Source organism: Calliopsis andreniformis, unplaced genomic scaffold (genome assembly GCF_051401765.1).
Source record: "Calliopsis andreniformis isolate RMS-2024a unplaced genomic scaffold, iyCalAndr_principal scaffold0015, whole genome shotgun sequence".
NCBI lineage: Eukaryota > Metazoa > Arthropoda > Insecta > Hymenoptera > Andrenidae > Calliopsis > Calliopsis andreniformis.
The window spans coordinates 3460810-3532898 of record NW_027480428.1 but is presented as its reverse complement, the minus strand read 5'-3'; positions in this window follow the sequence as shown (position 1 = coordinate 3532898).

Below are 72089 nucleotides of genomic sequence, written 5' to 3'. Positions count from 1 at the left end.
TCCGGCGTTGACTTCTAAGGCCCTAGCTATTCGATTTCGTGGAGCAACGCCCTAGAGTGGGGCCTAGGTTGCCCGGTACATAGAAATGTCCATTACTTTCACACTGTTTGCAAATATACATTATATACGATGGAAAATCTGTTGTATTTATGTTGCATTTTATGCTTCTGGCGTTGACATCTAAGGCCGCAACTGTTTGATCTGGTGGAGCAACGCCCTAGAGTGAAGCCTAGGTTGCCCGGAACGTAGAAATGACCATAATTTTCACACTGGTTGCAATTATTCGTTTTATACGACGGAAAAGCTGTGGCATTTATATCGTATTTTATGCTTCTGACGTTGACTTCTTAGGGCCTGACTATTCGATCTGGTGGAGCAACGCCCTAGAGTGAAACCTAGTTTGCCCGGAACGTAGAACTGACCATTACTTTCACACTGGTTGCAATTATTCCTGTTATACGATGGAAAAACTGTTGCATCTTTATTGTATTTTATGCTTCTGGCGTTGACTTCTAAGTCCATAACTATTCGATCTGGTGGAGCAACGCACTAGAGTGAAGCCTAGGTTGCTCGGAATGTAGAAATGTCCATAACTTTCACACTGATTGCAATTATACGTTTTATACAATGGAAAAGCTGTTGTATTTTTATTGCATTTTATGCTTCGGGCGTTGACTTCTAAGGCCCTATCTATTTTACCCGTTGGGCCAACGCCCTAGCGAGAAGCCTAGGTTGCCCGGAAAGTAGAAATGACCATAACTTTCGTACTGGTCGCAATTATTCGTTTTATACGATGGAAAAACTGTTGTATTTATATTGTATTTTATGCTTCTGGCGTTGACTTCAAAGGCACTAACTATTCGATCTGGTGGAGCAACGCACTAGAGTGAAGCCGAGGTTGACCGGAACGTAGAAATGACCATCACTTTCAAACTGGTTGCAATTATTCCTGTTATATGATGGAAAAACTGTTGTATTTTTAATGCATTTTGTGCTTCGGGCATTGACTTCTAAGGCCCTAATTATTCAATCTGTTGGAGCAAGGAACTAGGGTGTAGCCTAGGTTGCCCGGAACGTAGAAATGACCATATCTTTCATACTGGTGGCAATTATTCGTTCTATATGATGGAAAAACTGTCGTATTTATATTGTGTTTTATGCTGCTGGCGTTCACTTCTTAGGCCCTAACTATTCGATCTGGTGGAACAACGGCCTAGGGTGATGCCTAGGTTACCCGGGACGTAGAAATGACCAGTACTTTCACACTGTTTGCAGTGACTCCTGTTATACGATGGAAAAACTGTTGCATCTTTATTGAATTTTATGCTTCTGGCGTTGACTTCTAAGGCCCTAACTATTCTATCTGGTGTATCAACGCCCTACAGTGAAGCCTAGGTTGCTCGGAATGTAAAAATGACCATAAGATTCACACTGGTTGAAATTATTCGTTTTATACGATGGAAAAACTGTTATATTTGAATTGTATTTTATGCTTCTGGCGTTGATTTCTTAGGCACTAACTATTCAATCTGGTGGAACAACATCCTAGAGTGTGGCCTAGGTTGCCCGGAACGTAGAAATGACCATCACTTCCATACTGGTAACAATCATTCGTTTTATATGATGGAAAAACTGTTGCATTTATATTGTATTTTATGCTGCTGGCGTTCAGTTCTGAGTCCCTAACTGTTCGATCTGGTGGCACAACGCCCTGGGGTGAAGCCTAGGTTGCCCGGAAAGTAGAAATGACCATAACTTTCACACTGGATGCTATTATTCGTTCTATACGATGGAAAAACTGTTATATTTATATTGTATCTTATGCTTCTGGCGTTGACTTCTTAGGCCCTAACAATTCGATCTGGTGGAACAACGCCCTAGAGTGAAGCCTAGGTTGCCTGGAACGTAGAAATGACCATAACTTTCATACTGGTTGCAATTATTCATTTTATATGATGGAAGAACTGTTGTATTTATATTGTATTTTATGCTACTGGCGTTCACTTCTTAGGCCCTAACTATTCGATCTTGTGGAACAACGCCCTGGGGTGAAGCCTAGGTTGCCCGGAACGTAGAAATGACCATAACTTTCACACTGGTTGCTATTATTCGTTTTATACGATGGAAAAACTGTTACATTTATATTGTATTTTATGCTTCTGGCGTTGCCATCTTAGGCCCTAACTGTTCGACCTGGTGGAACAACGCCCTAGGGTGAAGCCTAGGTTACCGGGAACGTAGAAATGACCAGTACTTTCACACTGTTTGCAATTATTAGTTTTATACGATGGAAAAACTGTTCTATTTATTTTGTATTTTATGCTTCGGTCGTTGACTTCTAAGGCCCTAACTATTCAATCTGTTGGAGCAACGCCCTATGGTGAAGCCTAGGTTGCCCGGAAAGTAGAAATGACCATACCTTTCATACTGGTTGCAATTATTTGTTTTATACGATGGAAAAGCTGTTATATTTATATTGTATTTTATGCTTCGGGCGTTGACTTCTAAGGCCCTAACTATTCAATCTGTTGGAGCAACGCCCTAGGGTGAAGTCTAGGTTGCCCGGAAAGTAGAACTAACCACAACTTTCATACTTGTTGCAATTATTCGTTTTATACGATGGATAAACTGTTATATTTATATTGTATTTTATGCTTGTGGGGTTGACTTCTTAGGCCCTAACTATTCGATCTGGTGGAACGACGCCCTAGAGTGAAGCCTAGGTTGCTCAGAACGTAGAAATGACCATCACTTTCACACTGGTTGCAATTATTCCTGTTATACGATGGAAAAACTCTTGTATATTTATTGTATTTTATGCTTCGGGCGTTGACTTCTAAGGCCCTAACTATTCGATCTGGTGGAGCAACGCCCTAGAGTGAAGCCTAGGTTGCCCGGAACGTAGAAATGACCAGAACTTTCACACTGGTTGCTATTATTCGTTTTATACGATGGAAAAACTGTTATATTTATATTGTACTTTATGCTTCTGGCGTTGACTTCTTAGGCCCTAACTTCTCGAACTGGTGGAGCAACGCCCTAGAGTGAAGCCTAGGTCGCCCTGAACGTAGAAATGACCATCACTTTCACACTGGTAGCAATTATTCGTTTAATACAATGGAAAAACTGTTCTATTTATTTTGTATTTTATGCTACAGGCGTTGACTTCTAAGGCCCTAACTATTCGATCTGGTGGAGCAACACCCATAGAGTGAAGCCTAGGTTGTCCGGAACGTAGAAATGACCATTACTTTCACACTGTTTGCTATTATTCATTTTATACGATGGAAAATGTGTTGTATTTATATTGTATTTTATGCTTCTGGCGTTGACTTCTAATGCCGTAGCTATTCGATGTGGTGGAGCAACGCCATAGATTGAAGCCTAGGTTGACCGGAACGTAGAAATGACCATATCATTCAAACTGGTTGCAGTTATTCCTGTTATACGATGCAACAGCTGTTGTATTCATATCGTATTTTATGTCTCTGGCGTTGACTTCTTAGGCCCTAACTATTCTATCTGGTGGAGCACTGCCATACAGTGAAACGTAGGTTGCCCAGAACGTAGAAATGACCATTACTTTCACACTGGTTGCAATTATTCCTCTTATACGATGGTAAAACTGTTGTATTTTTATTGTATTTTATGCTTCTGGCGTTGAATTCTAAGTCCACAGCTATTCGATCTTGTGGAGCAACGCCGTAGAGTGAAGCCTAGGTTGCCCGGAACGTAGAAATGACCATAACTTTCCCACTGGTTGCAATTACTCTTTTTATACAATGGAAAAACTGTTGTATCTTTATTGTATTTTATGATTCTGGCGTTGACTTCTAAGGCCGTAGCTATTCCATGTGGTGGAGAAACACCCTACAGTCAAGCCCAGGTTGCCCGGAACGTAGAAATGAACATAACTTTCACACTGGCAGCAATTATTCGTTTTATACAATGGAAAAACTGTTCTATTTATTTTGTATTTTATGCTTCGGGATTTGACTTCTATGGCCCTACCTATTCGATCTGGTGGAGCAACACCCTACAGTCAAGCCTAGGTTGCCCGGAACGTAGAAATGAAAATATCATTCACACCGGTTGCAATTATTCATGCTATACGATGGAAAAACTGTTGCATTTTTATTGTATTTTATGCTTCTGGCGTTGACTTCTAAGTCCGTAGCTATTAGATGTGGTGGAGTAACGCCCTAGAGTGACACCTAGGTTGCCTGGAACGTAGAAATGTCCATTACTTTCACAATGTTACCAATTATTCATTTTATACGATGGAAAAACTGTTGTACTTATATTGTATTTTATTCTTATGGCGTTGAATTCTAAGTCCCTAACTATGCGATTTGGTGGAGCAACGTCCTAGAGTGAAGCCTAGGATGCCCGGAACGTAGAAATGACCAGAACTTTCACACTGGTTGCTATTATTCGTTTTATACGATGGAAAAACTGTTATATTTATATTGTATTTTATGCTTCTGGCGTTGACTTCTTCGGCCCTAACTTTTTGATCTGGTGGAACAACGCCCTACAGTGAAGCCTAGATCGCCCGGAACGTAGAAATGACCATCACTTTCACACTGGTAGCAATTATTCGTTTAATACAATGGAAAAACTGTTCTATCTATTTTGTATTTTATGCTTCGGGCGTTGACTTCTAAGGCCCTAACTATTCGATCTGGTGGACCAACGCCCTAGAGTGAAGCCTAGGTTGCCCGGAACGTAGAAATGACCATAACATTCACACCCGTTGCAATTATTCATGCTATACGATGGAAAAACTGTTACATTTTTATTGTATTTTATGCTTCTAGCGTTGACTTCTAAGGCGGCAGCTATTAGATGTGGTGGAGTAACGCTCTAGAGTGAAGCCTAGGTTGCCTGGAACGTAGAAATGACCATTACTTTCACAATGTTTCCAATTATCCATTTTATACGATGGAAAAACTGTTGTAATTATATTGTGTTTCATTCTTATGGCGTTGAATTCTAAGTCCCTAGCTATGCGATCTGGTGGAGCAAAGCCATACAGTGAAGCCAAGGTTGCCCGGAACGTAGAAATTACCATAACTTTCATACTGGTTGCAATTATTCGTTTTATATGATGGAATAACTGTTGTATTTATATTGTATTTTATGCTGCTGGCGTTCACTTCTTAGGCCCTAACTATTCGATCTGGACGAACAACGATTTGGGGTGAAGCCTAGGTTGCCCGGAACGTAGAAATGACCATAACTTTCACACTGGTTGCAATTATTCGTTTTATACGATGGAAAAGCTGTGGTATTTATATCGTATTTTATGCTTCTGGCGTTGACTTCTTAGGCCGTAGCTATTCGATCTGGTGGAGCAACGCCCTAGGGTGAAGCCTAGGTTGCTCGGAAAGTAGAAATGACCATAAGTTCCATATTGGTTGCAATTATTCATTTTATACCATGGAAAAACTGTTGTATTTTTATTGCGTTTTATGCTTCGGGCATTGACTTCTAAGGTCCTAACTATTCAATCGGTTGGAGCAACGCCCTAGGTTGAAGCCTTGGTTGCGCGGAAAGTAGAAATGACAATAACTTTCACACTGGGTGCAATTACTCGTTTAATACGATGGAAAAGCTGTTGCATCTTTATTGTATTTTATGCTTCTGTCGTTGACGTCTAAGGCCGTAGCTACTAGATGTGGTGGAGCAACGCACTAGAGTGACGCCTAGGTTGCCCGGAACGTGGAATGACCATTACTTTCGCAATGTTTGCAATTATTCATTTTATACGATGGAAAGACTGTTGTACTTATATTGTATTTTATGCTTCTGGCGTTGATTCCTAAGGCCCTAACTATTCGATCTGGTGGAGCAACGCCCTAGAGTGACGCCTAGGTTGCCCGGAACGTAGAAATGACAAGCACTTTCAAACTGGTTGCAATTAATCCTCATATACGATGGAAAAACTGTTGTATTTTTATTGTATTTTATGCTTCTGGCGTTGAATTCTAAGTCCATAGCCATTCGATCTGGTGTAGCAACGCCCTAGAGTGAAGCCTAGGTTGCCCGGAGGCGTAGAAATGACCAGAACGTTCACACCGGTTGCTATTATTCGTTTTATACGATGGAAAAACTGTTATATTTATATGGTATTTTATGCTTCTGGCGTTGACTTCTTAGGCCCAAACTCCTCGATCTGGTGGAACAACGCCATCGAGTGAAGCCTAGGTTGCCCGGATCGTAGAAATGACCATCACTATCGCACTGGTTGCAATTATTCCTGTTATACGACGGAAAAGCTCTTGTATATTTAGTGTATTTTATGCTTCGGGCGTTGACTGCTACGGCCCTACCTATTCGATCTGGTGGAGCAACACCGTACAGTCAAGCCTAGGTTGCCCAGAACGTAGAAATGAACATAACTTTCACACTGGTAGCAATTATTCGTTTTATACAATGGAAAAACTGTTCTATTTATTTTGTATTTTACGCTTCGGGCGTTGACTTCTAGGGCCCTACCTATTCGATCTGGTGGAGTAACACCCTACAGTCAAGCCTAGGTTGCCCGGAACGTAGAAATGACAATTACTTTCACAATGTTTCCAATTATTCATTTTATACGATGGAAAAACTGTTGTACTTATATTGTATTTTATTCTTATGGCGTTGTATGCTAAGTCCCTAGCTATGCTATCTGGTGGAGCAACGGCCTAGAGTGAAACCTAGGTTGCCCGGAACGTAGAAATGACCATAACTTTCATGCTGGTTGCAATTTTTCGTTTTACACGATGGAAAAACTGTTGTATTTATATTGTATTTTATGCTTCTGGCGTTGACTTCTAAGTCCGTAGCTATTATATGTGGTGGAGTAACGCCCTAGAGTGACACGTAGGTTGCCTGGAACGTAGAAATGTCCATTACTTTCACAATGTTTCCAATTATACATTTTATACGATGGAAAAACTGCTGTACTTATATTGTATTTTATTCTTATGGCGTTGAATTCTAAGTCCCTAGCTATGCGATTTGGTGGAGCAACGTCCTAGAGTGAAGCCTAGGATGCCCGGAACGTAGAAATGACCAGAACTTTCACACTGGTTGCTATTATTCGTTTTATACGATGGAAAAACTGTTATATTTATATTGTATTTTATGCTTCTGGCGTTGACTTCTTCGGCCCTAACTTTTTGATCTGGTGGAACAACGCCCTAGAGTGAAGCCTAGGTCGCCCGGAACGTAGAAATGACCATCACTTTTACACTGGTAGCAATTATTCGTTTAATACAATGGAAAAACTGTTCTATCTATTTTGTATTTTATGCTTCGGGCGTTGACTTCTAAGGCCCTAACTATTCGATCTGGTGGACCAACGCCCTAGAGTGAAGCCTAGGTTGCCCGGAACGTAGAAATGACCATAACATTCACACCCGTTGCAATTATTCATGCTATACGATGGAAAAACTGTTACATTTTTATTGTATTTTATGCTTCTAGCGTTGACTTCTAAGGCGGTAGCTATTAGATGTGGTGGAGTAACGCCCAAGAGTGAAGCCTAGGTTGCCTGGAACATAGAAATGACCATTACTTTCACAATGTTTCCAATTATCCATTTTATACGATGGAAAAACTGTTGTAATTATATTGTATTTTATTCTTATGGCGTTGAATTCTAAGTCCCTAGCTATGCGATCTGGTGGAGCGAAGCCATAGAGTGAAGCCAAGGTTGCCCGGAACGTAGAAATTACCATAACTTTCATACTGGTTGCAATTATTCGTTTTATATGATGGAATAACTGTTGTATTTATATTGTATTTTATGCTGCTGGCGTTCACTTCTTAGGCCCTAACTATTCGATCTGGTCGAACAACGATTTGGGGTGAAGCCTAGGTTGCCCGGAACGTAGAAATGACCATAACTTTCACACTGGTTGCAATTATTCGTTTTATACGATGGAAAAGCTGTTGTATTTATATCGTATTTTATGCTTCTGGCGTTGACTTCTTCGGCCGTAGCTATTCGATCTGGTGGAGCAACGCCCTAGGGTGAAGCCTAGGTTGCTCGGAAAGTAGAAATGACCATAAGTTCCATACTGGTTGCAATTATTCGTTTAATACGATGGAAAAGCTGTTGCATCGTTATTGTATTTTATGCTTCTGTCGTTGACGTCTAAGGCCGTATCTATTAGATGTGGTGGAGCAACGCACTAGAGTGACGCCTAGGTTGCCCGGAACGTGGAATGACCATTCCTTTCGCAATGTTTGCAATTATTCATTTTATACGATGGAAAAACTGTTGTACTTATATTGTATTTTATGCTTCTGGCGTTGATTCCTAAGGCCCTAACTATTCGATCTGGTGGAGCAACGCCCTAGAGTGACGCCTAGGTTGCCCGGAACGTAGAAATGACAATCACTTTCAAACTGGTTGCAATTAATCCTTATATACGATGAAAAAACTGTTGTATTTTTATTGTATTTTATGCTTCTGGCGTTGAATTCTAAGTCCATAGCCATTCGATTTGGTGGAGCAACGCCCTAGAGTGAAGCCTAGGTTGCCCGGAACGTAGAAATTACCATAACTTTCATACTGGTTGCAATTATTCGTTTTATATGATGGAATAACTGTTGTATTTATATTGTATTTTATGCTGCTGGCGTTCACTTCTTAGGCCCTAACTATTCGATCTGGTCGAACAACGATTTGGGGTGAAGCCTAGGTTGCCCGGAACGTAGAAATGTCCATAACTTTCACACTGGTTGCAATTATTCGTTTTATACGATGGAAAAGCTGTTGTATTCATATCGTATTTTATGTCTCTGGCGTTGACTTCTTAGGCCCTAACTACTCGATCTGGTGGAGTAATGCCTCACAGTTAAGTCTAGGATGCCCGAAACGCCGAAATGATCATTACTTTCACACTAGTTGCAATTATTCATGCTATACGATGGAAAAACTGTTGCATTCCTGTTGTATTTTCTTTTCTGGCTTCGACTTCTAAGGTCCTAGCTATTCGATCTGGTGGGGCAACGTCCAAGAGTGAAGCCTAGGTTGCCCGGAACGTGGAATGACCATTACTTTCGCAATGTTTGCAATTATTCATTTTATACGATGGAAAGACTGTTGTACTTATATTGTATTTTATGCTTCTGGCGTTGATTCCTAAGGCCCTAACTATTCGATCTGGTGGAGCAACGCCCTAGAGTGACGCCTAGGTTGCCCGGAACGTAGAAATGACAAGCACTTTCAAACTGGTTGCAATTAATCCTCATATACGATGGAAAAACTGTTGTATTTTTATTGTATTTTATGCTTCTGGCGTTGAATTCTAAGTCCATAGCCATTCGATCTGGTGTAGCAACGCCCTAGAGTGAAGCCTAGGTTGCCCGGAGGCGTAGAAATGACCAGAACTTTCACACCGGTTGCTATTATTCGTTTTATACGATGGAAAAACTGTTATATTTATATGGTATTTTATGCTTCTGGCGTTGACTTCTTAGGCCCTAACTCCTCGATCTGGTGGAACAACGCCATCGAGTGAAGCCTAGGTTGCCCGGATCGTAGAAATGACCATCACTATCGCACTGGTTGCAACTATTCCTGTTATACGACGGAAAAGCTCTTCTATATTTAGTGTATTTTATGCTTCGGGCGTTGACTGCTACGGCCCTACCTATTCGATCTGGTGGAGCAACACCGTACAGTCAAGCCTAGGTTGCCCAGAACGTAGAAATGAACATAACTTTCACACTGGTAGCAATTATTCGTTTTATACAATGGAAAAACTGTTCTATTTATTTTGTATTTTATGCTTCGGGCGTTGACTTCTAGGGCCCTACCTATTCGATCTGGTGGAGTAACACCCTACAGTCAAGCCTAGGTTGCCCGGAACGTAGAAATGACAATTACTTTCACAATGTTTCCAATTATTCATTTTATACGATGGAAAAACTGTTGTACTTATATTGTATTTTATTCTTATGGCGTTGTATGCTAAGTCCCTAGCTATGCTATCTGGTGGAGCAACGGCCTAGAGTGAAACCTAGGTTGCCCGGAACGTAGAAATGACCATAACTTTCATGCTGGTTGCAATTTTTCGTTTTACACGATGGAAAAACTGTTGTATTTATATTGTATTTTATGCTTCTGGCGTTGACTTCTAAGTCCGTAGCTATTAGATGTGGTAGAGTAACGCCCTAGAGTGACACGTAGGTTGCCTGGAACGTAGAAATGACCATTACTTTCACAATGTTTCCAATTATCCATTTTATACGATGGAAAAACTGTTGTAATTATATTGTATTTTATTCTTATGGCGTTGAATTCTAAGTCCCTAGCTATGCGATCTGGTGGAGCGAAGCCATAGAGTGAAGCCAAGGTTGCCCGGAACGTAGAAATTACCATAACTTTCATACTGGTTGCAATTATTCGTTTTATATGATGGAATAACTGTTGTATTTATATTGTATTTTATGCTGCTGGCGTTCACTTCTTAGGCCCTAACTATTCGATCTGGTCGAACAACGATTTGGGGTGAAGCCTAGGTTGCCCGGAACGTAGAAATGACCATAACTTTCACACTGGTTGCAATTATTCGTTTTATACGATGGAAAAGCTGTTGTATTTATATCGTATTTTATGCTTCTGGCGTTGACTTCTTCGGCCGTAGCTATTCGATCTGGTGGAGCAACGCCCTAGGGTGAAGCCTAGGTTGCTCGGAAAGTAGAAATGACCATAAGTTCCATACTGGTTGCAATTATTCGTTTAATACGATGGAAAAGCTGTTGCATCGTTATTGTATTTTATGCTTCTGTCGTTGACGTCTAAGGCCGTATCTATTAGATGTGGTGGAGCAACGCACTAGAGTGACGCCTAGGTTGCCCGGAACGTGGAATGACCATTCCTTTCGCAATGTTTGCAATTATTCATTTTATACGATGGAAAAACTGTTGTACTTATATTGTATTTTATGCTTCTGGCGTTGATTCCTAAGGCCCTAACTATTCGATCTGGTGGAGCAACGCCCTAGAGTGACGCCTAGGTTGCCCGGAACGTAGAAATGACAATCACTTTCAAACTGGTTGCAATTAATCCTTATATACGATGAAAAAACTGTTGTATTTATATTGTATTTTATGCTTCTGGCCTTGACTTCTAAGGACCTAGCTGTTCGATCTAGTGGAGCAACGCCCTAGAGTGAAGCCTAGGTTGCCGGGAAGGAGAAATGACCATCACGTTCAAACTGGTTGCAATTAATCCTTTTACACGATGGAAAAGCTGTTGTATTTATATCGTATTTTATGCTTCTGGCGTTTACTTCTAAGGACCTAACTATTCGATCTGGTGGAGCAACGCCCTAGAGTGAAGCCCAGGTTGCTCGGAATGTGGAAATGTCCATAACTTTCACACTGGTTGCAATTATTTGTTTTATACGATGGAAAAACTGTTGCATTTATATTGTATTTTATGCTTCTGGCGTTGACTTCTAAGGCACTATCTATTCGATCTGGTATAGCAACGCCCTAGAGAGAAGCCTAGGTTGCCCGGAACGAAGAAATGACCATTACTTTCACACTGGTTGCAATTATTCGTTTTATACGGTGGAAAAGCTGTTGTATTTATATCGTATTTTATGCTTCTGGCGTTGACATCTTAGGCCGTAACTATTCGGTCTGGTGGATAAACGCCCTGGAGTGAAACCTAGGTTGCCCGGAACGTAGAATTGGCCATCACTTTCAAACTGGTTGCAATTATTCCTGTTATATGATGGAAACACTGTTGTATTTTTTTTGCATTTTTTGGTTCGGGCGGTGACTTCTAAGGCCCTAACTATTCAATCCGTTGGAGCAACGCCCTAGGGTGAAGCCTAGGTTGCTCGGAAAGTAGAAATGAGCATATGCTTCATACTGGTTGCAATTATTTGTTTCATACGATGGAAAAACTGTTGTATTTATATTGTATTTTATGCTTCTGGCGTTGACTTCTAAGGCACTAACTATTCGATCTGGTGGAGCAACGCCCTACAGTGAAGCCTAGGTTGCCCGGAACGTAGAATTGGCCATCACTTTCAAACTGGTCGAAATTATTCCTGTTATATGATGGAAACACTCTTGTATTTTTTTCGCATTTTATGGTTCGGGCGTAGACTTCTAAGGCCCTAACTATTCAATCTGTTGGAGCACCGCCCTAGGGTGAAGCCTAGGTTGCTCGCAAAGTAGAAATGACCATAAGTTTCATACTGGTTGCAATTACTCGTTTTATACGATGGAAAACTGTTGTATTTATATTGTATTTTATGCTTCTGGCGTTGACTTCTAAGGCACTAACTATTCGATCTGGTGGAGCAACGCCCTAGAGTGAAGCCTAGGTTGCCCGGAACGTAGAAATGACCATCACTTTCACACGGGTTGCAATTATTCCTGTTATAGGATGGAAAGGCTGTTGTATTTTTATTGTATTTTATGCTTCAGGCGTTGACTTCTGAGGCCGTAGCTATTCGATGTGGTGGAAGAACGCCATAGAGTGAAGCCTAGGTTGCCCGGAACGTAGAAATGACCATAACTTTCATACTGGTAGCAATTATTCGTTTTATACGATGGAAAAACTGTTGTATTTATATTGTATTTTATGCTTCTGGCGTTGACTTCTAATGCCCTAACTATTCAATCTGTTGAAACAACGCCCTAGGGTGAAGCCTAGGTTGCTCGGAAAGTAGAAGTGACCATAAGTTTCATACTGGTTGCAATTATTCGTTTTATACGATGGAAAAACTGTTGTATTTATATTGTATTTTATGCTTCTGGCGTTGACTTCTAAGGCCCTAGCTGTTCGATCTAGTGGAGCAACGCCCTAGAGTGAAGCCTAGGTTGCCCGGAAAGGAGAAATGACTATCACGTTCAAACTGGTTGCAATTAATCCTTTTATACGATGGAAAAGCTGTTGTATTTATATCGTATTTTATGCTTCTGGCGTTTACTTCTAAGGACCTAACTATTCGATCTGGTGGACCAACGCCCTGGTGTGAAACCTAGGTTGCCCGGAACGTAGAATTGGCCATCACTTTCAAACTGGTTGCAATTATTCCTGTTATATGATGGAAACACTGTTGTATTTTTTTTGCATTTTATGGTTCGGGCGTTGACTTCTAAGGCCCTAACTATTCAATCTGTTGGAGCACCGCCCTAGGGTCAAGCCTAGGTTGCTCGGAAAGTAGAAATGACCATAAGTTTCATACTGGTTGCAATTATTCGTTTTATACGATGGAAAAGCTGTTGTATTTATATCGTGTTTTATGCTTCTGGCGTTGACTTCTTAGGCCGTAGCTATTCGGTCTGGTGGAGCAACACCCTGGATTGAAACCTAGGTTGCCCGGAACGTAGAATTGGCCATCACTTTCAAACTGGTTGCAATTATTCCTGATATATGATGGAAACACTGTTGTATTTTTTTTGCATTTTATGATTCGGGCGTTGACTCCTAAGGCCCTAACTATTCAATCTGTTAGAGCAACGCCCTAGGGTGAAGCCTAGGTTGCTCGGAAGGTAGAAATGACCATAAGTTTCATACTGGTTGCAATTATTCGTTTTATACGATGGAAAAACTGTTGTATTTATATTGTATTTTATGCTTCTGGCGTAGATTTCTAAGGCCCTAGCTGTTCGATCTAGTGGAGCAACGGCCTAGAGTGAAGCCTAGGTTGCCCGGAAAGGAGAAATGACCATCACGTTCAAACTGGTTGCAATTAATCCTTTTATACCATGGAAAAGCTGTTGTGTTTATATCGTATTTTATGCTTCTGGCGTTTACTTCTAAGGACCTAACTATTCGATCTGGTGGAGCAACGCCCTAGAGTGGAGCCTAGGTTGCTCGGAATATGGAAATGACCATAACATTCACACTTGTTGCAATTATTCGTTTTATACGATGGAAACGCTGTTGTATTTATATTGTATTTTATGCCTCTGGCGTTGACTTCTAAGGCCGTAGCTATTAGATGTGGTGGAGCAACGCCCTAGAGTGACGCCTAGGGTGCTCGGAACGTAGAAATGGTGATTACTTTCACACTGGTTGCAATTATACGTTTTATACGATGGAAAAGCTGTTGTATTTATATCGTATTTTATGCTTCTGGCGTTGACTTCTTAGGCCGTAACTATTCCGTCTGGTGGAGCAACGCCCTGGTGTGAAACCTAGGTTGCCCGGAACGTAGAATTGGCCATCACTTTCAAACTGGTTGCAATTATACCTGTTATATGATGGAATCACTGTAGTATTTTTTTTGCATTTTATGGTTCGGGCGTTGACTTCTAAGGCCCTCACTATTCAATTTGTTGGAGCAACGCCCTAGGGTAAAGCCAAGGTTGCTCGGAAAGTAGAAATGATCATAAGTTTCATACTGGTTGCAATTATTCGTTTTATACGGTGGAAAAGCTGTTGTATTTATATCGTGTTTTATGCTTCTGGCGTTGACTTCTTAGGCCGTAGCTATTCGGTCTGGTGGAGCAACGCCCTGGAGTGAAAGCTAGGTTGCCCGGAACGTAGAATTGGCCATCACTTTCAAACTGGTTGCAATTATTCCAGATATATGATGGAAACACTGTTGTATTTTTTTTGCATTTTATGGTTCGGGCGTTGACTTCTAAGGCCCTAACTATTCAATTTGTTGGAGCAACGCCCTAGGGTAAAGCCTAGGTTGCTCGGAAAGTAGAAATGACCATAAGTTTCATACTGGTTGCAATTATTCGTTTTATACGATGGAAGAACTGTTGTATTTATATCGTATTTTATGCTTCTGGCGTTTACTTCTAAGGACCTAACTATTCGATCTGGTGGAGCAACGCCCTAGAGTGAAGCCCAGGTTGCTCGGAATGTGGAAATGACCATAACTTTCACACTGGTTGCAATTATTCGTTTTATACGATGGAAAAACTGTTGCATTTATATTGTATTTTATGCTTCTGGCGTTGACTTCTAAGGCACTATCTATTCGATCTGGTATAGCAACGCCCTAGAGAGAAGCCTAGGTTGCCCGGAACGTAGAAATGACCATTACTTTCACACTGGTTGCAATTATTCGTTTTATACGGTGGAAAAGCTGTTGTATTTATATCGTATTTTATGCTTCTGGCGTTGACTTCTTAGGCCCTAACTATTCGGTCTGGTGGATAAACGCCCTGGAGTGAAACCTAGGTTGCCCGGAACGTAGAATTGGCCATCACTTTCAAACTGGTTGCAATTATTCCTGTTATATGATGGAAACACTGTTGTATTTTTTTTGCATTTTTTGGTTCGGGCGTTGACTTCTAAGGCCCTAACTATTCAATCCGTTGGAGCAACGCCCTAGGGTGAAGCCTAGGTTGCTCGGAAAGTAGAAATGAGCATATGCTTCATACTGGTTGCAATTATTTGTTTCATACGATGGAAAAACTGTTGTATTTATATTGTATTTTATGCTTCTGGCGTTGACTTCTAAGGCACTAACTATTCGATCTGGTGGAGCAACGCCCTACAGTGAAGCCTAGGTTACTCGGAAAGTAGAAATGACCATAAGTTTCATACTGGCTGCAATTTTTCGTTTTATACGATGGAAAAACTGTTGTATTTATATCGTGTTTTATGCTTCTGGCGTTGACTTCTTAGGCCGTAGCTATTCGGTCTGGTGGAGCAACTCCCTAGAGTGAAGCCTAGGTTGCCCGGAACGTAGAATTGGCCATCACTTTCAAACTGGTTGCAATTATTCCTGATATATGATGGAAACACTGTTGTATTTTTTTTGCATTTTATGGTTCGGGCGTTGACTTCTAAGGCCTTAACTATTCAATCTGTTGGAGCAATGCCCTAGGGTGAAGCCTAGGTTGCTCGGAAAGTAGAAATGACCATAAGTTTCATACTGGTTGCAATTATTCGTTTTATACGATGGAAAAGCTGTTGTATTTATATCGTATTTTATGCTTCTGGCGTTTACTTCTAAGGACCTAACTATTCGATCTGGTGGAGCAACGCCCTGGAGTGAAGCCTAGGATGCTCGGAATGTGGAAATGACCATAACTTTCACACTGGTTGCAATTATTCGTTTTATACGATGGAAACGCTGTTGTATTTATATTGTATTTTATGCCTCTGGCGTTGACTTCTACGGCCGTAACTATTCCGTCTGGTGGAGCAACGCCCTGGTGTGAAACCTAGGTAGCCCGGAACGTAGAATTGGCCATCACTTTCAAACTGGTTGCAATTATTCCAGATATATGATGGAAACACTGTTGTATTTTTTTTGCATTTTATGGTTCGGGCGTTGACTTCTAAGGCCCTAACTATTCAATTTGTTGGAGCAACGCCCTAGGGTAAAGCCTAGGTTGCTCGGAAAGTAGAAATGACCATAAGTTTCATACTGGTTGCAATTATTCGTTTTATACGATGGAAGAACTGTTGTATTTATATTGTATTTTATGCTTCTGGCGTTGACTTCTAAGGACCTAGCTGTTCGATCTAGTGGAGCAACGCCCTAGAGTGAAGCCTAGGTTGCCGGGAAGGAGAAATGACCATCACGTTCAAACTGGTTGCAATTAATCCTTTTACACGATGGAAAAGCTGTTGTATTTATATCGTATTTTATGCTTCTGGCGTTTACTTCTAAGGACCTAACTATTCGATCTGGTGGAGCAACGCCCTAGAGTGAAGCCCAGGTTGCTCGGAATGTGGAAATGACCATAACTTTCACACTGGTTGCAATTATTCGTTTTATACGATGGAAAAACTGTTGCATTTATATTGTATTTTATGCTTCTGGCGTTGACTTCTAAGGCACTATCTATTCGGTCTGGTATAGCAACGCCCTAGAGAGAAGCCTAGGTTGCCCGGAACGTAGAAATGACCATTACTTTCACACTGGTTGCAATTATTCGTTTTATACGGTGGAAAAGCTGTTGTATTTATATCGTATTTTATGCTTCTGGCGTTGACTTCTTAGGCCGTAACTATTCGGTCTGGTGGACCAACGCCCTGGAGTGAAACCTAGGTTGCCCGGAACGTAGAATTGTCCATCACTTTCAAACTGGTTGCAATTATTCCTGTTATATGATGGAAACACTGTTGTATTTTTTTTGCATTTTTTGGTTCGGGCGTTGACTTCTAAGGCCCTAACTATTCAATCCGTTGGAGCAACGCCCTAGGGTGAAGCCTAGGTTGCTCGGAAAGTAGAAATGAGCATATGCTTCATACTGGTTGCAATTATTTGTTTCATACGATGGAAAAACTGTTGTATTTATATTGTATTTTATGCTTCTGGCGTTGACTTCTAAGGCACTAACTATTCGATCTGGTGGAGCAACGCCCTACAGTGAAGCCTAGGTTGCCCCGAACGTAGAATTGGCCATCACTTTCAAACTGGTCGAAATTATTCCTGTTATATGATGGAAACACACTTGTATTTTTTTTGCATTTTATGGTTCGGGCGTAGACTTCTAAGGCCCTAACTATTCAATCTGTTGGAGCACCGCCCTAGGGTGAAGCCTAGGTTGCTCGGAAAGTAGAAATGACCATAAGTTTCATACTGGCTGCAATTTTTCGTTTTATACGATGGAAAAACTGTTGTATTTATATCGTGTTTTATGCTTCTGGCGTTGACTTCTTAGGCCGTAGCTATTCGGTCTGGTGGAGCAACTCCCTAGAGTGAAGCCTAGGTTGCCCGGAACGTAGAATTGGCCATCACTTTCAAACTGGTTGCAATTATTCCTGATATATGATGGAAACACTGTTGTATTTTTTTTGCATTTTATGGTTCGGGCGTTGACTTCTAAGGCGTTAACTATTCAATCTGTTGGAGCAATGCCCTAGGGTGAAGCCTAGGTTGCTCGGAAAGTAGAAATGACCATAAGTTTCATACTGGTTGCAATTATTCGTTTTATACGATGGAAAAACTGTTGTATTTATATTGTATTTTATGCTTCTAGCGTTGACTTCTAAGGCACTATCTATTCGATCTGGTGGAGCAATACCCTGGATTGAAACCTAGGTTGCCCGGAACGTAGAATTGGCCATCACTTTCAAACTGGTTGCAATTATTCGTTATACACGATGGAAACACTGTTGTATTTTTATTGCATTTTATGCCTCGGGCGTTGACTTCTAAAGCCCTAACTATTCAATCTGTTGGAGCAACGCCCTAGGGTGAAGCCTAGGTTGCTCGGAAAGTAGAAATGACCATCAGTTTCATACTGGCTGCAATTATTCGTTTTATACGATGGAAAAACTGTTGTATTTATATTTTATTTTATGCTTCTGGCGTTGACTTCTAAGGCCCTAGCTATTCGATCTGTTGGAGCAACACCCTAGAGTGAAGCCTAGGTTGCCCGGAAAGGAGGAATGACCATCACTTTCAAACTGGTTGCAATTAATCCTGTTATACGATGGAAAAACTGTTGTATTTTTATTGCATTTTATGCTTCTGGCGTTCACTTCTTAGGCCCTAACTATTCGATCTGGTGGAACAAGGGCCTAGGGTGAAGCCTAGCTTGCCCGGAACGTAGAAATGACCATTACTTTCACACTGTTTGCAATTATTCCTTTTATACGATAGAAAAGCTGTTGTATTTATATCGTATTTTATGCTTCTGGCGTTTACTTCTAAGGACCTAACTATTCGATCTGGTGGAGCAACGCCCTAGAGTGGAGCCTAGGTTGCTCGGAATATGGAAATGACCATAACTTTCACACTTGTTGCAATTATTCGTTTTATACGATGGAAACGCTGTTGTATTTATATTGTATTTTATGCCTCTGGCGTTGACTTCTAAGGCCGTAGCTATTAGATGTGGTGGAGCAACGCCCTAGAGTGACGCCTAGGGTGCTCGGAACGTAGAAATGATGATTACTTTCACACTGGTTGCAATTATACGTTTTATACGATGGAAAAGCTGTTGTATTTATATCGTATTTTACGCTCCTGGCGTTGACTTCTTAGGCCGTAACTATTCCGTCTGGTGGAGCAACGCCCTGGTGTGAAACCTAGGTTGCCCGGAACGTAGAATTGGCCATCACTTTCAAACTGGTTGCAATTATTCCTGTTATATGATGGAAACACTGTAGTATTTTTTTTGCATTTTATGGTTCGGGCGTTGACTTCTAAGGCCCTCACTATTCAATTTGTTGGAGCAACGCCCTAGGGTAAAGCCAAGGTTGCTCGGAAAGTAGAAATGACCATAAGTTTCATACTGGTTGCAATTATTCGTTTTATACGATGGAAAAGCTGTTGTATTTATATCGTGTTTTATGCTTCTGGCGTTGACTTCTTAGGCCGTAGCTATTCGGTCTGGTGGAGCAACGCCCTGGAGTGAAACCTAGGTTGCCCGGAACGTAGAATTGGCCATCACTTTCAAACTGGTTGCAATTATTCCAGATATATGATGGAAACACTGTTGTATTTTTTTTGCATTTTATGGTTCGGGCGTTGACTTCTAAGGCCCTAACTATTCAATTTGTTGGAGCAACGCCCTAGGGTAAAGCCTAGGTTGCTCGGAAAGTAGAAATGACCATAAGTTTCATACTGGTTGCAATTATTCGTTTTATACGATGGAAAACTGTTGTATTTATATTGTATTTTATGCTTCTGGCGTTGACTTCTAAGGCACTATCTATTCGATCTGGTGGAGCAACGCCCTAGAGTGAAGCCTAGGTTGCGCGGAACGTAGAAATGACCATAACTTTCACACTGGTAGCAATTATTCCTGTTATATTATGGACACACAGTTGTATTTTTTTTGCATTTTATGATTCGGGCGTAGACTTCTAAGGCCGTAACTATTCAATCTGTTGGAGCAACGCCCTTGGGTGAAGCCTAGGTTACTCGGAAAGTAGAAATGACCATAAGTTTCATACTGGTTGCAATTCTTCGTTTTATACGATGGAAAAACTGTTGTATTTATATCGTGTTTTATGCTTCTGGCGTTGACTTCTTAGGCCGTAGCTATTCGGTCTGGTGGAGCAACGCCCTAGAGTGAAGCCTAGGTTGCCCGGAACGTAGAATTGGCCATCACTTTCAAACTGGTTGCAATTATTCCTGATATATGATGGAAACACTGTTGTATTTTTTTTGCATTTTATGGTTCGGGCGTTGACTTCTAAGGCCCTAACTATTCAATCTGTTGGAGCAATGCCCTAGGGTGAAGCCTAGGTTGCTCGGAATGTAGAAATGACCATAAGTTTCATACTGGTTGCAATTATTTGTTTCATACGATGGAGAAACTGTTGTATTTATATTGTATTTTATGCTTCTGGCGTTGACTTCTAAGGCGCTAACTATTCGATCTGGTGGAGCAACGCCCTAGAGTGAAGCCTAGGTTGCCCGGAACGTAGAATTGGCCATCACTTTCAAACTGGCCGCAATTATTCCTGTTATATGATTGAAACACTGTAGTATTTTTTTTGCATTTTATGGTTTGGGCTTAGACTTCTAAGGCCCTAACTATTCAATCTGTTGGAGCAACGCCCTAGGGTGAAGCCTAGGTTGGTCGGAAAGTAGGAATGACCATCAGTTTCATACTGGCTGCAATTATTCGTTTTATACGAAGGAAAAACTGTTGTATTTATATTTTATTTTATGCTTCTGGCGTTGACTTCTAAGGCCCTAGCTATTCGATCTGTTGGAGCAACACCCTAGAGTGAAGCCTAGGTTGCCCGGAAAGGAGGAATGACCATCACTTTCAAACTGGTTGCAATTAATCCTGTTATACGATGGAAAAACTGTTGTATTTTTATTGCATTTTATGCTTCTGGCGTTCACTTCTTAGGCCCTAACTATTCGATCTGGTGGAACAAGGGCCTAGGGTGAAGCCTAGCTTGCCCGGAACGTAGAAATGACCATTACTTTCACACTGTTTGCAATTATTCCTTTTATACGATGGAAAAGCTGTTGTATTTATATCGTATTTTATGCTTCTGGCGTTTACTTCTAAGGACCTAACTATTCGATCTGGTGGAGCAATACCCTGGATTGAAACCTAGGTTGCCCGGAACGTAGAATTGGCCATCACTTTCAAACTGGTTGCAATTATTCGTTATACACGATGGAAACACTGTTGTATTTTTATTGCATTTTATGCCTCGGGCGTTGACTTCTAAAGCCCTAACTATTCAATCTGTTGGAGCAACGCCCTAGGGTGAAGCCTAGGTTGCTCGGAAAGTAGAAATGACCATCAGTTTCATACTGGCTGCAATTATTCGTTTTATACGATGGAAAAACTGTTGTATTTATATTTTATTTTATGCTTCTGGCGTTGACTTCTAAGGCCCTAGCTATTCGATCTGTTGGAGCAACACCCTAGAGTGAAGCCTAGGTTGCCCGGAAAGGAGGAATGACCATCACTTTCAAACTGGTTGCAATTAATCCTGTTATACGATGGAAAAACTGTTGTATTTTTATTGCATTTTATGCTTCTGGCGTTCACTTCTTAGGCCCTAACTATTCGATCTGGTGGAACAAGGGCCTAGGGTGAAGCCTAGCTTGCCCGGAACGTAGAAATGACCATTACTTTCACACTGTTTGCAATTATTCCTTTTATACGATAGAAAAGCTGTTGTATTTATATCGTATTTTATGCTTCTGGCGTTTACTTCTAAGGACCTAACTATTCGATCTGGTGGAGCAACGCCCTAGAGTGGAGCCTAGGTTGCTCGGAATATGGAAATGACCATAACTTTCACACTTGTTGCAATTATTCGTTTTATACGATGGAAACGCTGTTGTATTTATATTGTATTTTATGCCTCTGGCGTTGACTTCTAAGGCCGTAGCTATTAGATGTGGTGGAGCAACGCCCTAGAGTGACGCCTAGGGTGCTCGGAACGTAGAAATGATGATTACTTTCACACTGGTTGCAATTATACGTTTTATACGATGGAAAAGCTGTTGTATTTATATCGTATTTTACGCTCCTGGCGTTGACTTCTTAGGCCGTAACTATTCCGTCTGGTGGAGCAACGCCCTGGTGTGAAACCTAGGTTGCCCGGAACGTAGAATTGGCCATCACTTTCAAACTGGTTGCAATTATTCCTGTTATATGATGGAAACACTGTAGTATTTTTTTTGCATTTTATGGTTCGGGCGTTGACTTCTAAGGCCCTCACTATTCAATTTGTTGGAGCAACGCCCTAGGGTAAAGCCAAGGTTGCTCGGAAAGTAGAAATGACCATAAGTTTCATACTGGTTGCAATTATTCGTTTTATACGATGGAAAAGCTGTTGTATTTATATCGTGTTTTATGCTTCTGGCGTTGACTTCTTAGGCCGTAGCTATTCGGTCTGGTGGAGCAACGCCCTGGAGTGAAACCTAGGTTGCCCGGAACGTAGAATTGGCCATCACTTTCAAACTGGTTGCAATTATTCCAGATATATGATGGAAACACTGTTGTATTTTTTTTGCATTTTATGGTTCGGGCGTTGACTTCTAAGGCCCTAACTATTCAATTTGTTGGAGCAACGCCCTAGGGTAAAGCCTAGGTTGCTCGGAAAGTAGAAATGACCATAAGTTTCATACTGGTTGCAATTATTCGTTTTATACGATGGAAGAACTGTTGTATTTATATTGTATTTTATGCTTCTGGCGTTGACTTCTAAGGACCTAGCTGTTCGATCTAGTGGAGCAACGCCCTAGAGTGAAGCCTAGGTTGCCGGGAAGGAGAAATGACCATCACGTTCAAACTGGTTGCAATTAATCCTTTTACACGATGGAAAAGCTGTTGTATTTATATCGTATTTTATGCTTCTGGCGTTTACTTCTAAGGACCTAACTATTCGATCTGGTGGAGCAACGCCCTAGAGTGAAGCCCAGGTTGCTCGGAATGTGGAAATGACCATAACTTTCACACTGGTTGCAATTATTCGTTTTATACGATGGAAAAACTGTTGCATTTATATTGTATTTTATGCTTCTGGCGTTGACTTCTAAGGCACTATCTATTCGATCTGGTATAGCAACGCCCTAGAGAGAAGCCAAGGTTGCCCGGAACGTAGAAATGACCATTACTTTCACACTGGTTGCAATTATTCGTTTTATACGGTGGAAAAGCTGTTGTATTTATATCGTATTTTATGCTTCTGGCGTTGACTTCTTAGGCCGTAACTATTCGGTCTGGTGGACCAACGCCCTGGAGTGAAACCTAGGTTGCCCGGAACGTAGAATTGTCCATCACTTTCAAACTGGTTGCAATTATTCCTGTTATATGATGGAAACACTGTTGTATTTTTTTTGCATTTTTTGGTTCGGGCGTTGACTTCTAAGGCCCTAACTATTCAATCCGTTGGAGCAACGCCCTAGGGTGAAGCCTAGGTTGCTCGGAAAGTAGAAATGAGCATATGCTTCATACTGGTTGCAATTATTTGTTTCATACGATGGAAAAACTGTTGTATTTATATTGTATTTTATGCTTCTGGCGTTGACTTCTAAGGCACTAACTATTCGATCTGGTGGAGCAACGCCCTACAGTGAAGCCTAGGTTGCCCGGAACGTAGAATTGGCCATCACTTTCAAACTGGTCGAAATTATTCCTGTTATATGATGGAAACACACTTGTATTTTTTTTGCATTTTATGGGTCGGGCGTAGACTTCTAAGGCCCTAACTATTCAATCTGTTGGAGCACCGCCCTAGGGTGAAGCCTAGGTTGCTCGGAAAGTAGAAATGACCATAAGTTTCATACTGGCTGCAATTTTTCGTTTTATACGATGGAAAAACTGTTGTATTTATATCGTGTTTTATGCTTCTGGCGTTGACTTCTTAGGCCGTAGCTATTCGGTCTGGTGGAGCAACTCCCTAGAGTGAAGCCTAGGTTGCCCGGAACGTAGAATTGGCCATCACTTTCAAACTGGTTGCAATTATTCCTGATATATGATGGAAACACTGTTGTATTTTTTTTGCATTTTATGGTTCGGGCGTTGACTTCTAAGGCGTTAACTATTCAATCTGTTGGAGCAATGCCCTAGGGTGAAGCCTAGGTTGCTCGGAAAGTAGAAATGACCATAAGTTTCATACTGGTTGCAATTATTCGTTTTATACGATGGAAAAACTGTTGTATTTATATTGTATTTTATGCTTCTAGCGTTGACTTCTAAGGCACTATCTATTCGATCTGGTGGAGCAATACCCTGGATTGAAACCTAGGTTGCCCGGAACGTAGAATTGGCCATCACTTTCAAACTGGTTGCAATTATTCGTTATACACGATGGAAACACTGTTGTATTTTTATTGCATTTTATGCCTCGGGCGTTGACTTCTAAAGCCCTAACTATTCAATCTGTTGGAGCAACGCCCTAGGGTGAAGCCTAGGTTGCTCGGAAAGTAGAAATGACCATCAGTTTCATACTGGCTGCAATTATTCGTTTTATACGATGGAAAAACTGTTGTATTTATATTTTATTTTATGCTTCTGGCGTTGACTTCTAAGGCCCTAGCTATTCGATCTGTTGGAGCAACACCCTAGAGTGAAGCCTAGGTTGCCCGGAAAGGAGGAATGACCATCACTTTCAAACTGGTTGCAATTAATCCTGTTATACGATGGAAAAACTGTTGTATTTTTATTGCATTTTATGCTTCTGGCGTTCACTTCTTAGGCCCTAACTATTCGATCTGGTGGAACAAGGGCCTAGGGTGAAGCCTAGCTTGCCCGGAACGTAGAAATGACCATTACTTTCACACTGTTTGCAATTATTCCTTTTATACGATAGAAAAGCTGTTGTATTTATATCGTATTTTATGCTTCTGGCGTTTACTTCTAAGGACCTAACTATTCGATCTGGTGGAGCAACGCCCTAGAGTGGAGCCTAGGTTGCTCGGAATATGGAAATGACCATAATTTTCACACTGGTTGCAATTATTCGTTTTATACGATGGAAAAACTGTTGCATTTATATTGTATTTTATGCTTCTGGCGTTGACTTCTAAGGCACTATCTATTCGATCTGGTATAGCAACGCCCTAGAGAGAAGCCTAGGTTGCCCGGAACGTAGAAATGACCATAAGTTTCATACTGGCTGCAATTTTTCGTTTTATACGATGGAAAAACTGTTGTATTTATATCGTGTTTTATGCTTCTGGCGTTGACTTCTTAGGCCGTAGCTATTCGGTCTGGTGGAGCAACTCCCTAGAGTGAAGCCTAGGTTGCCCGGAACGTAGAATTGGCCATCACTTTCAAACTGGTTGCAATTATTCCTGATATATGATGGAAACACTGTTGTATTTTTTTTGCATTTTATGGTTCGGGCGTTGACTTCTAAGGCGTTAACTATTCAATCTGTTGGAGCAATGCCCTAGGGTGAAGCCTAGGTTGCTCGGAAAGTAGAAATGACCATAAGTTTCATACTGGTTGCAATTATTCGTTTTATACGATGGAAAAACTGTTGTATTTATATTGTATTTTATGCTTCTAGCGTTGACTTCTAAGGCACTATCTATTCGATCTGGTGGAGCAATACCCTGGATTGAAACCTAGGTTGCCCGGAACGTAGAATTGGCCATCACTTTCAAACTGGTTGCAATTATTCGTTATACACGATGGAAACACTGTTGTATTTTTATTGCATTTTATGCCTCGGGCGTTGACTTCTAAAGCCCTAACTATTCAATCTGTTGGAGCAACGCCCTAGGGTGAAGCCTAGGTTGCTCGGAAAGTAGAAATGACCATCAGTTTCATACTGGCTGCAATTATTCGTTTTATACGATGGAAAAACTGTTGTATTTATATTTTATTTTATGCTTCTGGCGTTGACTTCTAAGGCCCTAGCTATTCGATCTGTTGGAGCAACACCCTAGAGTGAAGCCTAGGTTGCCCGGAAAGGAGGAATGACCATCACTTTCAAACTGGTTGCAATTAATCCTGTTATACGATGGAAAAACTGTTGTATTTTTATTGCATTTTATGCTTCTGGCGTTCACTTCTTAGGCCCTAACTATTCGATCTGGTGGAACAAGGGCCTAGGGTGAAGCCTAGCTTGCCCGGAACGTAGAAATGACCATTACTTTCACACTGTTTGCAATTATTCCTTTTATACGATAGAAAAGCTGTTGTATTTATATCGTATTTTATGCTTCTGGCGTTTACTTCTAAGGACCTAACTATTCGATCTGGTGGAGCAACGCCCTAGAGTGGAGCCTAGGTTGCTCGGAATATGGAAATGACCATAATTTTCACACTGGTTGCAATTATTCGTTTTATACGATGGAAAAACTGTTGCATTTATATTGTATTTTATGCTTCTGGCGTTGACTTCTAAGGCACTATCTATTCGATCTGGTATAGCAACGCCCTAGAGAGAAGCCTAGGTTGCCCGGAACGTAGAAATGACCATTACTTTCACACTGGTTGCAATTATTCGTTTTATACGATGGAAAAGCTGTTGTATTTATATCGTATTTTATGCTTCTGGCGTTGACTTCTTAGGCCGTAACTATTCGGTCTGGTGGACCAACGCCCTGGAGTGAAACCTAGGTTGCCCGGAACGTAGAATTGGCCATCACTTTCAAACTGGTTGCAATTATTCCTGATATATGATGGAAACACTGTTGTATTTTTTTTGCATTTTATGGTTCGGGCGTTGACTTCTAAGGCCCTAACTATTCAATCTGTTGGAGCAATGCCCTAGGGTGAAGCCTAGGTTGCTCGGAAAGTAGAAATGACCATAAGTTTCATACTGGTTGCAATTATTCGTTTTATACGATTGAAAAACTGTTGTATTTATACTGTATTTTATGCTTCTAGCGTTGACTTCTAAGGCACTATCTATTCGATCTGGTGGAGCAACGCACTAGAGAGAAGCCTAGGTTGCCCGGAACGTAGAATTGACCATCACTTTCAAACTGGTTGCAATTATTCCTGTTATATGAGGGAAACACTGTTGTATTTTTTTTGCATTTTACGGTTCGGGCGTTGACTTCTAAGGCCCTAAGTATTCAATCCGTTGGAGCAACGCCCTAGGGTGAAGCCTAGGTTGCTCGGAAAGTAGAAATGACCATATGTTTCATACTGGTTGCAATTATTTGTTTCATACGATGGAAAAACTGTTGTATTTATATTGTATTTTATGCTTCTCGCGTTGACTTCTTAGGCCGTAGCTATTCGGTCTGGTGGAGCAACGCCCTGGAGTGAAACCTAGGTTGCCCGGAACGTAGAATTGGCCATCACTTTCAAACTGGTTGCAATTATTCCAGATATATGATGGAAACACTGTTGTATTTTTTTTGCATTTTATGGTTCGGGCGTTGACTTCTAAGGCCCTAACTATTCAATCTGTTGGAGCAATGCCCTAGGGTGAAGCCTAGGTTGCTCGGAATGTAGAAATGACCATAAGTTTCATACTGGTTGCAATTATTTGTTTCATACGATGGAGAAACTGTTGTATTTATATTGTATTTTATGCTTCTGGCGTTGACTTCTAAGGCGCTAACTATTCGATCTGGTGGAGCAACGCCCTAGAGTGAAGCCTAGGTTGCCCGGAACGTAGAATTGGCCATCACTTTCAAACTGGCCGCAATTATTCCTGTTATATGATTGAAACACTGTAGTATTTTTATTGCATTTTATGCCTCGGGCGTTGACTTCTAAAGCCCTAACTATTCAATCTGTTGGAGCAACGCCCTAGGGTGAAGCCTAGGTTGCTCGGAAAGTAGAAATGACCATCAGTTTCATACTGGCTGCAATTATTCGTTTTATACGATGGAAAAACTGTTGTATTTATATTTTATTTTATGCTTCTGGCGTTGACTTCTAAGGCCCTAGCTATTCGATCTGTTGGAGCAACACCCTAGAGTGAAGCCTAGGTTGCCCGGAAAGGAGGAATGACCATCACTTTCAAACTGGTTGCAATTAATCCTGTTATACGATGGAAAAACTGTTGTATTTTTATTGCATTTTATGCTTCTGGCGTTCACTTCTTAGGCCCTAACTATTCGATCTGGTGGAACAAGGGCCTAGGGTGAAGCCTAGCTTGCCCGGAACGTAGAAATGACCATTACTTTCACACTGTTTGCAATTATTCCTTTTATACGATAGAAAAGCTGTTGTATTTATATCGTATTTTATGCTTCTGGCGTTTACTTCTAAGGACCTAACTATTCGATCTGGTGGAGCAACGCCCTAGAGTGGAGCCTAGGTTGCTCGGAATATGGAAATGACCATAACTTTCACACTGGTTGCAATTATTCGTTTTATACGATGGAAAAACTGTTGCATTTATATTGTATTTTATGCTTCTGGCGTTGACTTCTAAGGCACTATCTATTCGATCTGGTATAGCAACGCCCTAGAGAGAAGCCTAGGTTGCCCGGAACGTAGAAATGACCATTACTTTCACACTGGTTGCAATTATTCGTTTTATACGATGGAAAAGCTGTTGTATTTATATCGTATTTTATGCTTCTGGCGTTGACTTCTTAGGCCGTAACTATTCGGTCTGGTGGACCAACGCCCTGGAGTGAAACCTAGGTTGCCCGGAACGTAGAATTGGCCATCACTTTCAAACTGGTTGCAATTATTCCTGATATATGATGGAAACACTGTTGTATTTTTTTTGCATTTTATGGTTCGGGCGTTGACTTCTAAGGCCCTAACTATTCAATCTGTTGGAGCAATGCCCTAGGGTGAAGCCTAGGTTGCTCGGAAAGTAGAAATGACCATAAGTTACATACTGGTTGCAATTATTCGTTTTATACGATGGAAAAACTGTTGTATTTATACTGTATTTTATGCTTCTAGCGTTGACTTCTAAGGCACTATCTATTCGATCTGGTGGAGCAACGCACTAGAGAGAAGCCTAGGTTGCCCGGAACGTAGAATTGACCATCACTTTCAAACTGGTTGCAATTATTCCTGTTATATGAGGGAAACACTGTTGTATTTTTTTTGCATTTTACGGTTCGGGCGTTGACTTCTAAGGCCCTAAGTATTCAATCCGTTGGAGCAACGCCCTAGGGTGAAGCCTAGGTTGCTCGGAAAGTAGAAATGACCATATGTTTCATACTGGTTGCAATTATTTGTTTCATACGATGGAAAAACTGTTGTATTTATATTGTATTTTATGCTTCTCGCGTTGACTTCTAAGGCGCTAGCTATTCGATCTGGTGGAGCAACGCCCTAGAGTGAAGCCTAGGTTGCCCGGAACGTAGAATTGGCCATCACTTTCAAACTGGTCGCAATTATTCCTGTTATATGATTGAAACACTGTTGTATTTTTTTTGCATTTTATGGTTCGGGCGTAGACTTCTAAGGCCCTAACTATTCAATCTGTTGGAGCACCGCCCTAGGGTGAAGCCTAGGTTGCTCGGAAAGTAGAAATGACCATAAGTTTCATACTGGTTGCAATTACTCGTTTTATACGATGGAAAACTGTTGTATTTATATTGTATTTTATGCTTCTGGCGTTGACTTCTAAGGCACTAACTATTCGATCTGGTGGAGCAACGCCCTAGAGTGAAGCCCAGGTTGCGCGGAACGTAGAAATGACCATAACTTTCACACTGGTAGCAATTATTCCTGTTATATTATGGACACACTGTTGTATTTTTTTTGCATTTTATGATTCGGGCGTAGACTTCTAAGGCCCTAACTATTCAATCTGTTGGAGCAACGCCCTAGGGTGAAGCCTAGGTTGCTCGGAAAGTAGAAATGATCATAACTTTCACACTGGTTGCTATTATTCGTTTTATACGATGGAAAAACTGTTCTATTTATATTGTATTTTATGCTTCTGGCGTTGACTTCTAAGGCACTAACTATTCGATCTGGTGGAGCAACACCCTAGAGTGAAGCCTAGGTTGCCCGGAACGTAGAATTGACCATCACTTTCAAACTGGTCGCAATTATTCCTGTTATATGATGGAAACACTGTCGTACTTTTTTTGCATTTTATGGTTCGGGCGTAGACTTCTAAGGCACTAACTATTCAATCTGTTGGACCAACGCCCTAGGGTGAAGCCTAGGTTGCTCGGGAAGTTGAAATGACAATAAGTTTCATACTGGTTGCAATTATTCGTTTTACACGATGGAAAAGCTTTTGTATTTATATTGTATTTTATGCTTCTCGCGTTGACTTCTAAGGCACTAACTATTCGATCTAGTGGAGCAACGCCCTAGAGTGAAGCCTAGGTTGCCCGGAAAGGAGGAATGACCATCACTTTCAAACTGGTTGCAATTAATCCTGTTATACGATGGAAAAACTGTTGTATTTTTATTGCATTTTATGCTTCTGGCGTTCACTTCTTAGGCCCTAACTATTCGATCTGGTGGAACAAGGGCCTAGGGTGAAGCCTAGCTTGCCCGGAACGTAGAAATGACCATTACTTTCACACTGTTTGCAATTATTCCATTTATACGATAGAAAAGCTGTTGTATTTATATTGTATTTTATGCTTCTGGCGTTGACTTCTAAGGCACTAACTATTCGATCTGGTGGAGCAACGCCCTAGAGTGAAGCCTAGGTTGCCCGGAACGTAGAATTGGCCATCACTTTCAAACTGGTCGAAATTATTCCTGTTATGTGATGGAAGCACTGTTGTATTTTTTTTGCATTTTATGGTTCGGGCGTAGACTTCTAAGGCCCTAACTATTCAATCTGTTGGAGCACCGCCCTAGGGTGAAGCCTAGGTTGCTCGGAAAGTAGAAATGACCATAAGTTTCATACTGTTGCAATTACTCGTTTTATACGATGGAAAACTGTTGTATTTATATTGTATTTTATGCTTCTGGCGTTGACTTCTAAGGCACTAACTATTCGATCTGGTGGAGCAACGCCCTAGAGTGAAGCCCAGGTTGCGCGGAACGTAGAAATGACCATAACTTTCACACTGGTAGCAATTATTCCTGTTATATTATGGACACACTGTTGTATTTTTTTTGCATTTTATGATTCGGGCGTAGACTTCTAAGGCCCTAACTATTCAATCTGTTGGAGCAACGTCCTAGGGTGAAGCCTAGGTTGCTCGGAAAGTAGAAATGATCATAACTTTCACACTGGTTGCTATTATTCGTTTTATACGATGGAAAAACTGTTCTATTTATATTGTATTTTATGCTTCTGGCGTTGACTTCTAAGGCACTATCTATTCGATCTGGTGGAGCAATACCCTGGATTGAAACCTAGGTTGCCCGGAACGTAGAATTGGCCATCACTTTCAAACTGGTTGCAATTATTCGTTATACACGATGGAAACACTGTTGTATTTTTATTGCATTTTATGCCTCGGGCGTTGACTTCTAAAGCCCTAACTATTCAATCTGTTGGAGCAACGCCCTAGGGTGAAGCCTAGGTTGCTCGGAAAGTAGAAATGACCATCAGTTTCATACTGGCTGCAATTATTCGTTTTATACGATGGAAAAACTGTTGTATTTATATTTTATTTTATGCTTCTGGCGTTGACTTCTAAGGCCCTAGCTATTCGACCTGTTGGAGCAACACCCTAGAGTGATTCCTAGGTTGCTCGGAATGTAGAACTGACCATAACTTTCACACCGGTTGCAATTATTCGTTTTATACGATGGAAACGCTGTTGTATTTATATTGTACTTTATGCCTCTGGCGTTGACTTCTAAGGCCGTAGCTATTAGATGTGGTGGAGCAACGCCCTTGAGTGACGCCTAGGTTGCACGGAACGTAGAAATGACCATAACTTTCACACTGGTTGCAATTATTTGTTTTATACGATGGAAATGCTGTTGTATTTATATCGCATTTTATGCTTCTGGCGTTGACTTCTTAGGCCCTAACTATTCCGTCTGGTGGAACAACGCCCTAGGATGAAGCCTAGGTTGTCCGGAACGTATAAATGACCATAGCTTTTACACTGGCAGCAATTATTCGTTTTTTACAATGGAAAAACCGTTCGATTTATTTTGTATTTAACGCCTCGGGCGTTGGTTTCTAAGGCCCTAACTGTTTGATTTGGTGGAGCAACGCCCTAGAGCGAAGCCTAGGTTGCCCGTAACGTAGAAATGACCATCCCTTTCAAACTGGTTGCAATTAATCCTGTTATATGATGGAAACATTGTTGTATTTTTTTTGCATTTTATGGTTCGGGCATTGACTTCTAAGGCCCTAACTATTCAATCTGTTGGAGCAACGCCCTAGGGTGAAGCCTAGGTTGCCCGGAACGTAGAAATAACCATAACTTTTACACTGGTAGCAATTATTCGTTTTATACTATGGAAAAACTGTTCTATTTATTTTGTATTTAACGCCTCGGGCGTTGGTTTCTAAGGCCCTAACTGTTTGATTTGGTAGAGCAACGCCCTAGAGTGAAACCTAGGTTGCCCGGAACGTTGAAATGACCATAACTTTCACACTGGTTGCTATTATTCGTTTTATACGATGGAAAAACTGTTATATTTATATTACATTTTATGCTTCTGGCGTTGACTTCTAAGGCACTATCTATGCGATCTGGTGGAGCAACGCCCTAGAGCGAAGCCTAGGTTGCCCGGAACGTAGAATTGGCCATCACTTTCAAACAGGTTGCAATTATTCCTGTTATATGATGGATACACTGTTGTATTTTTTTTGCATTTTAAGGTTCGGGCGTTGACTTCTAAGGCCCTAACTATTCAATCCGTTGGAGCAACGCCCTAGGGTGAAGCCTAGGTTGCTCGGAAAGTAGAAATGACCATAAATTTCATACTGGTTGCATTAATTCGTATTATACGATGGAAAAACTGTTGTATTTATATTGTATTTTATGCTTCTGGCGTTGACTTCTAAGGCACTAACTATTCGATCTGGTGGAGCAACGCAATAGAGTGATGCCTAGGATGCCCGGAACGTAGAATTGGCCATCAATTTCAAACTGGTTGCAGTTATACCTGTTATATGATGGAAACAATGCTGTATTTTTTTTGCATTTTATGGTTCGGGCGTTGACTTCTAAGGCCCTAAGTATTCAATCCGTTGGAGCAACGCCCTAGGGTGAAGCCTAGGTTGCTCGGAAAGTAGAAATGACCATAAGTTTCATACTGGTTGCAATTATTTGTTTCATACGATGGAAAAACTGTTGTACTTATATTGTATTTTATGCTTCTGGCGTTGACTTCTAAGGCGCTAACTATTCGATCTGGTGAAGCAACGCCCTAGAGCGAAGCCTAGGTTGCCCGGAACGTAGAATTGGCCATCACTTTCAAACTGGTCGCAATTATTCCTGTTATATGATTGAAACACTGTTGTATTTTTTTTGCATTTTATGGTTTGGGCTTAGACTTCTAAGGCCCTAACTATTCAATCTGTTGGAGCAACGCCCTAGGGTGAAGCCTAGGTTGCTCGGAAAGTAGAAATGACCATAAGTTTCATACTGCTTGCAATTATTCGTTTTATACGTTGGAAAAGCTGTTGTATTTATATTGTATTTTATGCTTCTGGCGTTGACTTCTAAGGCACTAACTATTCGATCTGGTGGAGCAACGCCCTTGAGTGAAGCCTAGGTTGCGCGGGACGTAGAAATGACCATAAGTTTCATACTGGTTGCAATTATTCGTTTTACACAATGGAAACACTGTTGTATTTTTATTGCATTTTATGCTTCGGGAGTTGACTTCTAAGGCCCCAACTATTCAATCTGTTAGTGCAACGCCCTAGGGTGAAGCCTGGGTTGCTCGGAAAGTAGAAATGACCATCAGTTTCATACTGGTTGCAATTATTCGTTTTATACGATGGAAAAACTGTTGTATTTATATTGTATTTTATGCTTCTGGCGTTGACTTCTAATGCCCTAACTATTCAATCTGTTGGAGCAACACCCTAGGGTGAAGCCTAGGTTGCTCGCAAAGTAGAAATGACCATAAGTTTCATACTGGTTGCAATTATTCGTTTTATACGATGGAAAAACTGTTGTATTTATATTGTATTTTATGATTCTGGCGTTGACTTCTAAGGCACTATCTATTCGATCTGGTGGAGCAATACCCTGGATTGAAACCTAGGTTGCCCGGAACGTAGAATTGGCCATCACTTTCAAACTGGTTGCAATTATTCGTTATACACGATGGAAACACTGTTGTATTTTTATTGCATTTTATGCCTCGGGCGTTGACTTCTAAAGCCCTAACTATTCAATCTGTTGGAGCAACGCCCTAGGGTGAAGCCTAGGTTGCTCGGAAAGTAGAAATGACCATCAGTTTCATACTGGCTGCAATTATTCGTTTTATACGATGGAAAAACTGTTGTATTTATATTTTATTTTATGCTTCTGGCGTTGACTTCTAAGGCCCTAGCTATTCGACCTGTTGGAGCAACACCCTAGAGTGATTCCTAGGTTGCTCGGAATGTAGAACTGACCATAACTTTCACACCGGTTGCAATTATTCGTTTTATACGATGGAAACGCTGTTGTATTTATATTGTACTTTATGCCTCTGGCGTTGACTTCTAAGGCCGTAGCTATTAGATGTGGTGGAGCAACGCCCTTGAGTGACGCCTAGGTTGCACGGAACGTAGAAATGACCATAACTTTCACACTGGTTGCAATTATTTGTTTTATACGATGGAAAAGCTGTTGTATTTATATCGCATTTTATGCTTCTGGCGTTGACTTCTTAGGCCCTAACTATTCCGTCTGGTGGAACAACGCCCTAGGATGAAGCCTAGGTTGTCCGGAACGTATAAATGACCATAGCTTTTACACTGGCAGCAATTATTCGTTTTATACAATGGAAAAACCGTTCGATTTATTTTGTATTTAACGCCTCGGGCGTTGGTTTCTAAGGCCCTAACTGTTTGATTTGGTGGAGCAACGCCCTAGAGCGAAGCCTAGGTTGCCCGTAACGTAGAAATGACCATCCCTTTCAAACTGGTTGCAATTAATCCTGTTATATGATGGAAACATTGTTGTATTTTTTTTGCATTTTATGGTTCGGGCATTGACTTCTAAGGCCCTAACTATTCAATCTGTTGGAGCAACGCCCTAGGGTGAAGCCTAGGTTGCCCGGAACGTAGAAATAACCATAACTTTTACACTGGTAGCAATTATTCGTTTTATACTATGGAAAAACTGTTCTACTTATTTTGTATTTAACGCCTCGGGCGTTGGTTTCTAAGGCCCTAACTGTTTGATTTGGTAGAGCAACGCCCTAGAGTGAAACCTAGGTTGCCCGGAACGTTGAAATGACCATAACTTTCACACTGGTTGCTATTATTCGTTTTATACGATGGAAAAACTGTTATATTTATATTGCATTTTATGCTTCTGGCGTTGACTTCTAAGGCACTATCTATGCGATCTGGTGGAGCAACGCCCTAGAGCGAAGCCTAGGTTGCCCGGAACGTAGAATTGGCCATCACTTTCAAACAGGTTGCAATTATTCCTGTTATATGATGGATACACTGTTGTATTTTTTTTGCATTTTAAGGTTCGGGCGTTGACTTCTAAGGCCCTAACTATTCAATCCGTTGGAGCAACGCCCTAGGGTGAAGCCTAGGTTGCTCGGAAAGTAGAAATGACCATAAATTTCATACTGGTTGCATTAATTCGTATTATACGATGGAAAAACTGTTGTATTTATATTGTATTTTATGCTTCTGGCGTTGACTTCTAAGGCACTAACTATTCGATCTGGTGGAGCAACGCAATAGAGTGATGCCTAGGATGCCCGGAACGTAGAATTGGCCATCAATTTCAAACTGGTTGCAGTTATACCTGTTATATGATGGAAACAATGCTGTATTTTTTTTGCATTTTATGGTTCGGGCGTTGACTTCTAAGGCCCTAACTATTCAATCCGTTGGAGCAACGCCCTAGGGTGAAGCCCAGGTTGCTCGGTAAGTAGAAATGACCATAAGTTTCATACTGGTTGCAATTATTCGTTTTATACGATGGAAAAACTGTTGTATTTATATTGTATTTTATACATCTGGCGTTGACTTCTAAGGTACAAACTATTCGATCTAGTGGAGCAACGCCCTAGAGTGAAGCCTATGTTGCCCGGAACGTAGAAATGACCATCACTTTCAAACTGGTTGCAATTATTCCTGTTATATGATGGAAAAACTGTTGTATTTTTATTGCATTTTATGCTTCGGGCATTGACTTCTAAGGCTCTAACTATTCAATCTGGTGGAACAACGGCCTAGGGTGAAGCCTAGGTTGCCCGGAACGTAGAAATAACCATAACTTTTACACTGGTAGCAATTATTCGTTTTATACTATGGAAAAACTGTTCTATTTATTTTGTATTTAATGCTTCGGGCGTTGGCTTCTTAGGCCCTGACTGTTTGATCTGCTGGAGCAACGCCCTAGAGTGAAACCTAGGTTGCCCGGAACGTAGAAATGACCATAGCTTTCACACTGGTTGCTCTTATTCGTTTTATATGATGGAAAAACTGTTATATTTATATTGTGTTTTATGCTTCTGGCGTTGACTTCTTAGGCCCTTACTATTCGATCTGGTGGAACAACGCCCTAGAGTGAAGCCTAGGTTGCCCGGAACGTAGAATTGGCCATCACTTTCAAACTGGTTGCAATTAATCCTGTTACATGATGGAAACACTGTTGTATTTTTTTTGCATTTTAAGGTTCGGGCGTTGACTTCTAAGGACCCTAACTATTCAATCTGTTGGAGCAACGCCCTAAGGTGAAGCCTAGGTTGCTCGGAAAGTAGAAATGTCCATAAGTTTCATACTGGTTGCAATTATTCGTTTTATACGATGGAAAAGCTGTTGTATTTATATTGTATTTTATGCTTCTGGCGTTGACTTCTAAGGTACTAACAATTCGATCTAGTGGAGCAACGCCCTAGAGCGAAGCCTAGGTTGCCTGGAACGTAGAATTGGCCATCACTTTCAAACTGGTTGCAATTATTCCTGATATATGATGGAAACACTGTTGTATTTTTTTTGCAATTTATGGTTCGGGCGATGACTTCTAAGGTCCTAACTATTCAATCTGTTGGAGCAACGCCGTAGGGTGAAGCCTAGGTTGACCGGAAAGTAGAATTGGCCATCACTTTCAAACTGGTTGCAATTATTCCTGTTATATGATGGATACACTGTTGTATTTTTTTTGCATTTTATGGTTCGGGCGCTGCCTTCTAAGGCCCTAACTGTTTGATCTGGTGGAGCAACGCCCTAGAGTGAAGCCTAGGTTGCACGGAACGTAGAAATGACCATAACTTTCACACTGGTTGCAATTATTTGTTTTATACGATGGAAAAGCTGTTGTATTTATATCGCATTTTATGCTTCTGGCGTTGACTTCTTAGGCCCTAACTATTCCATCTGGTGGAACAACGCCCTAGGGTAAAGCCAAGATTGCTCGAAATGTAGAAATGACCATAACTTTCACACTGGTTGCAATTATTCGTTTTATACGATGGAAAAGCTGTTGTATTTATATCGTATTTTATACGTCAGGCGTTGACTTCTGAGGCCGTAGCTATTCGATGTGGTGGAAGAACTCCATACAGTGAACCCTAGGTTGCCCGGAACGTAGAAATATCCATATGTTTCACACTGTTTGCAATTATTCATTTTCTACGATGGCAAAGCTGTTGTATTTATATTGTATTTTATGCTTCTGGCGTTGACTTCTTAGGCCCCAACTATTCGATCAGGTGGAGCGACGCCTCAGAGTTAAGTCTAGGATGCCCGAAACGCCGAAATGATCATTACTTTCACACTGTTTGCAATTATTCCTTTTATACGATGGAAAAGCTGTTGTATTTATATCGTATTTTATGCTTCTGGCGTTGACTTCTAAGGACCTAACTATTCGGTCTGGTGGAGAATCGCCCTAGAGTGAAGCCTAGGTTGCCCGGAACGTAGAAATGGCCATAACTTTCACACTGGTTGCTATCATTCGTTTCATATGATGGAAAAACTGTTGTATTTATATTGTATTTTATGCTTCTGGCGTTCACTTCTTAGGCCCTAACTATTCGATCTGGTGGAACAACGGCCTAGGGTGAAGCCTAGGTTGCCCGGAACGTAGAAATGACCATAACTTTTACACTGGTAGCAATTATTCGTTTTATACGATGGAAAAACTGTTATATATATATTGTATTTAAGCTTCTGGCGTTGACTTCTGAGGCCGTTGCTATTCGATGTGGTGGAAGAACGCCATAGAGTGAAGCCTAGGTAGCCCGGATCGTAGAAATGTCCATATCTTTCACACTGTTTGCAATTTTTCGTTGTATACGATGGAAAAGCTGTTTTATTTATTTTGTATTTCATGCTTCGGGCGTTGACTTCTAAGGCCCTAACTATTCGATCTAGTGGAGCAACGCCCTAGAATGCAGCCTAGGTTGCCCGGAACGTAGAAATGGCCATAACATTCACACTGGTTGCTATCATTCGTTTTATATGAACAAAAAGCTGTTGTATTTATATTGTATTTTATGCTTCTGGCGTTCACTTCTTAGGCCCTAACTATTCGATCTGGTGGAACAACGGCCTAGGGTGAAGCCTAGGTTGCCCGGAACGTAGAAATGACCATGACTTTTACACTGATAGAAATTATTCGTTTTATACAATGGAAAAACTGTTCTATTTATTTTGTATTTAATGCTTCGGGCGTTGACTTCTAAGGCCCTAACTGTTTGATCTGGTGGAGCAACGCCCTAGAGTGAAGCAAAGGTTGCCTGGAACGTAGAAATGACCATCACTTTCACACGGGTTGCAATTATTCCTGTTATAGGATGGAAAGACTGTTGTATTTTTATTGTATTTTATACTTCAGGCGTTGACTTCTGAGGCCGTAGCTATTCGATGTGGTGGAAGAACGCCATACAGTGAACCCTAGGTTGCCCGGAACGTAGAAATATCCATATCTTTCACACTGTTTGCAATTATTCATTTTATACGATGGCAAAGCTGTTGTATTTATATTGTATTTTATGCTTCTGGCGTTGACTTCTTAGGCCCCATCTATTCGATCAGGTGGAGCGACGCCTCAGAGTTAAGTCTAGGATGCCCGAAACGCCTAAATGATCATTACTTTCACACTGTTTGCAATTATTCCTTTTATACGATGGAAAAGCTGTTGTATTTATATCGTATTTTATGCTTCTGGCGTTTACTTCTAAGGACCTAACTATTCGATCAGGTGGAGGAACGCCCTAGAGTGAAGCCTATGTTGCTCGAAGTGTAGAAATGACCATAACTTTCACACTGGTTGCAATTATTCGTTTTATACGATGGAAAGGCTGTTGTATTTATATCGTATTTTATGCTTCTGGCGTTGACTTCTAAGAACCTAACTATTCGGTCTGGTGGAGAAACGCCCTAGAGTGAAGCCTAGGTTGCTCGGAACGTAGAAATGACCATTACATTCACACTGGTTGCAATTATTCCGGTTATACGATGGAAAAACTGTTGTATTTTTATTGCTTTCTATGCTTCTGGCGTTTAATTCTAAGTCGCTAGCTATTCGATCTGGTGGAGCAACGACCCAGAGTGAAGCCTAGGTTGCCCGGAACGTAGAAATGGCCATTACTTTCACACTGTTTGCAATTATTCATTTTCTACGATGGTAAAGCTGTTGTATTTATATTGGATTTTATGCCTCTGGCGTTGACTTCTAAGGCCGTAGCTGTTAGATGTGGTGGAGGAACGCCCTAGAGTGACGCCTAGGTAGACCGGAACGTAGAAATGACCAATACTTTCACAATGTCTGCAATTATTCATTTTATGCGATGGAAAAACTGTTGTACTTATATTGTATTTTATCCTTCTGGTGTTGAATTCTAAGTCCCTAGCTATTCGATCCGGTGGTGCAGCGCGCCAGAGTGAAACCTAGGTTACCCGGAACGTAGAAATGGTCAGTACTTTCACACTGGTTGCAGTTATTCGTTTTATACAATGGAAAAACTGTTCTATTTATTTTGCATTTTATGCTTCGGGCGTTGACTTCTAAGGCCCTAACTATTCGATCTGGTGGAACAACGCCCTAGGGTGAAGCCTAGGTTGCCCGGAAAGTAGAAATGCCCATAACTTCCACACTGGTAGAAATTATTCGTTTTATACGGTTGAAAGACTGTACTATTTATTTTGTATTTTATGCTTCGGGCGTTGACTCCTAAGGCCCTAGTTGTTCGATCTGGTGGAGCAACGCCCTAGAGTGAAGCCTAGGTTGCCCGGAACGTAGAAATGACCATCACTTTCAAACTGGTTGCAATTATTCCTGTTATATGATGGAAAAGCTGTTGTATTTTTATTGCATTTTATGCTTCGGGCATTCACTTCTAAGGCCCTAACTATTCAATCTGTGGGAGCTACGCCCTAGGGTGAAGCCTAGGTTGCCCGGAAAGTAGAAATGACCATAACTTTCATACTGGTTGCGATTATTCGTTTTATACGATGAAAAAACTGTTGTAGTTATATTGTATTTTATGCTTCTGGCGTTCACTTCTTAGGCCCTAACTATTCGATCTGGTGGAACAACGCCATAGGGTGAAGCCTAGGTTGCCCGGAACGTAGAAATGACCATTACCTTCAAGCTTGTTGCAATTATTCCTGTTATACGATGGAAAAACAGTTGCATCTTTATTGTATTTTATGCTTCTGGCGTCGACTTCTAAGGCTCTAACTATTCGATCTGATGGACGGACGCCCTAGAGTGAAGCCTAGGTAGCCCGGAACGTAGAAATGACCAGTACTTTCACACTGCTTACAGTTACTCGTTTTATACAGTGGAAAAACTGTTCTATTTATTTTGCATTTTATTCTTCGGGCGTTGTCTTCTAAGGCCCTAACTATTCGATCTGGTGGATCAACGCCCTAGAGTGAAGCCTAGGTTGCCCGGAACGTAGAAATAACCATAACTTTTACACTGGTAGCAATTATTCGTTTTATACTATGGAAAAACTGTTCTATTTATTTTGTATTTAATGCTTCGGGCGTTGGCTTCTTAGGCCCTGACTGTTTGATCTGCTGGAGCAACGCCCTAGAGTGAAACCTAGGTTGCCCGGAACGTAGAAATGACCATAGCTTTCACACTGGTTGCTCTTATTCGTTTTATATGATGGAAAAACTGTTATATTTATATTGTGTTTTATGCTTCTGGCGTTGACTTCTTAGGCCCTTACTATTCGATCTGGTGGAACAACGCCCTAGAGTGAAGCCTAGGTTGCCCGGAACGTAGAATTGGCCATCACTTTCAAACTGGTTGCAATTAATCCTGTTACATGATGGAAACACTGTTGTATTTTTTTTGCATTTTAAGGTTCGGGCGTTGACTTCTAAGGACCCTAACTATTCAATCTGTTGGAGCAACGCCCTAAGGTGAAGCCTAGGTTGCTCGGAAAGTAGAAATGTCCATAAGTTTCATACTGGTTGCAATTATTCGTTTTATACGATGGAAAAGCTGTTGTATTTATATTGTATTTTATGCTTCTGGCGTTGACTTCTAAGGTACTAACAATTCGATCTAGTGGAGCAACGCCCTAGAGCGAAGCCTAGGTTGCCTGGAACGTAGAATTGGCCATCACTTTCAAACTGGTTGCAATTATTCCTGATATATGATGGAAACACTGTTGTATTTTTTTTGCAATTTATGGTTCGGGCGATGACTTCTAAGGCCCTAACTATTCAATCTGTTGGAGCAACGCCGTAGGGTGAAGCCTAGGTTGACCGGAAAGTAGAATTGGCCATCACTTTCAAACTGGTTGCAATTATTCCTGTTATATGATGGATACACTGTTGTATTTTTTTTGCATTTTATGGTTCGGGCGCTGCCTTCTAAGGCCCTAACTGTTTGATCTGGTGGAGCAACGCCCTAGAGTGAAGCCTAGGTTGCCCGGAACGTAGAAATGGCCATAACTTTCACACTGGTTGCTATCATTCGTTTCATATGATGGAAAAACTGTTGTATTTATATTGTATTTTATGCTTCTGGCGTTGACTTCTTAGGCCCTAACTATTCCATCTGGTGGAACAACGCCCTAGGGTAAAGCCAAGATTGCTCGAAATGTAGAAATGACCATAACTTTCACACTGGTTGCAATTATTCGTTTTATACGATGGAAAAGCTGTTGTATTTATATCGTATTTTATACGTCAGGCGTTGACTTCTGAGGCCGTAGCTATTCGATGTGGTGGAAGAACTCCATACAGTGAACCCTAGGTTGCCCGGAACGTAGAAATGTCCATATGTTTCACACTGTTTGCAATTATTCATTTTCTACGATGGCAAAGCTGTTGTATTTATATTGTATTTTATGCTTCTGGCGTTGACTTCTTAGGCCCCAACTATTCGATCAGGTGGAGCGACGCCTCAGAGTTAAGTCTAGGATGCCCGAAACGCCGAAATGATCATTACTTTCACACTGTTTGCAATTATTCCTTTTATACGATGGAAAAGCTGTTGTATTTATATCGTATTTTATGCTTCTGGCGTTGACTTCTAAGGACCTAACTATTCGGTCTGGTGGAGAATCGCCCTAGAGTGAAGCCTAGGTTGCCCGGAACGTAGAAATGGCCATAACTTCCACACTGGTTGCTATCATTCGTTTCATATGATGGAAAAACTGTTGTATTTATATTGTATTTTATGCTTCTGGCGTTCACTTCTTAGGCCCTAACTATTCGATCTGGTGGAACAACGGCCTAGGGTGAAGCCTAGGTTGCCCGGAACGTAGAAATGACCATAACTTTTACACTGGTAGCAATTATTCGTTTTATACGATGGAAAAACTGTTATATATATATTGTATTTAAGCTTCTGGCGTTGACTTCTGAGGCCGTTGCTATTCGATGTGGTGGAAGAACGCCATAGAGTGAAGCCTAGGTAGCCCGGATCGTAGAAATGTCCATATCTTTCACACTGTTTGCAATTTTTCGTTGTATACGATGGAAAAGCTGTTTTATTTATTTTGTATTTCATGCTTCGGGCGTTGACTTCTAAGGCCCTAACTATTCGATCTAGTGGAGCAACGCCCTAGAATGCAGCCTAGGTTGCCCGGAACGTAGAAATGGCCATAACATTCACACTGGTTGCTATCATTCGTTTTATATGAACAAAAAGCTGTTGTATTTATATTGTATTTTATGCTTCTGGCGTTCACTTCTTAGGCCCTAACTATTCGATCTGGTGGAACAACGGCCTAGGGTGAAGCCTAGGTTGCCCGGAACGTAGAAATGACCATGACTTTTACACTGATAGAAATTATTCGTTTTATACAATGGAAAAACTGTTCTATTTATTTTGTATTTAATGCTTCGGGCGTTGACTTCTAAGGCCCTAACTGTTTGATCTGGTGGAGCAACGCCCTAGAGTGAAGCAAAGGTTGCCTGGAACGTAGAAATGACCATCACTTTCACACGGGTTGCAATTATTCCTGTTATAGGATGGAAAGACTGTTGTATTTTTATTGTATTTTATACTTCAGGCGTTGACTTCTGAGGCCGTAGCTATTCGATGTGGTGGAAGAACGCCATACAGTGAACCCTAGGTTGCCCGGAACGTAGAAATATCCATATCTTTCACACTGTTTGCAATTATTCATTTTATACGATGGCAAAGCTGTTGTATTTATATTGTATTTTATGCTTCTGGCGTTGACTTCTTAGGCCCCAACTATTCGATCAGGTGGAGCGACGCCTCAGAGTTAAGTCTAGGATGCCCGAAACGCCTAAATGATCATTACTTTCACACTGTTTGCAATTATTCCTTTTATACGATGGAAAAGCTGTTGTATTTATATCGTATTTTATGCTTCTGGCGTTTACTTCTAAGGACCTAACTATTCGATCAGGTGGAGGAACGCCCTAGAGGGAAGCCTATGTTGCTCGAAGTGTAGAAATGACCATAACTTTCACACTGGTTGCAATTATTCGTTTTATACGATGGAAAGGCTGTTGTATTTATATCGTATTTTATGCTTCTGGCGTTGACTTCTAAGAACCTAACTATTCGGTCTGGTGGAGAAACGCCCTAGAGTGAAGCCTAGGTTGCTCGGAACGTAGAAATGACCATTACATTCACACTGGTTGCAATTATTCCGGTTATACGATGGAAAAACTGTTGTATTTTTATTGCTTTCTATGCTTCTGGCGTTTAATTCTAAGTCGCTAGCTATTCGATCTGGTGGAGCAACGACCCAGAGTGAAGCCTAGGTTGCCCGGAACGTAGAAATGGCCATTACTTTCACACTGTTTGCAATTATTCATTTTCTACGATGGTAAAGCTGTTGTATTTATATTGGATTTTATGCCTCTGGCGTTGACTTCTAAGGCCGTAGCTGTTAGATGTGGTGGAGGAACGCCCTAGAGTGACGCCTAGGTAGACCGGAACGTAGAAATGACCAATACTTTCACAATGTCTGCAATTATTCATTTTATGCGATGGAAAAACTGTTGTACTTATATTGTATTTTATCCTTCTGGTGTTGAATTCTAAGTCCCTAGCTATTCGATCCGGTGGTGCAGCGCGCCAGAGTGAAACCTAGGTTACCCGGAACGTAGAAATGGTCAGTACTTTCACACTGGTTGCAGTTATTCGTTTTATACAATGGAAAAACTGTTCTATTTATTTTGCATTTTATGCTTCGGGCGTTGACTTCTAAGGCCCTAACTATTCGATCTGGTGGAACAACGCCCTAGGGTGAAGCCTAGGTTGCCCGGAAAGTAGAAATGCCCATAACTTCCACACTGGTAGAAATTATTCGTTTTATACGGTTGAAAGACTGTACTATTTATTTTGTATTTTATGCTTCGGGCGTTGACTCCTAAGGCCCTAGTTGTTCGATCTGGTGGAGCAACGCCCTAGAGTGAAGCCTAGGTTGCCCGGAACGTAGAAATGACCATCACTTTCAAACTGGTTGCAATTATTCCTGTTATATGATGGAAAAGCTGTTGTATTTTTATTGCATTTTATGCTTCGGGCATTCACTTCTAAGGCCCTAACTATTCAATCTGTGGGAGCTACGCCCTAGGGTGAAGCCTAGGTTGCCCGGAAAGTAGAAATGACCATAACTTTCATACTGGTTGCGATTATTCGTTTTATACGATGAAAAAACTGTTGTAGTTATATTGTATTTTATGCTTCTGGCGTTCACTTCTTAGGCCCTAACTATTCGATCTGGTGGAACAACGCCATAGGGTGAAGCCTAGGTTGCCCGGAACGTAGAAATGACCATTACCTTCAAGCTTGTTGCAATTATTCCTGTTATACGATGGAAAAACAGTTGCATCTTTATTGTATTTTATGCTTCTGGCGTCGACTTCTAAGGCTCTAACTATTCGATCTGATGGACGGACGCCCTAGAGTGAAGCCTAGGTAGCCCGGAACGTAGAAATGACCAGTACTTTCACACTGCTTACAGTTACTCGTTTTATACAGTGGAAAAACTGTTCTATTTATTTTGCATTTTATTCTTCGGGCGTTGTCTTCTAAGGCCCTAACTATTCGATCTGGTGGATCAACGCCCTAGAGTGAAGCCTAGGTTGCTCGGAACGGAGAAATGACCATTACCTTCACACTGTTTGCAATTATTCATTTTATAGGATGGCAAAGCTGTTGTATTTATATTGTATTTTATGCTTCCGGCGTTAACTTCTAAGGCCGTAGCTATCAGATGTGGAGCAGCAACGCCCTAGAGTGACGCGTAGGTGGCCAGGAACGTAGAAATGACCATTACTTTCACAATGTTCGCAATCATTCATTTTATACGACGGAAAAACTCTTGTACTTATATTGTATTTTATGCTTCGGGCGTTGACTTCTTAGGCCCCAGCTATTCGATCTGGACTAGCAATGCATCAGAGTTAAGTCTAGGATGCCCGAAACGCCGAAATGATCATTACTTTCACGCTTATTGCAATTATTCCTGTAATACGATGAAAAGACTGTTGTACTTTTATTGTATCTTATGCTCCTGGCGTTGACTTCTAAGGCCCTAACTATTCGATCTGGTGGAGCAACACCCTTGAGTGAAGCCTAGGTTGCCCGGAACGTCGAAATGACCAGAATTCTCACACTGGTTGCAATTATTCGTTTTATACGATGTAAAAGCTGTTGTATTTATATCGTATTTTATGCTTCTGGCGTTCACTTCTGTGGCCCTAACTATTCGATCTGGTGGAACAACGCCCCAGGGTGAAGCCTAGGTTGCCCGGAACGTTGAACTGACCATAACTTTCACACTGGTTGCTATTATTCGTTTTATACGATGGAAAAACAGTTATGTTTATAATGTATTTTATTCTTATGGCGTTGAATTCTAAGTCCCTAGTTATTCCATCTCGTGGAACAACGCCCTAGGGTAAAGCCCAGGTTGCCCGGAACGTAGAAATGACCATAACTTTCACACTGGTTGCTATCATTCGATTTATACGATGGAAAAACTGTTATATTTACATTGTATTTTATACTTCTGGCGCTGACTTCTTAGGCCCTAACTGTTCGATCTGGTGGAACAACGCCCTAGAGTGAAGCCTAGGTTATCCGGAACGAAGAAATAACCAGTACATTCACACTGGTTGCAGTTATTCCTGTAAAACGATGGAAAAACTGTGGCATCTTTATTGTATTTTATGCTTCTGGCGTTGACTTCTAAGGCCCAAACCCTTCGATCTGGTGGAGCAACGCTCTAGGGTGAAGCCTAGGTCGGCCGGAATGTAGAAATGTCCATAACTTTCACACTGGTTGCAATTATTCGTTTTATACGATTGAAAATCTGTTGTATTTATATTGTATTTTATGCTTCTGGCGTTGACTTCTTAGGCCCTAACTATTCCCGCTGGTGGAACAACGCCATAGAGAGAAACCTACGTTGCCCGGAACGTAGAAATGACCATTCCTTTCACAATGGTTGCAATTATTCCTGTTATACGATGGAAAAACTGTTGTATTTTGATTCTATTTTATGCTTTTAGCGATGAATTCTAAGTCCCTAGCTATTCGATCTGGTGGAGCAACGCCCTAGAGTGAAGCCTAGGTTGCCCGGAACGTAGAAATGACCATCACTTTTAAACTGGTTGCAATTATTCCTGTTATATGATGGAAAAACTGTTGTATTTTTATTGCATTTTATGCTTCGGGCATTGACTTCTAAGGCCCTAACTATTCAATCTGTGGGAGCTACGCCCTAGGGTGAAGCCTAGGTTGCCCGGAAAGTAGAAATGACCATAACTTTCATACTGATTGCAATTATTCGTTTTATACGATGAAAAAACTGTTGTATTTATATCGTATTTTATGCTTCTGGCGTTGACTTCTTAGGCCCTAACTATTCCATCTGGTGGAGCAACGCCCTAGAGTAAAGCCCAGGTTGCGCGAAACGTAGAAATGACCATAACTTTCACACTGGTAGCAATTGTTTGTTTTATACGATGGAAAAGCTGTTGTATTTATATCGTATTTTATGCTTCGGGCGTTGACTTCTGAGGCCCTAACTATTCAATCTGTTGGTGCACCGCCCTAGGGTGAAGACTAGGTTGCCCGGAACGTAGAAATGACCATCACTTTCAAACTGGTTGCAATTATTCCTGTTATATGATGGAAAAACTGTTGTATTTTTATTGCATTTTATGCTTGGGGCATTGACTTCTAAGGCTCTAACTATTCGATCTGAGGGAGCGACGCCCTAGAGTGAAGCCTAAGTAGCCCGGGACGTAGAAATGACCATAACTTTCACACTGGTTGCAATTATTCGTTTTATACGATGGAAAAGCTGTTGTATTTATATCGTATTTTATGCTTCTGGCTTTGACTTCTTATGACCTAACTATTCGAACTCGTGGAGCAACGCCCTGGTGTGAAACCTAGGTTGCCTGGAAGGTAGAAATGACCATAACTCTCACACCGGTAGCAACTATTCGTTTTATACGATGGAAAAGCTGTTCTATTTATATTGTATTTTATGCTTCGGGCGTTGACTTCTGAGGCCCTAACTATTCAATCTGTTGGTGCACCGCCCTAGGGTCAAGACGAGGTTGACCGGAAGGTAGAAATGACCATAACCTTCACACTGGTTTGTATTATTCGTTTTATACGATGGAAAAACTGTTATATTTATATTGTATTTTATGCTTCTGGCGTTGACTTCTTAGGCCCTAACTATTCCATCTGGTGGGACAACGCCCTAGGGTGAAGCCTACGTTGCCTGGAACGTAGAAATGACCATAACTTTCAGACTGGTTGCAATTATTCGTTTTATACGATGGAAAAGCTGTTGTATTTATATCGTATTTTATGCTTCTGGCTTTGACTTCTTAGGCCCTAACAATTCGATCTGGTGGAGCAACGCCATAGAGTGAAGCCTTGGTTGCCCGGAACGTAGAAATGACCATCACTTTCAAACTGGTTGCAATTATTCCTGTTATATGATGGAAAAACTGTTGTATTTTTATTGCATTTTATGCTTCAGGCATTGACTTCTAAGGCCCTGACTATTCGATCTGGTGTAACAACGCCCTAGAGTGAAGCCTAGGTTGCCCGGAACGTAGAAATGACCATCACTTTCAAACTGGTTGGAATTATTCCTGTTATACGATCGAAAAACTGTTGTACTTTTATTGCATTTTATGCTTCTGGCGTTGACTTCTTAGGACCTAAATATTCGAGGTGGTGGAGCAACGCCCTAGAGTGAAACCTAGGTTGCCCGGAACGTAGAAATGACCATTACATTCACACTGGTTGCAATTATTCCTGTTATACGATGGAAAAACTGTTGCATCTTTATTCTATTTTATGCTTCGGGCGTTGACTTCTAAGACCCTAACTATGCGATCTATTGGAGGAACGCCCTAGAGTGCAGCCTAGGTAGCCCGGAACGTAGAAATGACCATAACTTTCACACTGATTGCTATTATTCGTTTTATACGATGGAAAAACTGTTATATTTATATTGTATATTATGCTTCTTGCGTTGACTTCTTAGGCCCTAACATTTCGATCTGGTGGAACAACGCCCTAGAGTGAAGCCTAGGTTGCCCGGAACGTAGAAATTTCCATCACTTTCACACTGGTTGCAATTATTCCTGTTATACGATGGAAAAACTCTTGTATATTTATTGTATTTTATGCTTCGGGCGTTGACTTCTATGGCCTTACCTATTCGATCTGGTGGAACAACACCCTACAGTGAAGCCTAGGTTGCCCGGAACGTAGATATGACCATAACTTCACACAGGTTGCAATTATACGTTTTATACGATGGAAAGACTGTTGCATTTATTTTGTAGTTTATGCTTATGGCGTTAACTTCTAAGGCCCTAACTCTTCGATCTGGTGGAGCAACGCCTCAGAGTTAAGCCTAGGATGCCCGAAAAGTCGAAATGATCATTACTTTCGCACTGGTTGCAATTAGTCATGCTATACGATGGAAAAACTGTGGCATTTTTATTGTATTTTATGCTTCTGGCGTTGACTTCTAAGGCCTTATCTATTAGATATGGTGGAGCAACGCCCTAGAGTGACGCCTAGGATCCCCGGAACGTACAAATGGCCATTACTTTCACACTGTTTGCAATTATTCGTTTTATACGATGGGAAAGCCGTTGTATTTATATTGTATTTTATGCTTCTGGCGTTGACTTCTAAGGCAGTAGCTATTAGATGTGGTGGAGCAACGCACTAGGGTGACGCCTAGGTTGCCCGGAACGTACAAATGGCCATTACTTTCACAATGTCTGCAATTATTCATTTTATACGATGGAAAAACTGTTGTACTTATATTGTATTTTATCCTTCTGGCGTTGAATTCTAAGTCCCTAGCTATTCCATCTGGTCGAGTAACGACCTAGGGTGAAACCTAGGTTACCCGGAACGTAGAAATGACCAGTACTTTCACACTGGTTACAGTTACTCGTTTTATACAATGGAAAAACTGTTCTATTTATTTTGCATTTTATGCTTCGGACGTTGACTTCTAAAGCCCTAACTATTCAATCTGGTGGAGCAACGCCCTAGAGTGAAGCCTAGGTTGCCCGGAACGTGGAAATGACCATAACTTTCACACTGGTTTCTATTATTCCTGTTATACGATGGAAAAACTGTTGCACCTTTATTGTATTTTATGCTTCTGGCGTTGACTCCATAGGCCCCAACTATTCGATCTGGTGGTGCAACGTCCTAGAGTGAAGCCTAGGTTGCCCGGAACGTAGGACATACCATTACCTTCACACTGGTTGCAATTCTTCCTGTTATACGATGGAAAAACTGTTGCACCTTTATTGTATTTTATGCTTCTGGCGTTGACTCCATAGGCCCCAACTATTCGATCTGGTGGTGAAACGTCCTAGAGTGAAGCCTAGGTTGACCGGAACGTAGAAATGACCATAACTTTCACACTGGTTACCATTATTCGTTTTATACGATGGAAAAGTTGTTGTATTTATATCGTATTTTATGCTTCTGGCGTTGACTTTTAAGGCCGTAGCTATTAGATGTTGAGGAGCAACGCCTTAGTGTGTCGCATAGGTTGCCCGGAACGTAGAAATGACCATTACTTTCACAATTTTGGCAAATATTCATTTTATACGATGGAAAAACTGTTGCACCTTTATTGTATTTTATGCATCTCGCGTTGACATCTAAGGCCCTAACTATTCGATCTGGTGGAGCAAGGCCCTAGAGTGAAGCCTAGGCTGCTCGGAACGTAGAAATGACCATAACTTTCACACTGGTAGCAATTATTCGTTTTACACATGGAAAAACTGTTCTATGTTTTTGTATTTTATGCTTCGGGCGTTGACTTCTAAGGCCCTAGCTATTCGATCTGGTGGAGCAACGCCCTAGAGTGAAACCTAGGTTACCCGGAACGTAGAAATGACCAGTACTTTCACACTGTTTGCAGTTACTCCTGTTGTACGATGGAAAAACTGTTGCATCTTTATTGTATTTTATGCTTCTGGCGTTGACTTCTTGGGCCCCAACCATTCGATCTGGTGGAGCAACGTCCTAGAGTGAAGCCTAGGTTGCCCGGAACGTACAAATGACCATAACATTCACACTGGTTACCATTATTCGTTTTATACGGTGGAAAAGCTGTTGTATTTATATCGTATTTTATGCTTCTGGCGCTGACTTCTTAGGCCCTAACTATTCCATCTGGTGGAACAACGCCCTAGGGTGAAGTCTAGGTTGCCCGGAACGTGGAAATGACCATAACTTTCACACTGGTAGTAATTATTCGTTTTATACATGGAAAAACTGTTCTATTTATTTTGTATTTTATGCTTCTGGCGTTGACTTCTAAGGTCCTACCTATTCGATGTGGCGGAGCAACACCCTACAGTGAAGCCTAGGTTGCCGGAACGTAGAAATGACCATAACTTCACACTGGTTGCTATTATTCGTTTTATACGATGAAAAAACTGTTATATTTATATTGTATTTTATGCTTCTGGCGTTGACTTCTTACGCCCTAACTATTCGATCTGGTGGAACAACGCCCTCGAGTGAAGCCTGCGATGCCCGGAACGTAGAAATGATCATTACCTTCACGCTTTTTGCAATTATTCCTGTTATACGATGAAAAAACTGTTGTATTTTTATTGCATTTTTTCCTTCTGGCGTTGACTTCTAAGGCCGTAGCTATTCGATGTGGTGGAGCAACGCCCTAGAGTGACGTCTACGTTGCCCGGAACGTAGAAATGACTATTACTTTCACAATGTTTGCAATTGTTCACTTTATACAATGGAAAATCTGTTGTACTTATATATTATTTTATTCTTCTGCCGATGACTTCTTATGCCCTGTCTGTTCGGTCTGGTGGAACAGCGCCCTAGAATGAAGTCTAGGTTGCCCGGAACGTAGAAATGACCATTACTTTCACACTGTTTGCAAATATACATTATATACGATGGAAACGCTGTTGCATTTATATTGTATTTTATGCTTCTGGCGTTCACTTCTTAGGCCCTAACTATTTGGTCTGGTGGAGCAACGCACTAGAGTGACGTCTAGGTTGCCCGGAACGTCGAACGTACCATTACCTTCACACTGGTTGCAATTATTCCTGTTATACGATGGAAAAACTGTTGCGTCTTTATTGTATTTTATGCTTCTGGCGCTGATTTCTTAGGACCTAACCATTCGAAGCTGGTGGAGCAAGGCCCTAGAGTGAAGCCTAGGTTGCCCGGAACGTAGAAATGACCATAACTTTCACACTGGTTACCATTATTCGTTTTATACGATGGAAAAGCTGTTGTATTTACATCGTATTTTATGCTTCTGGCGTTGACTTCTTAGGCCCTAACTGTTGCATCTGGTGGAACAACGCACTAGGGTGAAGCCTAGGTTGCCCGGAACGTAGAAATGTCCTTAACTTTCACTCTGGTAGCAATTACTCGTTTTATACAATGGAAAAACTGTTCTATTTATTTTGCATTTTATGCTTCGGGCGTTGACTTCTTAGGACCTAACCATTCGAAGCTGGTGGAGCAAGGCCCTAGAGTGAAGCCTAGGTTGCCCGGAACGTAGAAATGACCATAACTTTCACACTGGTTACCATTATTCGTTTTATACGATGGAAAAGCTGTTGTATTTACATCGTATTTTATGCTTCTGGCGTTGACTTCTTAGGCCCTAACTGTTGCATCTGGTGGAACAACGCACTAGGGTGAAGCCTAGGTTGCCCGGAACGTAGAAATGTCCTTAACTTTCACTCTGGTAGCAATTACTCGTTTTATACAATGGAAAAACTGTTCTATTTATTTTGCATTTTATGCTTCGGGCGTTGACTTCTAAGGCCCCAACTATTCGATCTGGTGGAGCAACGCCCTAGAGTGAAGCCTAGGTTGCCCGGAACGTAGAACATACGATTACCTTCACACTGGTTGCAATTATTCCTGTTATACGATGGAAAAACTGTTGCACCATTATTGTATTTTATGCTTCTGGCGTTGACTTCATAGGCCCTATCTATTTGATCTGGTGGAGCAACGCCCTAGAGTGAAACCTAGGTTACCCGGAACGTAGAAATGACCAGTACTTTCACACTGGTTGCAGTTATTCGTTTTATACAATTGAAAAACTGTTCTATTTATTTTGCATTTTAAGCTTCGGGCGTTGACTTCTAAGGCCCTACCTATTCGATCTGGCGGAGCAACACCCTACAGTGAAGCCTAGGTTGCCGGAACGTAGAAATGACCATAACTTCACACTGGTTGCTATTATTCGTTTTATACGATGAAAAAACTGTTATATTTATATTGCATTTTATGCTTCTGGCGTTGACTTCTTACGCCCTAACTATTCGATCTGGTGGAACAACGCCGTAGAGTGAAGCCTGCGATGCCCGGAACGTAGAAATGATCATTACCTTCACGCTTGTTGCAATTATTGCTGTTATACGATGAAAAAACTGTTGTATTTTTATTGCATTTTTTCCTTCTGGCGTTGACTTCTAAGGCCGTAGCTATTCGATGTGGTGGAGCAACGCCCTAGAGTGACGTCTAGGTTGCCCGGAACGTAGAAATGACCATTACTTTCACAATGTTTGCAATTATTCACTTTATACAATGGAAAAACTGTTGTACTTACATAGTATTTTATTCTTCTGCCGTTGACTTCTTATGCCCTGTCTGTTCTATCTGGTGGAACAACGCCCTAGAATGAAGTCTAGGTTGCCCGGAACGTAGAAATGTCCATAACTTTCACTCTGGTAGCAATTATTCGTTTTATACAATGGAGAAACTTTTCTATTTATTTTGCATTTTATGCTTCGGGCGTTGACTTCTAAGGCCCCAACTATTCGATCTGGTGGAGCAACGCCCTAGAGTGAAGCCTAGGTTGCCCGGAACGTAGAACATACGATTACCTTCACACTGGTTGCAATTATTCCTGTTATACGATGGAAAAACTGTTGCACCATTATTCTATTTTATGCTTCTGGCGTTGACTTCATAGGCCCTATCTATTTGATATGGTGGAGCAACGCCCTGGAGTGAAACCTAGGTTACCCGGAACGTAGAAATGACCAGTACTTTAACACTGGTTGCAATTATTCGTTTTATACAATGGAAAAACTGTTCTATTTATTTTGCATTTTAAACTTCGGGCGTTGACTTCTAAGGCTCTAACTATTCGATCTGGTAGAGCAACGCCCTAGAGTGAAGCCTAGGTTGCCCCGAACGTAGAAATGACCATAACTTTCACACTGGTTACCATTATTCGTTTTATACGATGGAAAAGCTGTTGTATTTATATCGTATTTTATGCTTCTGGCGTTGACTTCTAAGGCCCCAACTATTCGATCTGGTGGAGCAACGCCCTAGAGTGAAGCCTAGGTTGCCCGGAACGTAGAACATACGATTACCTTCACACTGGTTGCAATTATTCCTGTTATACGATGGAAAAACTGTTGCACCATTATTGTATTTTATGCTTCTGCAGTTGACTTCATAGGCCCTATCTATTTGATCTGGTGGAGCAACGCCCTGGAGTGAAACCTAGGTTACCCGGAACGTAGAAATGACCAGTACTTTCACACTGGTTGCAGTTATTCGTTTTATACAATGGAAAAACTGTTCTATTTATTTTGCATTTTAAGCTTCGGGAGTTGACTTCTAAGGCTCTAACTATTCGATCTGGTAGAGCAACGCCCTAGAGTGAAGCCTAGGTTGTCCGGAACGTAGAAATGACCATAACTTTCACACTGCTTACCATTATTCGTTTTATACGATGGAAAAGCTGTTGTATTTATATCGTATTTTATGCTTCTGGCGTTGACTTCTAAGGCCCTAACTATTTCATCTGGTGGAACAACGCCCTAGGGTGAAGCCTAGGTTGCCCGGAACGTAGAAATGACCATAACTTTCACACTGGTAGCAATTATACGTTTTATACGATGGAAAGACTGTTGTATTTATTTTGTAGTTTATGCTTTTGGCGTTGACTTCTAAGGCCCTAACTCTTCGATCCGGTGGAGCAACGCCTCAGAGTTAAGCCCAGGATGCCCGAAACGTCGATATGATCATTACTTTCGCACTGGTTGCAATTAGTCATGTTATACGATGGAAAAACTGTTGCATTATTATTGTATCTTCTGCTTCTGGCGTTGACTTCTAAGGCCGTAGCTATTAGCTGTGGTGGAGCAAAGCCCTACCGTGACGTCTAGGTTGCCCGGAACGTAGAAATGACTATTACTTTCACAATGTTTGCAATTGTTCACTTTATACAATGGAAAATCTGTTGTACTTATATATTATTTTATTCTTCTGCCGATGACTTCTTATGCCCTGTCTGTTCGGTCTGGTGGAACAGCGCCCTAGAATGAAGTCTAGGTTGCCCGGAACGTAGAAATGACCATTACTTTCACACTGTTTGCAAATATACATTATATACGATGGAAAAGCTGTTGCACTTATATTGTAATTTATGCTTCGGACGTTGACTTCTAAGGCCCTAGCTATTCGATCTGGCGGAGCAACGGCCTAGAGTGAAGCCTAGGTTGCCCGGAACGTAGAAATGACCATAACTTTCCCACTGGTTGCCATTATTCGTTTTATACGATGGAAAAGCTGTTGTATTTATATCGTATTTTATGCTTCTGGCGTTGGCTTCTTAGGCCCCAACTATTCCGTCTGGTGGAACAACGCACTAGGGTGAAGCCTAGGTTGCCGGGAACGTAGAAATGTCCATAACTTTCACTCTGGTAGCAATTATTCGTTTTATACAATGGAAAAACTGTTCTATTTATTTTGCATTTTATGCTTCGGGCGTTGACTTCTAAGGCCCCAACTATTCGATCTGGAGGAGCAACGCCCTAGAGTGAAGCCTAGGTTGCCCGGGACGTAGAACATACGATTACCTTCACACTGGTTGCAATTATTCCTGTTATACGATGGAAAAACTGTTGCGTCTTTATTGTATTTTATGCTTCTGGCGTTGATTTCTTAGGACCTAACCATTCGAAGCTGGTGGAGCAAGGCCCTAGAGTGAAGCCTAGGTTGCCCGGAACGTAGAAATGACCATAACTTTCACACTGGTTACCATTATTCGTTTTACACGATGGAAAAGCTGTTGTATTTACATCGTATTTTATGCTTCGGGCGGTGACTTCTAATGCCCTAACTATTCGACCTGGTGGTGCAACGCCCTAGTGTGAGGCCTAGGTTGCCCGGAACGTAGAAATGACCATAACTTTCATACTGGTTGCAATTATTCGTTTTATACGATCGAAAAAATGTTGTATTTATATTGTATTTTATGCTTCTGGCGTTGACTTCTAAGGCACTAACTATTCGATCTGGTGGAGCAACGCACTAGGGTGAAGCCTAGGTTGCCCGGAACGTAGAAATGACCTTAACTTTCACACTGGTCCCAATTATTCGTTTTATACGATGGAAAAGCTGTTCTATTTATTTCGTATTTCATGCTTCGGGCGTTGACTTCTAAGGCCCTAACTATTCAATCTGTTGGAGCAACGCCCTAGGGTGTAGCCTAGGTTGCCCGGAAAGTAGAAATGACCACAACTTTCATACTGGTTGCAATTACTCGTTTTATATGATGGAAAAACTGTTGTATTCATATTGTATTTTATGCTTCTGGCGTTCACTTCTTAGGCCCTAACTATTCGATCAGGCGGAACAACGCCCTAGGGTGAAGCCTAGGTTGCCCGGAACGTAGAAATGACCATAACTTTTACACTGGTAGCAATTATTCGTTTTATACAATGGATAAACTGTTCTATTTATTTTGTATTTTATGCTTCTGGCGTTCACTTCTTAGGTCCTAACTATTCGATCTGGTGGAACAACGCCCTAGAGTGAAGCCTAGGTTGCCTGGAACGTACAAATGACCATCACTTTCACACGGGTTGCAATTATTCCTGTTACAGGATGGAAAGACTGTTGTATTTTTATTGTATTTTATTCTTCAGGCGTTGGCTTCTGAGGCCGTAGCTATTCGATGTGGTGGAAGAACGCCATAGAGTGAAGACTAGGTTGCCCGGAACGTAGAAATGACCATAACTTTCATACTGGTGGCAATTATTCGTTCTATATGATGGAAAAACCGTTGTATTTATATTGTATTTTATGCTGCTGGCGTTCACTTCTTAGGCCCTAACTATTCAATCTGTTGGGTCAGCGCCCTAGAGTGAAGCCTAGGTTGCTCGGAATGTAGAAATGACCATCACTTTCAAACTGGTTGCACTTAATCCTTTTATACGATGGAAAAACTGTTGTATTTTTATTGCATTTTATGCTTCCGGCGTTGACTTCTGAGGCCCTAACTATTCAATCTGTTGGAGCAACGCCCTAGGGTGAAGCCTAGGTTGCCCGGAAAGTAGAAATGACGTTAACTTTCATACTTGTTGCAATTATTCGTTTTATACGATGGAAAAACTGTTGTATTTATATTGTTTTTTATGCTTCTGGCGTTGACTTCTAAGGCACTACCTATTCGATCTGGTGGAGCAACGCCCTAGAGTGAAACCGAGGTTGCCCGGAACGTAGAAATGACTATCACTTTCAAACTGGTTGCAATTATTCCGGTTATATGATGGAAAAACTGTTGTATTTTTATTGCATTTTATTCTTCTGGCGTTGAATTCTAAGTCCCTAGCTATGCGATCTGGTGGAGCAACGCCCCAGAGTGAAGCCGAGGTTGACCAGAACGTAGAAATGACCATCACTTTCAAACTGGTTGCAATTATTCCGGTTATATGATGGAAAGACTGTTGTATTTTTATTGCATTTTATGCTTCGGGCATTGACTTCTAAGGCCCTAACTATTCAATCTGTTGGACCAACGCCCTAGGGTGTAGCCTAGGTTGCCCGGAAATTAGAAATGACCACAGCTTTCATACTGGTTGCAATTACTCGTTTTATATTATGGAAAAGCTGTTGCATCTTTATTGTATTTTATGCTTCTGGCGTTGACTTCTAAGGCCCTAACTATTCGATCTGGTGGAGCAACGCCGTAGAGTGAAGCCTAGGTTGACCGGAACGTAGAAATGACCATCACTTTCAAACGGGTTGCAATTAATCCTTTTATACGATAGAAACACTGTTGTATTTTTACTGCATTTTATGCTTCGGGCGTTGACTTCTAAGGCCCTAACTATTCAATCTGTTGGGTCAACGCTCTAGAGTGAAGCCTAGGTTGCTCGGAATGTAGAAATGACCACAACATTCACACTGGTTGAAATTATTCGTTTTATACGATGGAAAAGCTGTTGCATCTTTATGGTATTTTATGCTTCTGGCGTTGACTTCTAAGGCCCTAACTATTCGATCTGGTGGTGCAACGCCCTAGAGTGAAGCCTAAGTTGCCCGGAACGTAGAAATGACCATCACTTTCACACTGGTTGCTATTATTCGTTTTATACGATGGAAAAACTGTTGCATTTTTATTGCATTTTATGCTTCGGGCACTGACTTCTAAGGTCCTAACTATTCAATCTGTTGGAGCAACGCCCTAGGGTGAAGCCTAGGTTGCGCGGGAAGTAGAAATGACAATAACTTTCACACTGGTTGCAATTATTCGTTTTATACGATGGAAAAGTTGTTGCATCTTTATTGAATTTTATGCTTCTGTCGTTGACGTCTAAGGCCGTAGCTATTAGATGTGGTGGAGCAACGCACTAGAGTGACGCCTAGGTTGCCCGGAACGTGGAATGACCATTACTTTCGCAATGTTTGCAATTATTCATTTTATTCGATGGAAAAACTGTTGTACTTAAATTGTATTTTATGCTTCTGGCGTTGACGTCTTATGCCCTAACTATTCCATCTGGTGGAACAACGCCCTAGGGTGAAGCCTAGGCGGCCCGCAACGTAGAAATGGAAATAACTTTCACACCGGTAGCAATTATTCGTTTTATACGATAGAAAAACAGTTCTATTTATTTTGTATTTTATGCTTCGGCCGTTGACTTCTAAGGCCCTAACTATTCGATCTGTTCTAGCAACGCCCTAGGGTGAAGCCTAGGTTACCCGGAACGTAGCAATGACCAGTACTTTCGCACTGTTCGCAGTGACTCCTGTTATACGATGGAAAAACTGTTGCACCTTTATTGAATTTTATGCTTCTGGCGTTGACTTCTAAGGCCCTAACTATTCTATCTGGTGTATCAACGCCCTAGAGTGAAGCCTAGGTTGCTCGGAATGTAAAAATGACCATAACATTCACACTGGTTGAAAATATTCGTTTTATACGATGGAAAAACTGTTATATTTAAATTGTACTATATGCTTCTGGCGTTGATTTCTTAGGCCCTAACTGTTCAATCTGGTGGAACAACACCCTAGAGTGAGGCCTAGGTTGCCCGGAACGTAGAAATGACCATCACTTCCATACTGGTAGCAATCATTCGTTTTATACGATGGAAAAACTGTTGTATTTATATTGTATTTTATGCTTCTGGCGTTGACTTCTAAGGCACAAACTATTCAATCTGTTGGGTCAACGCCCTAGAGTGAAGCGTAGGTTGCCCGGAACGTAGAAATGACAATAACTTTCATACTGGTTGCAATTATTCGTTTTATACGATGGAAAAACTGTTACATTTAAATTGTATTTTATGCTTCTGGCGTTGATATCTTAGGCCCTAACTATTCGACCTGGTGGAACAACGCCCTAGGGTGAAGCCTAGGTTGCCCGGAACGTAGAAATGACCATAACTTTTACACTGGTAGCAATTATTCGTTTTATACAATGGAAAAACTGTTCTATTTATTTTACATTTTATGCTTCGGGCGTTGACTTCTAAGGCACTAACTATTCGATCTGGTGGTGCAACGCCCTAGAGTGAAGCCTAGGTTGCCCGGAACGTAGAAATGACAGTAACTTTCACACAGGTTGCAATTATTCGTTTTATACGATGGAAAAGCTGATGCATCTTTATTGTATTTTATGCTTCTGTCGTTGACGTCTAAGGCCGTAGCTATTAGATGTGGTGGAGCAACGCACTAGAGTGACGCCTAGGTTGCCTGGAACGTAGAAATGACCATTACTTTCGCAATGCTTGCAATTATTCATTTTATACGATGGAAAAACTGTTATATTTATATTGTATTTTATGCTTCTGGCGTTGACTTCTAAGGCACTAACTATTCGATCTGGTGGTGCAACGCCCTAGAGTGAAGCCTAGGTTGCCCGGAACGTAAAAATGACCATCTCTTTCAAACTGGTTGCAATTATTCCTGTTATGTGATGGAAAAACTGTTGTATTTTTATTGCATTTTATGCTTCGGGCATTGACTTCTAAGGTCCTAACTATTCAATCTGTTGGAGCAACGCCCGAGGGTGAAGCCTAGGTTGCCCGGAAAGTAGAAATGACAATAACTTTCACACTGGTTGCAATTATTCGTTTTATACGGTGGAAAAGCTGTTGCATCTTTATTGTATTTTATGCTTCTGGCGTTGACTTCTAAGGCCCTAACTATTCTATCTGGTGTATCAACGCCCTAGAGTGAAGCCTAGGTTGCTGGGAATGTAAAAATGACCATAACATTCACACTAGTTGAAATTATTCGTTTTATACGATGGAAAAACTGTTATATTTAAATTGTATTTTATGTTTCTGGCGTTGATTTCTTAGGCCCTAACTATTCAATCTGGTGGAACAACACCCTAGAGTGAGGCCTAGGTTGCCCGGAACGTAGAAATGACCATCACTTCCATACTGGTAGCAATCATTCGTTTTATACGATGGAAAAACTGTTGTATTTATATTGTATTTTATGCTTCTGGCGCTGACTTCTAAGGCACAAACTATTCAATCTGTTGGGTTAACGCCCTAGAATGAAGCCTAGGTTGCTCGGAATGTAGAAATGACCATAACATTCACTCTGGTTGAAATTATTCGTTTTATACGATGGAAAAGCTGTAGCATCTTTATTGTATTTTATGCTTCTGGCGTTGACTTCTAAGGCTCTAACTATTCGATCTGGTGGAGCAACGCCCTAGAGTGAAGCCTAGGTTGCCCGGAACGTAGGAATGACCATCACTTTCAAACTGGTTGCAATTAATCCTTTTATACGATGGAAAAACTGTTGTATTTTTACTGCATTTTATGCTTCGGGCGTTGACTTCTAAGGCCCTAACTATTCAATCTGTTGGGTCAACGCCCTAGAGTGAAGCCTAGGTTGCTCGGAATGTAGAAATGACCATAACATTCACACTGGTTGAAATTATTCGTTTTATACGATGGAAAAGCTGTTGCATCTTTATTGTATTTTATGCTTCTGGCGTCGACTTCTAAGGCCCTAACTATTCGATCTGGTGGAGCAACGCCCTAGAGTGAAGCCTAGGTTGCCCGGAAAGTAGAAATGACCACAACTTTCATACTGGTTGCAATTACTCGTTTTATATGATGGAAAAACTGTTGTATTTATATTGTATTTTATGCTTCTGGCGTTCACTTCTTAGGCCCTAACTATTCGATATGGTGGCACAACGCCCTAGGGTGAAGCCTAGGTTGCCCGGAACGTAGAAATGACCATAACTTTTACACTGGTAGCAATTATTCGTTTTATACAATGGAAAAACTGTTGTATTTATTTTGTATTTTATGCTTCGGGCGTTGACTTCTAAGGCCCTAAATGTTTGATCTGGTGGAGCAACGCCCTAGAGTGAAGCCTAGGTTGCCCGGAACGTAGAAATGACCATATCTTTCACACTGGTTGCTATTATTCGTTCTATACGATGGAAAAATTGTTATATTTATATTGTATCTTATGCATCTGGCGTTGACTTCTTAGGCCCTAACAATTCGATCTGGTGGAACAACGCCCTAGAGTGAAGCCTAGGTTGCCTGGAACGTACAAATGACCATCACTTTCACACGGGTTGCAATTATTCCTGTTATAGGATGGAAAGACTGTTGTATTTTTATTGTATTTTATGCTTCAGGCGTTGACTTCTCATGCCGCAGCTATTCGATGTGGTGGAAGAACGCCATAGAGTGAAGCCTAGGTTGCCCGGAACGTAGAAATGACCATAACTTTCATACTTGTTGCAATTACTCGTTTTATATAATGGAAGAACTGTTGTATTTATATTGTATTTTATGCTGCTGGCGTTCACTTCTTAGGCCCTAACTATTCGATCTGGTGGAACAACGCCCTGGGGTGAAGCCCAGGTTGCCCGGAACGTAGAAATGACCATAACTTTGACACTGGTTGCTATTATTCGTTTTATACGATGGAAAAACTGTTCTATTAATTTTGTATTTTATGCTTCAGGCGTTGACTTCTAAGGCCCTAACTACTCAATCTGTTGGAGCAACGCCCTAGGGTGTAGCCTAGGTTGCTCGGAATGTAGAAATGACCATAACATTCACTCTGGTTGAAATTATTCGTTTTATACGATGGAAAAGCTGTAGCATCTTTATTGTATTTTATGCTTCTGGCGTTGACTTCTAAGGCCCTAACTATTCGATCTGGTGGAGCAACGCCCTAGAGTGAAGCCTAGGTTGCCCGGAACGTAAAAATGACCATCTCTTTCAAACTGGTTGCAATTATTCCTGTTATGTGATGGAAAAACTGTTGTATTTTTATTGCATTTTATGCTTCGGGCATTGACTTCTAAGGTCCTAACTATTCAATCTGTTGGAGCAACGCCCGAGGGTGAAGCCTAGGTTGCCCGGAAAGTAGAAATGACAATAACTTTCACACTGGTTGCAATTATTCGTTTTATACGGTGGAAAAGCTGTTGCATCTTTATTGTATTTTATGCTTCTGGCGTTGACTTCTAAGGCCCTAACTATTCTATCTGGTGTATCAACGCCCTAGAGTGAAGCCTAGGTTGCTGGGAATGTAAAAATGACCATAACATTCACACTAGTTGAAATTATTCGTTTTATACGATGGAAAAACTGTTATATTTAAATTGTATTTTATGTTTCTGGCGTTGATTTCTTAGGCCCTAACTATTCAATCTGGTGGAACAACACCCTAGAGTGAGGCCTAGGTTGCCCGGAACGTAGAAATGACCATCACTTCCATACTGGTAGCAATCATTCGTTTTATACGATGGAAAAACTGTTGTATTTATATTGTATTTTATGCTTCTGGCGCTGACTTCTAAGGCACAATCTATTCAATCTGTTGGGTTAACGCCCTAGAATGAAGCCTAGGTTGCTCGGAATGTAGAAATGACCATAACATTCACTCTGGTTGAAATTATTCGTTTTATACGATGGAAAAGCTGTAGCATCTTTATTGTATTTTATGCTTCTGGCGTTGACTTCTAAGGCCCTAACTATTCGATCTGGTGGAGCAACGCCCTAGAGTGAAGCCTAGGTTGCCCGGAACGTAGGAATGACCATCACTTTCAAACTGGTTGCAATTAATCCTTTTATACGATGGAAAAACTGTTGTATTTTTACTGCATTTTATGCTTCGGGCGTTGACTTCTAAGGCCCTAACTATTCAAACTGTTGGGTCAACGCCCTAGAGTGAAGCCTAGGTTGCTCGGAATGTAGAAATGACCATAACATTCACACTGGTTGAAATTATTCGTTTTATACGATGGAAAAGCTGTTGCATCTTTATTGTATTTTATGCTTCTGGCGTCGACTTCTAAGGCCCTAACTATTCGATCTGGTGGAGCAACGCCCTAGAGTGAAGCCTAGGTTGCCCGGAAAGTAGAAATGACCACAACTTTCATACTGGTTGCAATTACTCGTTTTATATGATGGAAAAACTGTTGTATTTATATTGTATTTTATGCTTCTGGCGTTCACTTCTTAGGCCCTAACTATTCGATATGGTGGCACAACGCCCTAGGGTGAAGCCTAGGTTGCCCGGAACGTAGAAATGACCATAACTTTTACACTGGTAGCAATTATTCGTTTTATACAATGGAAAAACTGTTGTATTTATTTTGTATTTTATGCTTCGGGCGTTGACTTCTAAGGCCCTAAATGTTTGATCTGGTGGAGCAACGCCCTAGAGTGAAGCCTAGGTTGCCCGGAACGTAGAAATGACCATATCTTTCACACTGGTTGCTATTATTCGTTCTATACGATGGAAAAATTGTTATATTTATATTGTATCTTATGCATCTGGCGTTGACTTCTTAGGCCCTAACAATTCGATCTGGTGGAACAACGCCCTAGAGTGAAGCCTAGGTTGCCTGGAACGTACAAATGACCATCACTTTCACACGGGTTGCAATTATTCCTGTTATAGGATGGAAAGACTGTTGTATTTTTATTGTATTTTATGCTTCAGGCGTTGACTTCTCATGCCGCAGCTATTCGATGTGGTGGAAGAACGCCATAGAGTGAAGCCTAGGTTGCCCGGAACGTAGAAATGACCATAACTTTCATACTTGTTGCAATTACTCGTTTTATATAATGGAAGAACTGTTGTATTTATATTGTATTTTATGCTGCTGGCGTTCACTTCTTAGGCCCTAACTATTCGATCTGGTGGAACAACGCCCTGGGGTGAAGCCCAGGTTGCCCGGAACGTAGAAATGACCATAACTTTGACACTGGTTGCTATTATTCGTTTTATACGATGGAAAAACTGTTCTATTAATTTTGTATTTTATGCTTCAGGCGTTGACTTCTAAGGCCCTAACTACTCAATCTGTTGGAGCAACGCCCTAGGGTGTAGCCTAGGTTGCTCGGAATGTAGAAATGACCATAACATTCACTCTGGTTGAAATTATTCGTTTTATACGATGGAAAAGCTGTAGCATCTTTATTGTATTTTATGCTTCTGGCGTTGACTTCTAAGGCCCTAACTATTCGATCTGGTGGAGCAACGCCCTAGAGTGAAGCCTAGGTTGCCCGGAACGTAGGAATGACCATCACTTTCAAACTGGTTGCAATTAATCCTTTTATACGATGGAAAAACTACTGTATTTTTACTGCATTTTATGCTTCGGGCGTTGACTTCTAAGGCCCTAACTATTCAATCTGTTGGGTCAACGCCCTAGAGTGAAGCCTAGGTTGCTCGGAATGTAGAAATGACCATAACATTCACACTGGTTGAAATTATTCGTTTTATACGATGGAAAAGCTGTTGCATCTTTATTGCGTTTTATGCTTCTGGCGTCGACTTCTAAGGCCCTAACTATTCGATCTGGTGGAGCAACGCCCTAGAGTGAAGCCTAGGTTGCCCGGAAAGTAGAAATGACCACAACTTTCATACTGGTTGCAATTACTCGTTTTATATGATGGAAAAACTGTTGTATTTATATTGTATTTTATGCTTCTGGCGTTCACTTCTTAGGCCCTAACTATTCGATCTGGTGGCACAACGCCCTAGGGTGAAGCCTAGGTTGCCCGGAACGTAGAAATGACCATAACTTTTACACTGGTAGCAATTATTCGTTTTATACAATGGAAAAACTGTTGTATTTATTTTGTATTTTATGCTTCGGGCGTTGACTTCTAAGGCCCTAAATGTTTGATCTGGTGGAGCAACGCCCTAGAGTGAAGCCTAGGTTGCCCGGAACGTAGAAATGACCATAACTTTCACACTGGTTGCTATTATTCGTTCTATACGATGGAAAAATTGTTATATTTATATTGTATCTTATGCATCTGGCGTTGACTTCTTCGGCCCTAACAATTCGATCTGGTGGAACAACGCCCTAGAGTGAAGCCTAGGTTGCCTGGAACGTACAAATGACCATCACTTTCACACGGGTTGCAATTATTCCTGTTATAGGATGGAAAGACTGTTGTATTTTTATTGTATTTTATGCTTCAGGCGTTGACTTCTCATGCCGCAGCTATTCGATGTGGTGGAAGAACGCCATAGAGTGAAGCCTAGGTTGCCCGGAACGTAGAAATGACCATAACTTTCATACTTGTTGCAATTACTCGTTTTATATAATGGAAGAACTGTTGTATTTATATTGTATTTTATGCTGCTGGCGTTCACTTCTTAGGCCCTAACTATTCGATCTGGTGGAACAACGCCCTGGGGTGAAGCCCAGGTTGCCCGGAACGTAGAAATGACCATAACTTTGACACTGGTTGCTATTATTCGTTTTATACGATGGAAAAACTGTTCTATTAATTTTGTATTTTATGCTTCAGGCGTTGACTTCTAAGGCCCTAACTACTCAATCTGTTGGAGCAACGCCCTAGGGTGTAGCCTAGGTTGCCCGGAAAGTAGAAATGACCACAACTTTCATACTGGTTGCAATTACTCGTTTTATATGATGGAAAAACTGTTGTATTCATATTGTATTTTATGCTTCTGGCGTTCACTTCTTAGGCCCTAACTATTCGATCAGGCGGAACAACGCCCTAGGGTGAAGCCTAGGTTGCCCGGAACGTAGAAATGACCATAACTTTTACACTGGTAGCAATTATTCGTTTTATACAGTGGATAAACTGTTCTATTTATTTTGTATTTTATGCTTCTGGCGTTCACTTCTTAGGTCCTAACTATTCGATCTGGTGGAACAACGCCCTAGAGTGAAGCCTAGGTTGCCTGGAACGTACAAATGACCATCACTTTCACACGGGTTGCAATTATTCCTGTTACAGGATGGAAAGACTGTTGTATTTTTATTGTATTTTATTCTTCAGGCGTTGGCTTCTGAGGCCGTAGCTATTCGATGTGGTGGAAGAACGCCATAGAGTGAAGACTAGGTTGCCCGGAACGTAGAAATGACCATAACTTTCATACTGGTGGCAATTATTCGTTCTATATGATGGAAAAACTGTTGTATTTATATTGTATTTTATGCTGCTGGCGTTCACTTCTTAGGCCCTAACTATTCAATCTGTTGGGTCAGCGCCCTAGAGTGAAGCCTAGGTTGCTCGGAATGTAGAAATGACCATCACTTTCAAACTGGCTGCACTTAATCCTTTTATACGATGGAAAAACTGTTGTATTTTTATTGCATTTTATGCTTCCGGCGTTGACTTCTGAGGCCCTAACTATTCAATCTGTTGGAGCAACGCCCTAGGGTGAAGCCTAGGTTGCCCGGAAAGTAGAAATGACGTTAACTTTCATACTTGTTGCAATTATTCGTTTTATACGATGGAAAAACTGTTGTATTTATATTGTTTTTTATGCTTCTGGCGTTGACTTCTAAGGCACTAACTATTCGATCTGGTGGAGCAACGCCCTAGAGTGAAACCGAGGTTGCCCGGAACGTAGAAATGACTATCACTTTCAAACTGGTTGCAATTATTCCGGTTATATGATGGAAAAACTGTTGTATTTCTATTGCATTTTATGCTTCGGGCATTGACTTCTAAGGCCCTAACTATTCAATCTGTTGGAGCAACGCCCTAGGGTGTAGCCTAGGTTGCCCGGAAAGTAGAGATGACCACAACCTTCTTACTGGTTGCAATTACTCGTTTTCTATGATGGAAAAACTGTTGTATTTATATTGTATTTTATACTTCTGGCGTTCACTTCTTAGGCCCTAACTATTCGATCTGGTGGAACAACGCCCTAGGGTGGATCCTAGGTTGCCCGGAAAGTAGAAATGACCATAACTTTCATACTGGTTGCAATTATTCGTTTTATACGATGGAAAAACAGTTGTACTTATATTGCATTTTATTCTTATGGCGTTGAATTCTAAGTCCCTAGCTATGCGATCTGGTGGAGCAACGCCCCAGAGTGAAGCCGAGGTTGACCAGAACGTAGAAATGACCATCACTTTCAAACTGGTTGCAATTATTCCGGTTATATGATGGAAAGACTGTTGTATTTTTATTGCATTTTATGCTTCGGGCATTGACTTCTAAGGCCCTAACTATTCAATCTGTTGGACCAACGCCCTAGGGTGTAGCCTAGGTTGCCCGGAAATTAGAAATGACCACAGCTTTCATACTGGTTGCAATTACTCGTTTTATATTATGGAAAAGCTGTTGCATCTTTATTGTATTTTATGCTTCTGTCGTTGACGTCTAAGGCCGTAGCTATTAGATGTGGTGGAGCAACGCACTAGAGTGACGCCTAGGTTGCCCGGAACGTGGAATGACCATTACTTTCGCAATGTTTGCAATTATTCATTTTATACGATGGAAAAACTGTTGTACTTAAATTGTATTTTATGCTTCTGGCGTTGACGTCTTATGCCCTAACTATTCCATCTGGTGGAACAACGCCCTAGGGTGAAGCCTAGGCGGCCCGCAACGTAGAAATGGAAATAACTTTCACACCGGTAGCAATTATTCGTTTTATACGATAGAAAAACGGTTCTATTTATTTTGTATTTTATGCTTCGGCCGTTGACTTCTAAGGCCCTAACTATTCGATCTGTTCTAGCAACGCCCTAGGGTGAAGCCTAGGTTACCCGGAACGTAGCAATGACCAGTACTTTCGCACTGTTCGCAGTGACTCCTGTTATACGATGGAAAAACTGTTGCACCTTTATTGAATTTTATGCTTCTGGCGTTGACTTCTAAGGCCCTAACTATTCTATCTGGTGTATCAACGCCCTAGAGTGAAGCCTAGGTTGCTCGGAATGTAAAAATGACCATCACATTCACACTGGTTGAAAATATTCGTTTTATACGATGGAAAAACTGTTATATTTAAATTGTACTATATGCTTCTGGCGTTGATTTCTTAGGCCCTAACTGTTCAATCTGGTGGAACAACACCCTAGAGTGAGGCCTAGGTTGCCCGGAACGTAGAAATGACCATCACTTCCATACTGGTAGCAATCATTCGTTTTATACGATGGAAAAACTGTTGTATTTATATTGTATTTTATGCTTCTGGCGTTGACTTCTAAGGCACAAACTATTCAATCTGTTGGGTCAACGCCCTAGAGTGAAGCCTAGGTTGCCCGGAACGTAGAAATGACAATAACTTTCATACTGGTTGCAATTATTCGTTTTATATGATGGAAGAACTGTTGTATTCATATTGTATTTTATGCTGCTGGCGTTCACTTCTTAGGCCCTAACTATTCGATCTGGTGGAACAACGCCCTGGGGTGAAGCCTAGGTTGCCCGGAACGTAGAAATGACCATAACTTTGTCACTGGTTGCTATTATTCGTTCTATACGATGGAAAAACTGTTACATTTAAATTGTATTTTATGCTTCTGGCGTTGATATCTTAGGCCCTAACTATTCGACCTGGTGGAACAACGCCCTAGGGTGAAGCCTAGGTTGCCCGGAACGTAGAAATGACCATAACTTTTACACTGGTAGCAATTATTCGTTTTATACAATGGAAAAACTGTTCTATTTATTTTACATTTTATGCTTCGGGCGTTGACTTCTAAGGCACTAACTATTCGATCTGGTGGTGCAACGCCCTAGAGTGAAGCCTAGGTTGCCCGGAACGTAGAAATGACAGTAACTTTCACACAGGTTGCAATTATTCGTTTTATACGATGGAAAAGCTGATGCATCTTTATTGTATTTTATGCTTCTGTCGTTGACGTCTAAGGCCGTAGCTATTAGATGTGGTGGAGCAACGCACTAGAGTGACGCCTAGGTTGCCTGGAACGTAGAAATGACCATTACTTTCGCAATGCTTGCAATTATTCATTTTATACGATGGAAAAACTGTTATATTTATATTGTATTTTATGCTTCTGGCGTTGACTTCTAAGGCACTAACTATTCGATCTGGTGGTGCAACGCCCTAGAGTGAAGCCTAGGTTGCCCGGAACGTAAAAATGACCATCTCTTTCAAACTGGTTGCAATTATTCCTGTTATGTGATGGAAAAACTGTTGTATTTTTATTGCATTTTATGCTTCGGGCATTGACTTCTAAGGTCCTAACTATTCAATCTGTTGGAGCAACGCCCGAGGGTGAAGCCTAGGTTGCCCGGAAAGTAGAAATGACAATAACTTTCACACTGGTTGCAATTATTCGTTTTATACGGTGGAAAAGCTGTTGCATCTTTATTGTATTTTATGCTTCTGGCGTTGACTTCTAAGGCCCTAACTATTCTATCTGGTGTATCAACGCCCTAGAGTGAAGCCTAGGTTGCTGGGAATGTAAAAATGACCATAACATTCACACTAGTTGAAATTATTCGTTTTATACGATGGAAAAACTGTTATATTTAAATTGTATTTTATGTTTCTGGCGTTGATTTCTTAGGCCCTAACTATTCAATCTGGTGGAACAACACCCTAGAGTGAGGCCTAGGTTGCCCGGAACGCAGAAATGACCATCACTTCCATACTGGTAGCAATCATTCGTTTTATACGATGGAAAAACTGTTGTATTTATATTGTATTTTATGCTTCTGGCGTTGACTTCTAAGGCACAAACTATTCAATCTGTTGGGTTAACGCCCTAGAATGAAGCCTAGGTTGCTCGGAATGTAGAAATGACCATAACATTCACTCTGGTTGAAATTATTCGTTTTATACGATGGAAAAGCTGTAGCATCTTTATTGTATTTTATGCTTCTGGCGTTGACTTCTAAGGCCCTAACTATTCGATCTGGTGGAGCAACGCCCTAGAGTGAAGCCTAGGTTGCCCGGAACGTAGGAATGACCATCACTTTCAAACTGGTTGCAATTAATCCTTTTATACGATGGAAAAACTGTTGTATTTTTACTGCATTTTATGCTTCGGGCGTTGACTTCTAAGGCCCTAACTATTCAATCTGTTGGGTCAACGCCCTAGAGTGAAGCCTAGGTTGCTCGGAATGTAGAAATGACCATAACATTCACACTGGTTGAAATTATTCGTTTTATACGATGGAAAAGCTGTTGCATCTTTATTGTATTTTATGCTTCTGGCGTCGACTTCTAAGGCCCTAACTATTCGATCTGGTGGAGCAACGCCCTAGAGTGAAGCCTAGGTTGCCCGGAAAGTAGAAATGACCACAAGTTTCATACTGGTTGCAATTACTCGTTTTATATGATGGAAAAACTGTTGTATTTATATTGTATTTTATGCTTCTGGCGTTCACTTCTTAGGCCCTAACTATTCGATATGGTGGCACAACGCCCTAGGGTGAAGCCTAGGTTGCCCGGAACGTAGAAATGACCATAACTTTTACACTGGTAGCAATTATTCGTTTTATACAATGGAAAAACTGTTGTATTTATTTTGTATTTTATGCTTCGGGCGTTGACTTCTAAGGCCCTAAATGTTTGATCTGGTGGAGCAACGCCCTAGAGTGAAGCCTAGGTTGCCCGGAACGTAGAAATGACCATATCTTTCACACTGGTTGCTATTATTCGTTCTATACGATGGAAAAATTGTTATATTTATATTGTATCTTATGCATCTGGCGTTGACTTCTTAGGCCCTAACAATTCGATCTGGTGGAACAACGCCCTAGAGTGAAGCCTAGGTTGCCTGGAACGTACAAATGACCATCACTTTCACACGGGTTGCAATTATTCCTGTTATAGGATGGAAAGACTGTTGTATTTTTATTGTATTTTATGCTTCAGGCGTTGACTTCTCATGCCGCAGCTATTCGATGTGGTGGAAGAACGCCATAGAGTGAAGCCTAGGTTGCCCGGAACGTAGAAATGACCATAACTTTCATACTTGTTGCAATTACTCGTTTTATATAATGGAAGAACTGTTGTATTTATATTGTATTTTATGCTGCTGGCGTTCACTTCTTAGGCCCTAACTATTCGATCTGGTGGAACAACGCCCTGGGGTGAAGCCCAGGTTGCCCGGAACGTAGAAATGACCATAACTTTGACACTGGTTGCTATTATTCGTTTTATACGATGGAAAAACTGTTCTATTAATTTTGTATTTTATGCTTCAGGCGTTGACTTCTAAGGCCCTAACTACTCAATCTGTTGGAGCAACGCCCTAGGGTGTAGCCTAGGTTGCCCGGAAAGTAGAAATGACCACAACTTTCATACTGTTTGCAATTACTCGTTTTATATGATGGAAAAACTGTTGTATTCATATTGTATTTTATGCTTCTGGCGTTCACTTCTTAGGCCCTAACTATTCGATCAGGCGGAACAACGCCCTAGGGTGAAGCCTAGGTTGCCCGGAACGTAGAAATGACCATAACTTTCAAACTGGTTGCAATTAATCCTTTTATACGATGGAAAAACTACTGTATTTTTACTGCATTTTATGCTTCGGGCGTTGACTTCTAAGGCCCTAACTATTCAATCTGTTGGGTCAACGCCCTAGAGTGAAGCCTAGGTTGCTCGGAATGTAGAAATGACCATAACATTCACACTGGTTGAAATTATTCGTTTTATACGATGGAAAAGCTGTTGCATCTTTATTGCATTTTATGCTTCTGGCGTCGACTTCTAAGGCCCTAACTATTCGATCTGGTGGAGCAACGCCCTAGAGTGAAG